The 65,123-nt window shown below is 38.2% G+C and overlaps 2 long non-coding RNA genes across 2 annotated transcripts; both read left to right on the top strand.

Moving 5' to 3' along the window:
* Positions 1-27,275: 27,275 nt before the first annotated feature.
* On the top strand, positions 27,276-30,277 carry LOC129151456 (uncharacterized). The gene is made up of 3 exons (XR_008558132.1): positions 27,276-27,293; positions 29,084-29,180; positions 30,241-30,277. It is a non-coding gene; the product is annotated as an uncharacterized LOC129151456 (long non-coding RNA).
* A 927-nt stretch (positions 30,278-31,204) lies between these two features.
* LOC129151455 (uncharacterized) lies at positions 31,205-44,289 on the top strand. The gene is made up of 3 exons (XR_008558131.1): positions 31,205-31,338; positions 43,748-43,918; positions 44,062-44,289. It is a non-coding gene; the product is annotated as an uncharacterized LOC129151455 (long non-coding RNA).
* Positions 44,290-65,123: the final 20,834 nt, after the last annotated feature.

Below are 65,123 nucleotides of genomic sequence, written 5' to 3'. Positions count from 1 at the left end.
ACATGCTGCTCTATAACCAAATGATTTTTAGCTGTGCTTGAAGTTATGGTTCGAGGTGGAAACTGCTCCTCCAATCCACTCCCCCCCGCCTCCCCCCCCCGCCCTCAACAGACTTCAATTCACTGGAAAGCCTTTTCTGTGCCCCATAATACCCGGTGTGCACAATTAAATTTCCTTTAGAATGTTCCCAGTAAACAAGTCATGCCTTGAAGAAATTTTCTTTATGCTTACATAAATCCGAGGTGATATTTTCCTACCACTTAAACGTCTTGTCATTTAGAAATTTAGTAACCTAAATAATTTTCCATTTCATCCTTAAATCTTATGCATATATACAACTTGACATGCTAACCAGAGCCTCCCATACACAGCTGGAGCATCCCGAGTTGAAACAGAACAACTGCATCTGTCTTTGCTCCCAGGACTTTCCTAGACGATTTTTAACTTTTCAACTTTGTGTTCTAGCAGAAGCTTTGACATATTAATAATAGCTAAGAAAAAAATTAAAAGGACGCCTAGAAAAACCTTTTCAGCGTGTATATAATACTCAGGAAATGGTTCTATAAAACCAATGTACCAGCAGCCAAATAGTCTAATGTCTATTGCATTCATATGGGTTTCATAATTAGAAGTACTTTTTAGCTTCCCTGTACAGAAGCTTAGCAAAATCAATGGAACAAGAGGCCTTGTCGATTCAACTGAGTGTTGCAAACTACCACCATGTCATAATATGCACTGAAATGCCTGCCCAAACTGCTTATATAACACAGCTCTTATCATCTGCGATTTATCAGCAGCCACATTTTTCTTCGTAGGCTGGAGCCCAGTGCAGTCAATGGTGAGAGAGTCCTATTAATCACAGTTGAACTTCGTGTGCTATCTGTGATACCCTGTAAAAAGGAGGGTGATAAAAAAGATGCATAGTGACACTGACTGTCAGAAATGCTTTCGGGATGATGTGCTCTTATCAGATGCCTTTGCCAGTTGGATTGGCATTCAACATTCCACAAGTGGAGTTTAGAAAAAATAATATCGCTACAAGTCCTGGAAGGAATAGCTCCAGGATTCTGCCAGTGCCCAGTTATTTTAGACCTGGCGACAGGAGCTTAAGGCTTAGGAGAGGCTGCAGAGGCATCCATTCTAAACTGTAAATTCAGGAAGCTGTGACAGCCAGACAAAAATCTGTGTCCTGCCACCACCCACAAATCCCACCCTGTCTAGAAATGCAATTCCTGTGACAGCTTCTTGGTTGGCATGCCTCAAGCAGCTTGTAAATAACGGCAACATGTTCCTCCTTTACTTTTTTAATGCACAGCAACGTCCGATGCTTGTCTGGTTGTCAGACTATTCTTTGATTATCTCTTCGCAACAGTCTTTTCTGTCAAGAAGTGTAAGTATCAGGAGGGCAGCCCCTCTGTCAGCACTTTGCCATAATTCTGGATTTTGAGGTGTTCAGTAAGTGTTCTAACACAATGATGCTCAAACTGGTTTATAGAAGCCTCCTACAAGGAATTCTAAAGTTGGGTGGCATCTGAATCCTAATATCTTTGTCTTGAAGGGACAGCCAAAGGGGACTTGGCCAAGTGACTTCTGTGGGTACTATTAAAACAGTCCCTGATCCTCAGGAGGGGCTCAATAGGGTCTACAGAAAGGGGGTAAAGGGAGGAAGAAAGAAAGGAAAGAAGGAAAGAGAGGAAGGAAGGAAAGAAAGAAGAAAGGAAGGGGAAATGACCCTGGATAGAACATTGATTTGCAAATATAAAAGACCATCTGCCCAACTCATTACAATACCTGGGAAGACTGAGTTCTTTCTGAGGTCATGAGATGTGGCAGGCAGGATAATGGCCCTCCAAAAATATCCATGCCCTCATCCTTGGAGCCTGTGACTATGCTACTTTACATGGCAAAGGAGACTTCAAGATGTGATTAAATTAAGGATACTGAGAAGGGACTTTATCCTGGATTATCCAAGTAAGCTCAACATTATCACAAGGGTCCTTACAAGGGAAAGAAGGGGGCAGAAGATTCAGTCAGAGAAAAAGTGAGGTTGGACAGAAAAGGAGATTTGAAGATGCTCCTCCGCTAGCTTTGAAGATGGAGGAAAGGGCCATGAGCCAAGGAATGCAAAAGGCCCCTAGAAGCTGAAAAGGAAAAGGAAACTGATTCTCAACTACACAAATTTGTCAACACAATAACATTTCTGTCTTCTGCTTGTTTCCTGTCAATCCGAAGCCTAGATTCTAGATTCAGACTGGAACTGTACTTCTGACATTTCTTATATAATTTTAAAGAACAACCACCTACTATTGGTAACTTTGTTTTGCTTCATTTGGTAGTACTCCTAGAAAACATTTTTCTTTAATATATGCCTTAGTGTAAAGCAAATACTTACATATCACCTGTAAAGATCTATTATTTAATGTTAAAAATCACTTACCATGTGCCAGATCCTGTCCCACGAGCAGAGAATGCAACAGTAAATAACCTTTAGGTACATGCATATACATCGATAATCACTTGACACAACAAAGACCAAGGGACCAAAAGTAGCATGCAGTGTTACCGTGTATAAGTAAAGATAGGACTTCATCTGTATCCTAATTTATTTAGATTTTCTCAATTTTAGTAAAACATTATGAGTAAAGAGTTGTGGTAATTTAAGTACAAAAGCATGTTCTAGAAGTGGCAAGGAGTCAAGAAATGATTAGAGCACTGCTCACACACACGTGTGTGTGTGTGTGTGTGTGTGTGTGTGTGTGTGTGTGGTTGAGAGTGTGGAATAAGGGTAGGATAAGTTCTGTTCATAGCCTTAAATATCACACTAAAGAAGGTATTATTTGAACATAATAAAATTTAAAAATAGGGAATTCTGAGAGCGCACTGCCATTCATATTTGTGTGAACTGAGACCTTGACCTTCGACGTTTAAAAAAACACTGCAGCATTAGCAATGGACAGTGGTTAAGTTAGCAACTGGGGTGAGAAACATCACTCCTCACCATCTAAATGGCCAAACTTCACTGCCAGCAGCAGGCATGCACTGGCGCTGCTTTCCCATCAGCCCCTGGGAAACACAGCTCCCGCTCTCAGCAAATTCCCACTTAGTTGTAGTTCTTTTTCATGGAGTCACTGTTACAGACCTGTGAAACCAGAAAAGGGTCCTGGAGATGACTGCTTATTTTTCAGCCTTGCCTGTATTTTCACTGTTTGTTTTAAAAATATAATGGGGGGAAAAGAGAGAGGGAAAGGCTGTGGGGTTCCGTGCTAATTCCTAAATCACATTCCCAAACAACCATGACAAGAAGAAGAGGAGCGGCATGAGAGGAAGCAAGAGAAAAAAGAAGGTGAGGGGAAGGAGAAGGAGGAGGGAAATCATGATGAGAGAGCCCTAGCCCATGTCATCTCTTTCATACTGGCAGCAGCAGGGACTGTATTAAGTTAAGCCATATGAAATAGTCATCTTTGCAGGTAAAAATGGTCAAATATCAGCAATTTTGATCTGGCTTAACCTATCCTTCTCCTACCCTCCTTCCTTCCCACCAAGACAAGACCCCCTTGGACACCTCTGGGCTCTGTGTTATCTCAACTACAGCGACAGGGAACGTGGCAGCACCGAACAGGACACCTTCCCATCACATGTCACAGTAGCCTCCCCTCTCACCCCCATCACGGGACTCCTGTGAATGACCCAACAGGAGGAGCACACAGTTCATTGCAGATGTGCCTAAAAATGCTCTTCTAAGCAGCAGCCCCTATGACGACTGATGGTAACAGGTCGGAAAGAACAAAGAGTGCCAGCTCATATGCAGAACACACATCTAAAACAGGGTCCTCTTGGGCCATCTCAACATCGCCACCAAATAAAACATTTTTCTTCTTTATAAAGCAGAAAATGAAATTTGGGAAAATGAAAAATGCTGTACTTCTCAAATTTTATTTATTAATGTCCAATTTCTATGAGGAATTTTGAAACTAGAAAGAAATACAATGAAACTCTGTTAACATCCAGCCTCATGTATTGCTTAGCAATTTGTTATTTTTAATATACATTTGCTCCTCTTGTTGGTATTTAAATTTGCAAAGCTTTCTGAAGGTAAGTGCCATAGGTATGCATGCTGTCCATGAAAGAGTGAATGTATCTGTTACTCTTTAGCAAAATGAGTGTATTGGTGGGTATCTTAAGATGGCCTGTTAAAATGTAAAAATGAAAGAAAGCTACTTTTTACTCCCAGTACCATGTTATCTTAATTAAAAAGTGTGGAACTAGCATTTCAAAAAACAGGGAGAATGACAATAAGCACTTTTGCCATCCTCCAATATCCAGAGTTCATAAACTAGAGGTAAAATGAGCTTCACCATATAGTCACAAGATCATATATCAGAGCCTACTTAGCCTGAGATTATATTGAAGGGCAAGAGAATGGTCCAAAGTTTAGTGTTGTACCTAGAATGTGATGACTTTAATTTAATATTTTAAAATTTGGAATAATAAAATGATGAAAGAATAATAAGGGTAGAATAATAAAATACACTTTATTTATATATTAAAGGCCCAATTCACAAGAAAGCCTTCAGAGAGAAAATTCACATGGGGGCATCCTTGTCATTAAGAATTATATTTTTCTCTTTTAGTATATTACAGAGTCTTTCTCATCAATTGAAGGAATTGCTTCCTAGAGCAATAAAACCCAATGGAATCATTCAATTTGTTCATGTTAGCAGTGGGATTTTGTAATAATGAATTGAATATCATGAGAAAGAGAGGGCACATTTTCATAGCTATGAATGAAAATTAAAGTAATATAAACTACCTTCCCTGCTCAGGCAAGTAATGTAGTGACAACGGAACACTTCCCCTTTGTGGTCAAGTAATGAGAGTGGAGGCAAAGTTAAGAAGACAAACTGAGGGAAACTACACTTCCACTGCCCTAGTCAATGGGAGTTTAAGCAATATGAGGGTCACCCACAGATTCTGTGCTTTCTATCTTCTCTCCCCCTTCTGCTCATTGAGTGTTCTTTCCTTTTCTTACTCATGGCTTTATTTTATGAGACAAGACTGAAAGTGTGAGAATGATGATGGTGATCTGCTAGCTGTGCCAGGTTCACTTTTTGCCTGTTTCTTCTGCAAGTCCTTCGAAGCACATGAAAAGATGCAAAAGTGCAGCAGCCCTAGCATAGAAAGCTATCGATTGAAAATATCACTAATCTTTAGGATAAATTATTCAAAACTGCCAAAGAGGTAGACCATATTGAAGAAGAAATAATATCTAGTCATGCCTAGACTTAGGAAACTCAATGAAGTAGGATCATATTGGATAAATGACTGTTAGGCAGCAAAAATGAAGTGTGGCATATACCCAACAACTGGCTATCAAGCTTCAGATCTGGAAAAGGGATTCTAGCAGCACCAGGTAGACTCTGGACTATAAATCTGTCAGCAGACAAACACTGGGTATAGGCACATCTTTCTTTGAGAATCAGTATGCAAAAACAAAATAAATACTTAATGTGGGGGGTCTATGAAAAAAAGTGCTAGCATAAAAAAAAGAATCCATAGTCCTACAGATGTAAAGCATTACACAGCATGGCACTCATACTATAGGTTCATTGTTAAAAGTGGGGAGTTGGATGCCAAATTTTTGGTCTCAAATTCTAGCTTTTTCTTCTAGTAGTTATTTAGCTATTTGGATTCAGATTTCTCATCTATGAAATGGAGAGCATGATAGCACTACGTGGTATGAAGATTAAATGAATTAACACACATAATGCTCTTCCCAAAGAAAGTGTCCATTGTCATTGTCATCATCATCATCATTATGTGAAACTATATACCATGGAACTAAAGGAAGCATGTATTTTATAAAATAAGAGATTAAAATATTAAAGGGGAGGGATGGAGTGTGAAAAGGCAACTGAGAGAGAAGAAAGACATGCACAAAAATATACACACATACCAGAGTAAATGAAAATGTGTATATAAGCAATGAACAAACAGAATTGACTGAGTAGGAAAGCACACTGATGCTGAGAAAAAAAAATACAGATAATTTATAGGAAAGCAACAACTAAGTAAAAAATATCAAATAAAAAAACCTGATAATCCTATAAATAGTAATTCCATATATCCAAGAAACAGAAAGAAAAAATAGATATGTAATACCATAGCTTTCTGATGCTAAGATAATTTCCCCTCTTCCACATAGACATTTTAATAGTTCTTAAAGCAGAGGTTATCTTCTTATGCATAATATATACATATATCCTATCTAATAAAAGTAATATGCAAATTGACTGTCACTCCAACACACAAGATGGCTGCCCCCATGTGGTCAAAGATGGCTGCCCCCATGTGGACACAAGATGGCTGCCACAAGGTGGCCAGCAGGGGAGGGCAGTTGGGAGGGACAAGGCCTGAAAGGGAGGGCAGTTGGGGGCGATCAAGCCTGAAGGGGAGGGCAGTTAGGGGTGACCAGGCCTGCAGGGGAGGGCAGTTAGGGGCAATCAGGCTGGCAGAGGAGCAGTTAGGCATCAATCAGGCTGGCAGGGGAGTGGTTAGGGGGTGATCAGGTTGGCAGGCAGAAGCAGTTAGGGGCAATCAGGAAGGCAGGCAGGCGAGCAGTTGGGAGCCAGGAGTCCTAGATTGTGAGAGGGATGTCTGACTGCCCATTTAAACAAGCAGTCGGACCCTTGAGGGGTCCCAGATTGGAGAGGGTGCAGGCTGGGCTGAGGGACACACCCCTCTGTGCATGAATTTCGTGAACTGGGCCTCTAGTATATATATATATATATATATATATATATATATATATATATATATACACAAAAGTACATATGTATCACATATTATGTGTGTATAGACACATAATTCAATTATATATGTTTGAGTCAATGATGTATGTATATTATATTTTGTGGCATCTTAAAATGGACCAAAAAATTAAGTTAACACTTTTTTGAACTAAGAAAAATGAGTCAACAGAAAAAGATTCATTTGTATTCCAGAAAAGAATATTGAGGGTAAAGGGACATATACTGAAATTTTTAAAATGTCAAGACTAGGGCTAGCTGGTTTGGTCATTGCATAGAGCTTTGGCCTGCGGACTGAAGGGTCCCAGGTTTGATTCTGATGAAGGGCACATGCCCAGGTTGCAGGCTTGATCTCCAATAGGGGGCATACAGGAGGCAGCCAATCAATGATTTTCATTATTGATGTTTCTCTCTCTCCCTCTTTTTTTCTGAAATCAATAAAAAAATTTAAAAAAATAGAATGTCAAGACTTATGCATTATATTGCAATAAAAAATCAGATTGAAAATTTAGCTAACTCTTAACATTTTACTTCCTTAAAAAAACAGAACTAAAATATATATGAAAAAATTTTAATTATATTTAATGTGGATGATGAATTTACTTTTGTCTAATTTTACTCATCTTTGGACAGTGGTTTGAAATATTTGCTATTCTAATAAAAGAAAGCCTCTTTTGCTCAGACTTCTCTTTCTCAAATGCAAATTCCAGGAAAAAATGAAGTAGAACTTTTTTCTGAAGGAAATAAGTGGTTACTTATGAATTGTGTACATAGCCAGATGGCTTTCAGATTTTAAAGTAACAGTAAGTCATCTTGGATATTCAAGGCCTCTGAAAATATATCATCCATGTACCAGTTCTAAAAATTTATTCAAATCTATTCTAGTTATAAATGAGATGAATCTAAGACAAGAAATTCAGCATGGGAAAGTCAAGATATGAATAGGCTGTGGTGATCAATTAAACAAGTTAAACCCACTAAATACACTGACATAATAGTGACAAAGTTTCAAAATTAAATATGAATGTTAAAAATAAATTTTGAGCCTTGGCTGGTGTGGCTTACTTGGTTGGGCATTGTCCTGTGCACTGAAAGATTGCCAGTTTGATTCCTGGCCAGGGCACATGACTGAACTCAGGAAAAAAAAAACATTAAATAAGAAATAGCCTAATTTCATTATTAAAAATTAAAATCCTCAAAAAAATTTTCAAACACACAGATGACAATTCAGGTAGCAATTCAATAAGTGAAAAACATAGAAATAAGATAAATGGACAAAAACAAAATTCTGTGAAAATTACATCTCAGTTTTTGTCAGGTGAAGAATAAAAAAAAGGCAAGGAGATATGATTTAAATATCATAAAATAGATAGAATTGAATAAGTATACCTACCCAACTTTATATTATATAAATCAACCATTACAGAATTGTAGCAAAAACCTTAATCTAATAAATACATTATCAAAAAATTTAAAAATTCATTTAAAAAAGGAAAATTTAAATGTCATAGATTCTGCCTGTAATACAATAAAACCAGAAAATGGTGAAAATTTAAGCAAACATACCAAATCAGTTGGAAATCTAAAACAAAATAAAGCAAAATGTCTCCACTAAATAATTCTTAGATTAAATATAAAATATTTACAAACAGAGAATAAAAAGAACATGTAAAAATTTGCAAATGGGGTAGATTTATTAAATAATGAATGAAAATAAATTAAGCATTACATCTATGAGGATAACAAAAAGATGAGAAAACAAAGATATAAAAGATTAAAAATTATAGAAGGAAAAAACAAAAATTAATTTGTAAATCAATGAATGAACTGATTATTTGGGGAAGAAAAGCAAATCAAGAAAGGCACAAAGGCAACAAAAGAAAAAAATAAACAAACGGGACTACATCAAACTAAGGCTTCTGCACAGTAATGAAAACCATTGATAACCACATGCAAAAGGATGGAACTGGGCCCCATCTGACCCCAAACACAAAAAACAATCAAAGTAATTAAAAACTTAAGGTTAAGACTGTGAACTGTAAACCCCCTAGAAGGAAACAGGTGGTAAGCTCTTCGGCACTGGGATTAGCAATAATTTTTTAATTTGACACTAAGAGCAAAGGCAACAGGCAAAATGAACAAATGGGGTGTCATTAAATTTAAAAGCTTCCACACAGCCAGGGAAACAAAATGAAACGTAATCTACAAAATAGGAGAAAATATTTGCAAACCACTTATTCGATAAGGATTTACTATCCAAAATATATGAGAAACACATACAATTTGATGGCAAAATAAATACATAAATAAATAAAAACAATAAAAAATGAGCAGAGGACCTAAATAGATATGGTTTAAGAAAGAAGAGATACACATGACCAAAAATATATAAAAAAGTGCTCAACATTACTAATCATCAGGAAAATGCTAATCAAAACCACAATGAGATATCGCTCATGCCTGTTGAAATTTTTATTATCAAAAGATGAGATAATATGCTGGCATGGATGTAGAGAAAAGGTGTGCTATTGGTAGGAATGTAAACTGGTATAGCCGCTATGGAAAACAGTATGGAGGTTCCTCAAAAAATTAAAAATGGAACTATCATATGATCCGGCAATCCCACTTCTGGGTATATTTTCAAAGGAAACAAAGTCATTATCTTGAAAATATATCTATACTGTCACATTTATAGCAGCCTTGTTCACAATATCCAAGGTATGGAAACACCTTAAGTGTTTGTTGATGGATACATAGATAAAGGAAATGTAATATATATACACAAAGGTATATTATTTAGCATTTAAAAAAAGGAAATAGGTGAGGTGATGGCTGTATTAAATAATTCAATGTGGGGAATCCTTTCACAATATATACGTATAACAAATCACCACATTGTACACTTTAAATATCTTGCAATTATATTTGTTAATTTTACATCAGTGGAGCTGAAAAAAGAATGAAACCAAGAAAGAAGTAGGAAAAATGTCCTTCTTAGGCTCCAATATCAGTTTTACTGGTGAGGTTTTTCTTTCTTCCTTAAACGCTCTGCCTTTTAACAAAACCAAACTTTTAAGAACCGATGGAATCGAATGAAGAAAATAAGCCAACAAAATAGAAACAGACTCACAGACATAGAGAACAGAATGACCGTTTTCAGAGAGGAGAGGGATGGGTTGGGTGAAAAAAACAAAAGGGTTAAGCAAAAGCAAAACAAAAAAACAACACAACAAATGACACAAATTCATAAACACAGATAATAGTATGGTGATTACCAGAGGAAAGGAGGGTGGGGGGAGGTGGAAGAAGGAAAAGGGGGATAAATGGTCATGGAAGGAGACTTGACTTTGGGTAGTGAACACACAATACAATATACAGATGATGTATTATAGAATTCTACACTTGAAACTATATGAATGTATTAACCAACATTGCTCCAATAAATTCAATACAAATATAAAAAAAAGAAACAGTTATTTAAAAAAGAACCAATCAGTTCCTACAATATAATTTGTTCCAAAAATAGAAAAATGAAACATATAACCAGTTTATTTGGTAAAGTTACTATACTATCAAAATCTGAAAGAGAAGGAAGGAAATTAAAGACATTTTCCTTATGAGGATAGATGTAGAAAACATTTTAAGTAAAGTCACAGGAAATCACATTTAATATAGAATAAAGGAATCATAACTCAAGAAATTCATATGGTTTGCCATCAAGAGGTAAGGGTGTTTATATTTGGTAATCTATTAATTCATAGACTCCATAATCAGGTATAAAAGGAAACCTTTAGGTAAAAGGGGATCAAAAGTAATCTTCCTTAACATGCTATAAAAAAAAATATCTGTCTATAGATCTTAAACCAAAAATCATCACCCAATTTAATTACAAACATCAGAAGTACTGTGCTTAAACCAGTATTGTGTGAGAATCCTCTGTGGGTCCTGAACAGCCAGCCACACAGCCCTCTCAGGCCCCAAAGACATGCTGCTTTGTCCACATTTCTTCACTGGCAGACACCCTTTGTTTGGACAGGAGGTGTTATTCAGATCTGCGTCTGTGGGGTCAGAAGCAAATGTCATTCCCTCCTCTTCCAAGGCATCTGTTCCCTCACAGCCCTCACGGAGACCTATTTCTACTTCTGGCTTTAGCCCGGTTGCAGCTCCTCTGAAGAGTGGTTATGTCAGGGATGTGTAATCTTATAGGTCTTCCTTTATTTTTCCCCAGTCTGCTCTTCATGCTTCAGAAACTGGGCCCTCCTGTGCAGGTGCAGGTTAGAATCACAGTTTTGTAAAAGGATGTGGATAAGGAGATGTGCTCCTCTGAATCCTCCTTTATTTGAACATTCTAAGAAAGGAGACTCAACAATTTCTAGAGCACATCTATTATCCCAATTGTCTCTTTGTTCTGAGTATTCAGGCCTAAAATGCAAATGCACCTACCTTTCCACCTACTTGTAAGATCAGACAGGAGAAACCACAACGTGTGTCTCATTACCAGTAGGCACGGAAGAAAATAACTCTTCCCGAACCAAAATCCCATCTTTATCCTCCCTGGTATGCCCAGCCCCTGACAGTCTCCATGGAATTTATAAGAGACCAATCCTTTTTCAATGAACAGGGACCTGCCTTTCCTTGTGCTACTGCTGGACTCATGACCATGTTCTTTTATGTAGCTATTCACAGACTCAAGATTTACGGTCCTTGAAGATAGGAACCTTATCTCACCCTTCCTGACTCCCATTAGATTGAGCACATTTTCTTCTACTTAGCAGGCTGAATAAATATTTGCCAAATGGACTTAAAAATGAAAATTGAACTGCTTGAGTTTATTCTGTGTCAGATTTCTCAGGAGGTTTTCTAATTTCGAAGATGGTCATCTCTGTGGCTAGACAAGAGAGTCCACAAAATGTGGGGTTGGCGGGGTGGCAGGTGAGAGGGGGCAGAACAACTGTTTGAAAACATTCAACCTGGTGAAGAGAAGGCTTAGGAAAAAATGATTACAGATATTGAAGGACAGTTGGAGAAAAGCAGCATTTATTTGCATGTAGAAGGCAGAATGGGACATGAAATAGTGGGGATTTCATTTGATTGGAAGGAATTCAGATCAGGCAGAAGGAGAGATTCCTGAACTCAGTGTCAATTGATTTAAGCAGTTGTCCCATAGACCTTTTTTCCTAGAGAGCTTTAAAAAACAGAATTGCCATCTATCCATTTAGGATGGTTTCAATGCTGGGCTTCCTGGGAAAGTATTGGTAAATTCAATACCATATTTTATGGAAAATGCTGAGAACCTATGATAAGAACCATGTCAAGAAGGAGATTTGCAACAATTCAGCTCTATCCAATTTAATTCCCCTTTTTAAGTGGATAGGCCAAAGTGAAGTTCCAGTTAAGTTTGAGTCTGGGTTTAACCAGGTGGCATTAGAAAACATTAGCCAGCGTGTAGCACGGCTTCTTCTGTAGAAATGAAAAGTGTTGAGGGGAGGGTGCTAGGGGAGAGAGAGGAGCTGCCAGCATAATTTTTCTGTCCTTGGAGTTGGATTTGCCAGCCTCTTTTCAAAATGTTCAGCTGTGCGAGAAAAGTGGCACAGTGTTTACCTTCCATTATGAGGAAGAACATCACCGTGCAGGCTTAGAATTAACTGTTTTCATTTGATTACCTAACGGATATCTACCTGTGGGTACAATTTCCCCAGTTATTCCCCTGGATATAGAGAAACAAGTAATTAATGGCCCCTGGTGCATCCTTGCAAAAACAAAACGGATGTGGGATAGCCCTGGGAGTTAGGCATGTGAAAAGTAAAGGATAAAAATCTTTGTTTATTTTTCCAGACAATGTGTTTGAGGGACTCAGCGGCAAAGCGGTTGTAGCTCTTCATTTCCCCTGACCCTGATCTTCACCTACAGTTTGAAAGAGACAAGGTGATGCTGGGACAAAGCTGCTTTCATCTGTGTGTTTGTAGAAAAAGAAATCATGCTTTCTGTCATAAACAATTATGTGATTTCAATTCTAATTGGAAACAGACACTTTCTCCTCCACAAGTGGTTATGTCTTCTTACTCAGAAAACTCTCCACTCACCCACGGTAAGGAAAGTCTGGTCAGCACACACCACCATCCTTAGAGAACTCCACCAAAATTGAGTACATCTGTACAACTGCAGAAGGTGCTTTTAGGGCAAGATGCTGGTCTAGGAAGGCCCATTTGGACATTTGCCTTCAAGATCTTTATGTACCATCGACTCAAAGAGGGAACAGAAGCCTGAATCTCAGAGTTGTGAAGGTGAGCAGACAGTACTGTAGCACAGAAGAGGTTAGACTCGAGGTTTCATTAAAGGGAACCAGTACCCACACAGGAGTGTTTGCTCCGTGTCTTCCTTTCCCTTCATTGGGTGGGCAAAAGTAGGTTTATAGTTGTGAGTACGTGAAACACAGAGTTTATTCTTGTTTTATTATTTACTAATTATTGTATTATTTAATTGTATTAAATTATAAACCCACTTTTTTCCACCCCATATGTTAAGTGTTTTTTTTTTTTTTATGGCCCTTTGCTCCAACAGAGATTAAAATGAGCCTCCACAAAAGCCATAGGAAAGAAGTATAAAAATGATTCTTAACCTCACCTATGCCCAGCTGACACCTGGAAAGCACAACTGTGTATTAATTATAACACTTTGGAATGGCTCCGGTAAATATAACACCATATGCAAAGCTTTCAGATCTCCACAAATGCCACCAGTACTTATGATCCCTGTGGGTAGGTTTTCTCTTGCTGTGTTCAAGTTTGAAAGGAATATAAATGCACCATTAAATCTGCCCTAGAACTACAGAGAGCGGCTGTCACATAGTTAAGTGAAAAAGGCAGCATTTTATGTGTGATAGAGCCATCATCTTGTAAAGAGCAAATTGGTAGAGAGAGGCAGGTGGGAGAAATGTATGGAGAGTGGCCTCAACAGGATAGGCAGATGGAAGCCTTAGTTCTTTTATAAATTCCTTTAAAATGACACATTTTATTGAGCTTTTAGAAGAAAGATGCAGATTATTTCTGAGGCTTAGAAATAAGACGCTATCCCCAACCTCCCACTCCAACACACACATCAGAACCACTAAGATCACCACCACCATTGTTAGTAAGAAGGGAGAAGAGGAGAAGCAGGAGTAAAAGTCATCTTTCACTACAATAAACAAAGAGAGTTTTGCTTGTCACAGTGAATGATGAATGGCCACCTATCACTTTGCCAAGGAGAGAGAAACCAAAGATTGTGTATCAATTTTTATAATTTTAAGGCTGAAAGATAATAACTGCAGAAATGGAGCAGATTTTATAAAAATACCCTCTGAAAATGTGATTACACATAAAAATCCATAAAAATGTACAAAGTGATAGATGAACCAAAACTAAACAAACGCAGTTTTTTATCCTTTTGGAACTGAGCAGAAATAGCATATGTAGAAAGAATGATTTTATTTTGTATTTTTAAAAGAAATATTTGGAACTTAATTGAATTATACTTCTGGTGGGAATTGAAATTTTCAGATGGAATATCAGGTTTTATTTTAAATTGAATTCTATATTGAAGAAATGAAGAACGAACCATCAGTGAAACATTAGCAATAAAGTTGACACATTTCAATAAACAACTAAAAAAGCTGAGCAAACTGTAAGCTTGCACACTTTCTTCCCACATTATCCTAAACCTGCGAGGGTCTATATTAACTATTCGTGATCATTCTGATCAGGAAATCATCTTTGATCTATTCTAATTAAATCCAGTTTATATCTGATATTTACATCTTGAGATTTTTAAAGCAAACCAAAATTAAACCCTTTTTTGTGGCTTCCCTCATAAATCTACCTTGTCCCTCGCACCTTTAATTTCATATTATTAATGAATTTAGAACATTTATCCAGATTCATGTCCCATTTTGCTTACTCCTTAAAAGTTATGAAGTTAATTCCAAATCCTACATACCACATTATAGCAATATATATTATTTTTTTATTCATTCTAAGTTATTTTGTTCACATCGAGCCTTCAGGGATTTCATAATGCCCCCTCCAGGTAGATTTTATATTTAATTGACACTAATCTATACTAATAAAAGTGTAATATGCTAATTAGACCGATGTCCTTCTGGACGTCCTTCCAGACAAAGCCACAGTGGGCGGGGGCTGCAGAGGGCAGGGGCAGGGGTTGGGGCCAAAGCCCTTGCACAAATTTCATGCAACGGGCCTCTAGTTCTATCTAATCCTATCTAATAAAAGAGTAATATGCAAATTGACTGTCACTCCAACACACAAAGATGGCTTCCCCCATGTGGTCAAAGATGGCTGCCCCCATGTAGACACAAGATGGCTGCCATAAGATGGCCAGCAGGGGAGGGCAGTTGGTAGGGACCAGGTCTGCAAGGGAGGGCAGTTGTGGGCAATCAGGCCAGCAGGAGAGGGCAGTTGGGAGGTACCAGGCCTGCAAGGGAGGGCAGTTAGGGATGACCAGGCCAGCAGAGGAGGGCAGTTGGAGGGGACCCAGGCCTGCAGGGGAGGGCAGTTAGGGGCAATCAGGCTGGCAGGGGAGCAGTTAGGCATTGATCAGGCTGGCAGGCAGAAGCAGTTAGGGGCAATCAGGAAGGCAAGCAGGCAAGCAGTTGGGAGCCAGCAGTCCTGGATTGTGAGAGGGATGTCTGACTGCCTGTTTAGGCCTGATCCCAGTAGGACATCCCTCGAGGGGTCCCAGATTGGAGAGGGTGCTGGCTGGGCTGAGGGACACATCCCCCCATGCACGAATTTCGTGCACTGGGCCTCTAGTGTATAATAAAATGGGTCTAAATTTTTTGCACTTAGAAATTATACCAATAGTTTGTGTTTTTCTAATAATTATAGTTGATGGAATAAAATTCCTTTTACTCCTTCAACCCTTGAAAAGCCTGTGTCAGATGTCTTTAGTCAGTTTTCAACTCATGGTTAACAACTAGTAAGGACACCATTGTATAGTACAGGGAAGGTATTTTATTTTTTCTGCAATATGGGTAAAGTGTATTTTAAATACAATGGTACCGTTTTGAATATGCCATATCAATGAACTGTTTAATCAACTTAATTTAGGGAATGTACAGAGGCTGGGTTAACATCATGCCAACCAAACCTGTATTTTGAATGGCCATAAGGAAAAACATTGTACCATTAGGTACAATGCTCTAGAACACTGTTTCCTCTACACCCTCAGAAAGAAGGCCAGACTAAGGAGCGAGAGAGTGAAAGTCAACAATTAGGAAAGGAGAACTGGACAGAGACAACAGGTGGGGAAAATGAGTGTCACAATAAGGTATAGGTGGAGAGATGAATAATCCTTTGGTTTATTTCTAATTTCTTTAACATATGATGGATCTAAAACCTTGGTTAAAAAACCTACTCATGTTGTATAAACTTCCGCCCCTCAGCTGCCCCCATTTCTTATTAAAGAGACCTGATGCGAACAGACATTATGCTATGAGCATGGAGATACCTGTTATAAACACTCTGAACTGCAATTCATCTTTTTAAACACCTTGGCCAGCATCCAGCTTCAGACTCATACAACACCTTGGAATACAAGATGTTGTCACTGAAGAAACCCTGTTTGCTTATCAAAGCAAGGCAACCAATTAAGAGTTTTATTACTAATACCATCACCCCAAGGGCTATAACATTAGATTTATTTATTTATTTTAAGTTCAACCTACTAAATTCCATGCTAACACACAACAATGTACAGCTCGTATTACAAATGAATAACTTAATTAAAAAACATTGATTTTGCTCATTGACTGCTGCAAATTTTATTAAATATTAATGATAACATTTTGTATTTTTTATACTAGTCATGAAAGTTTTATGTGCTCTCTCCCCTACAGCAGGCTTAGATTTTATGACAAAATCTTAGGCAGCTCAAAGTATAAACATAAATATTGCATTGGCCAGCTTGGTACAATATATGTGTATACATACAGCAATGTGTATGGATGTGTGAACATTTCCCCAAATGCACACTGAATTAGGAGAGCTGACTCAATGCAAGGGAGAGAGAAATTTAAATGGTTTAAGTTTGTGTTTTATTTTAGCTACCCAAAAGGGTCACCCAGAAATTCTTGGAATAAACTCCTTGTAAGGGGGAACTCAGAGTCCTTCCCAAGTGCATTCTCCCCCAGATTCTGTATGTGTAATACAAAGCACAGATATCATTCCATAAACAACATAATTTTCCATGTTACAAGTCCTCTCTGGCAAGAGGTTTCACCAAAAGGACAAAATTCTCCCCTATCCTCATGCCACGTGCCCAGAAAGCCAAAAAGCCCACGAGCCTATGGAATAGCTTTTAAAATGTTGGTAGAATTATTTTTTGTTGTTGTACTGGTTGTTTCTGTGAGTTTATTTTACATGTTTATAATAGAGTCAACACAGCCTTAGACTTGTATCAGTGTAGATGGACGAGAAGTACCTCTTATCTCATTCCTCTAAGGTCTTAATGGGAACCATAAATGTTTGCAGTCAGCTGACAGCTGAGCTGTGTGGCGTGAATCAGATGACATTATTTGGAATGATTTTCCATGATTTGGAAAAATGGACTTAAAATTTTGTAAAGCGTTCAGCAGAACATCACTGCTTTGAACTTCTGCAGTGACTTCCTTTACTTGCTATCTCAAAGTCATTTTGAAACAATTGAGAAGTTAATTTGCTGAAGTCACTTCCTCAAATCACCACAGAGGTCAGAGGGACAGGTCCCAGTTATATAGTCTTTCCAAAACTTAACAAGCTTCCTTAAGAATACAGTCATAGCAACCCAGCCTTGCAAACAAAAGCTTGATATTATTAAGTACTTGTCAAAAAGGCTCCAGTCATACTCTACATAGTTTGCAAATGCCCTCAAAGTGAACACTGAGGGAGGGAGGAAGAATAAAAGGCATACTTTCCAAAAGGAAATACTTCACATGAAAACCATTAAGCAGTTTCTAAAGTGAGGAATTTGAAGGCAGGTCAGAGATCTTTAAAATATATGCTTCTTTAAAATGCAAAATATTTTCATAAAACATCGATTGAAGGTTAATGTGTAGAAATCAACTCATTCAATTTTGTACTTAAGTGACCCAAGTATGTTTGGGTGTTTTAGTTGTGTATCCGTTATTCTTTGTCCCTGACCCCCAGTTAATCTGATCCCCATCCCACTGTCACCAGTCAACCACATTAGAATATGTGCATACATTTTTTTCTGTGAACAAAATGCCACGCAGTTCTATCAGTCTTATTTCCCTTTCTGTTGTAGAATAAAGTTTCTTTCCTTTATGGTGAGCACTCAGGAAAAACAAAACAAAACAAAACAAAACAAAACAAAGCAAAATAACCCCCAACCATTCTTGCAATGAAGCCCAGTGCTAGACCTGAGGGCATGAGCTCTGTAGGTTTGACACATTTTGAAAGAAACTGTCCCCAACTGAGCTTGACTGTGAAACGGATCTATATATCCACCTTTAGTCCTCCCAGGGAATAAATTAAATCTGCATCTTGACTGTGTTGCCTGGAAGAGGTTTTTAAATTATTTATGGTGCAATAGCAGGGAGTTGCTCTCCTTTGCAAGCTGGGGGTGGGGTGAAGTGCATTCTGCCTCCTGTCTACTCTGGGCCACTGCTTTCCGAAGTCCAGTAATGTCTAGAGAAAAACAACGAGGCTGGAGGCAACCAAGATGCATTGACAAAAAAGAGGCAGTAAATCACTTTTCACTCTGTGGAGACTGTTTTCAGGCTGGCAGGCTGCACTTTGCTCTGGTTCTGCCGGGGATGCAGCAGATGTATGCTGATGCCTGGATGGGCAGGTGATGGGTTAAGATGATGTGGATCTAAGGTTGAAGTTTTAAAAATGGAAATAAAAGGAAACAAAGATTTGTAGGAGGGATTTTACTAATTTGGGAACTTCTGCTTCTGAGCTGTGGCATATATATATATATATATATTGAGTTATCAGTTGTAAAGTGTGTATACATTTTTTAGGGAATATATATGTACATATATATATATGTACATATATATTCCCTAAAAAATGTATACACACTTTACAACTGATAACTCAATTGATATTTCTTTATTTTCAGATATAAACCATTGGAATTAATAATTAGTCAAAGTGTGTGTACATTTTTTGGGACACCCTGTATACATATACATATATATGTGTATGTATGTATGTATATATGTATATATATATACTAGAGGTCCGGTGCATGAAATTCGTGCACGGAGGAGGGTTGTCCCTCAGCCCAGCCTGTACCCTCTCCAAAATGGGACCCCTCGAGGGATGTCTGACTGCCCGTTTAGGCACGATCCCTGGGATCGGGCCTAAACGGGCAGTCGGACATCCCTCTCACAATCCAGGACTGCTGGCTCCCAACTGCTTGCCTGCCTGCCTTCCTGATTGCCCCTAACCACTTCTGCCTGCCAGCCTGATCACCCCCTAACCACTCTGCTGCCAGCCTGTTTGCCCCCAACTTCCCTCCTCTGCCGGCCTGGTCACCCCTAACTGCCCTCTCCTGCAGGGCTGATCACCTCCAACTGCGCTCCCTTGCAGGCTTGGTCCCTCTCAACTGCCCTCCCTTGCAGGCCGGGTGCCTCCTAACTGCCCTCTCCTGCTGACCATCTTGTGGTGGCCATCTTGTGTCCACATGGGGGCAGGATCTTTGACCACATGGGGGCAACTATATTGTGTGTTGGAGTGATGGTCAATCTGCATATTACTCTTTTATTAGATAGGATAGTGGCCTGGTACAGGGGTGGAGGCCAGCTGGTTTGCCCTGAAGGGCATCCCGGATCAGGTGGGGGTTCCCTTGGGGTGTGGGGCGGCCTGAGCGAGGGGCCTGTGGTGGTTTGCAGGCTGGCCACGCCCCCTGGCAACCCAAGCAGAGGCCCTGGTATCTGGAATTTATTTTCCTTCTACAATTGAAACTTTGTAGCCTGGAGCGGAGCCAAGCCTGGGGCTCCCTCTGAGGCGAGGCCGGCAGCCATTTGTGTTGGGGTTATAATTGAAACTTTGTTGCCCGGCCAGGGTGTGCAGAAAGCTTTGCTTCCCCTGTTGCCGGCAGCAACCCTGGCCTGCTCTCTCAAGCTCCATTCTGCCACCATTTGTTTGAATTTGTTTACCTTCTATAATTGAAACTTTGTAGCTTGAGTGGAGACTTAGGCCTAGCCAGGGCAGGTGGAAAGCTTGGCTTCCTCTGTTACCTAGGAAACCTTGCTCTCTGTGGCTGTAGCCATCTTGGTTTGGGTTAATTTGCATGCTCGCTCTGATTGGATGGTGGGCGTGGCTTGTGGGTGTGTCGGAGGTATGGTCAATTTGCATATTTGTCTATTATTAGATAGGATATATATACACTAGAGGCCCAGTGCATGATTGAATCATGCACGTGTAGGGTCCCCTACACACTTTTGCTTTCGATCGCGGGGGAGCTGGGTGCCTGTCCGCTTCGGCACCAGGCTTTTTGGAAGCCTCCGCCGCGCAGAGGCTTCCGAAAGGCCTGGTGCTGGAGCGGACAGGCACCCAGCTCCCCCACTTTTGATGGTCCGTGGCAGGACGTGAGCTCGCTGCCCCAGAGGCCCCTTCTCTTCCGCAGCACAGCCATGGTGCAGATGCTGAGCTTGCGCCGCCACTGGCAACGCGAACTCAGTGTCCCGCTGGCCCAATCGGCTACCCCGGCCACCCCAAGTCCCACCCCCTGTGCCTCCCGCTGGCCCAATCGTGGGCGTAGCAGAGTGATGGTAATTTACATATTACCATTTTATTAGGTAGGATATATAAATACAAACATATACATACATATATGTACACACATGCACATATACACTGAGTGGCCAGATTATTATGATCTCTGAATGCATAATAATCTGGCCACTCAGTATATATATATTAGAGGCCCGGTGCATGAATTCATGCATGGGTGGGGTCTGGCCAGCCTGGCCAGGTAGAGGGGACATGGGTGGTTGGCCGGCCTGCCTGCTGGTCGAACTCCTGGTCGAGGGGACAATTTGCATATTAGCTTTTTATTATATAGGACAGTGGTCGGCAAACTCATTAGTCAACAGAGTCAAATATCAACAGTACAACGATTGAAATTTCTTTTGAGAGCCAAAAACCGACTTCTGCGCATGGGCCATGAAGTTTCAATTGCACTGTACGTGCGTGCCCGCACATGGTATTTTGTGGAAGAGCCACACTCAAAAGGCCAAAGAGCCGCATGTGGCTCACGAGCCGTGGTTTGCTGACCACTGATATAGGATATACATTGAGTGGCCAGATTATTATGCGTTCAGAGATCATAATAATCTGGCCACTCAGTGTATATACACACATATATACATGTAGGTTGAAACAGCTTTACATTGAGAATCAGAAGATCTGAATGGTTCACACAGGGTTGGTTCATGTATGAATTCCTTACAGCTTCTCAGTGACTTACTGGTGTTCTATAAACCACTAAAGCAGAGCCACATGGAAGGCCACATGGAGTTGCTTTAGTCACACCCCAGCAGAGCTCCTAGCTTACAGCCAACATCAATTGCCAGCCATGGAAGATACCATCTGGGATATCAAGTTCATTCAAGACCTCTGATGATTTTAGCCCCAGCCAAGATATGACTTCACTTGCATGAGAGAGCCCAGTAAGCAATGCCCAGGTGACCTTAGTCAGCCCACAGAACCACAAGAGATAATAAATGATTTTAAAGCCACTAACATTTGGAGTGGTATACTAACCAGAAACAGATAACTGGAACCAGTACCAAAACACAGATAGAAGAATTTGGATTTGACAAGAAGAAGGCAGAAAAGAGACAAGAACAAGTAAGATTATGGATACATTTATAGATTGAATGATTGAGAAATGAGAAGACAGAATTTGGGAGCAATATTGTTTGGTAAGAAAGAGGAAAAGATGGGGTAGTGGGTTTTAAATGGGGATTAATATTTAGAGTATCACATATGTGCAACTGGAGACAGAACCCAGCAAAAGTTCACTGACATATTTGAAGGCCATGGTAATACTGTAAGTTATAAATTGCAAGAAAACCATCTGCCTTGGGTTGGGATTTTCCCTACCTGTGCTCAGCTATTCCAGTTAGGAAAAGAGAAATCATATGAGTGGACTGATCTTGATTGCAATTTTAAAGAGTAGGTGGGGAGGGAAGAGAGCATGAGATAGCTGTGGGTTCTGGTAGGTATTAGTTGAAGCAATGGACCATGTATTTTAGCCTGTGTAGGGAAAGAAAATGGAATCAGACTTGATAATAGAAGTGAAAGAAAAGGAGGTGTAGAAATTAGAGGTTAAAAATGAGCTATATGAGAGAAAGGACTGAAAGTCTCTAGGGAGATAGAGAAATAGAATATTATTGAATTCCTTCTTATGTTTGGATATTTGTAATCTTACTAGGAATTAAGTGTTTTACCTATATAATATTTAAAGACTAATAAATTAAAAAATCCAAACCAGTTATTTCCATTTGTGAGTAAGTTTTAAACATCCCTGGGTGGGAAGGTAATTCACAATGGAGGGTTAAACTGAAGATCTATTTGTTCAGTGGTGTGCTGAAGCTGGCTCCTATCCACTTGTGAGAGCTAATTGTGAACATCTTTTTTTTTTTTTTTATCTGTGATCAGTGACATCACCTTGATAGCTTGAAATTGGCCATGGTGGTACAGTCACAGCACAGAAATCTGCAGACACTGCACATCAGGGCTTTTGTTGCCCAGAGAGTGGGTTGTTAAACATTTTTCCGCACACCACTTCTCATTCCCGCTCTATGCTCAGTTTACCTCAAGAAAGAGAATTTAATTTCGTTACATATTTTATTAACATATGCCTTATTCTGCAGAGGACATGAGTAAAACATCATTTCACCACACTTTTATTAGCTGCATGAAGCATAACTGTTGGATTCAACATAAATGATTTATTAATGTGAAGATAGACTTTGCCCTCTTTCCTATGCCAGAACATTGCAAGACCAAAGGAAAAAGGAAACAAAACAAGCTGAAGTAAGCAGTTTACTCCATTTAAGATGGAGGTTCTGTGGCAACTATGGAATTGAAAAAAAGGATGAACTGTGAGAAGATTATTTTAAGAGGGAAAAACTGGCTCTCTTAGGTCTCTTCTCAGTGAGCTGTGGTGAAGGGGAATTGAATGCCCACCCATGCTCCTTGAAAGTCACAGGACCTGAAATTCACCCCAAAATGTCCATATTCTTTCCTTCTTTAGTTTGCAAACACTATCATATTAGCACTGAAAAGAATGCTAAATCAATCAATCACTCAAAAAAAGTATTAACCTCCCCTACTCCCCTATAGTGTAGCTAGTATATTATAGTCTAAGGCCAGACAGGCCCATCCTCCCAGTTCATCTTTTTGCTATTTTTTTTTTTCAATTCAGTTTTCAAATACTTCCTGCATTGTTCTTGCTCCCTTGTTTTGTTTTAGGATAGTAACACAAATTAATGAGTTATCACAATCAAAGAAAATGTTACTAGGAATATGAATGAAAACATAATCCTCAGAGAATTTCAACCTAGTAGGTTTGAAATAAGACACAAAAATTTTATCTGCCTAGGCAAGGCAAACTTGTGGATTTTGTACTGTTACTTAGTACACTAAACTATATTAATATTTTTTTCCCTTCATGCACTAAAAACTTACTGAGAATGACTTAGATGTGAATATAATGGGTAACAAAACTCTTTGAGTCATCTCAGAATTGTTATATATATTTGGAAGGTTTCATTAAAATTAGAAGCCTTTTATCTTGTTCTGTTTCTGTTAAGTGGAAACACATAAATGTGTTTTTTTATATTTGGGGGAGAGTTAAAAGAGATGAATATGTAATAACTAGGTGTTGGGATGCAGGGTGATATTTTTGAGGCAGAACAAAAGCATGAACAAAACCTCCGCACCACTTGAACTCTGTTTTGTGACATTCTTTATCAGGTGGCTTAGGTGGTAATCCCATTAAACATTAGCAGGTGTTACGTTGGTCACAGAAGCCTTCCTTCCATATTTTCTTTTGAATACAGTAGGAAACAGGCCTTATTTCCTACTGAGAACAGATGAAAGTGAGGCACATGGTAAATTCTGTTTAATGGTTGCTCTGTTTAGTGAATGAAAATTACCTAATAGGGAAAAATAATTTTCTAATTCTTTCCTTCCAAGGGCACTTATTAAAATGGAATTGTTAAATGAATATGCAATGATACAGCAAATTAAGCTTCCTTATATCAAAACAACACCACACTATGATATTTTGAAAATACCCCAGGTTCTTTTATTTTATATAAGGGGAACCTACCATATTGTGGATATATATTTTTTCATTACTTTTAGATGATAGAATTTGGGGACAAATATGGGGCTTTAAAATTTCAACAAGCTTCTCCTGAGGAACAAATGGCACATGAAGTCCTGTGGACATAAAGATTAAATCTAGTCTGTTATGGAAGGAATGCTTATTTTCTCCCTAAGTCCATACATGTAAATTCTAACCCCCTATGTGGTGGTATTTTAAGATGGGCCTTTGGGAGGTCATTAAGGTTAGATGAGGCCCTGAGGGTGAGGCCCTCATGATGGGATTCGTATCTCTTATCAAAAGGGAGAAGACAGAGCTTACTCGCTCTCTTTCTTTCTCTTGAGAACACAGTGAGAAGGCAGCCATCCGCAAGCCAGGAAGAAAGCTCTCACTAGGAACTGAATCTGAAGGCACCTTAGTTCTAGACTTCAAAGCATCCAGGACTATGAGAAATAAACATCTGTTGTTTAAGCCACTCAGGCTGTGGTATTTAGATATGGTAGCTTGCGCTAATTGATACGTAGTCTCTGCCCTCAAATAGCTTAGTCTAGACTCTAGAGGGGAAAGAAGTACACACATGATTTGAATAAATACTGTGGCAGAAGTGTGTGTGACTAGATATAAACTAGTTCTTCTCTGATATCTAATAGGCAACTGGGTGAAGAAATTGTGCCCAGATGTTAAAGTGATTTGTTCAGAGTAAAAAAAGTGGTTGTTGGCAGAGCCAGAATAATAGACAAGAGAGTGTGTGTGTATTGTACGTGTGTGCGCGCGCGCGCGCGCATTTATATAAATAAACACTTCTTTTCCAATCAGCAAGTTTTTATTGAATCCTTATTGTGTGCTAACTACTATAATAAATGTTTACATGAATATCTCCCTTTATCCTCACAAGCACCCTGGCTCCATTTGACAGATTAGAAAATGGAGGTTGAGAGAGATTTACAAATTTGCCCAAAGTCACATAGCTATGAAAATCAGAGCTGGGCTTTAAACCCAGATACCTGAAATATCACTGTTTTTGGAAGGTATTGTCTTTCAAATGGATAGAGAACTACTGCCCAACACCTGGGGTGCATTCTCTTTCAGCCTCTTGTCTTCACTTTCCTGTTAAGTCAGCTTAAATTCCATGGTCCTGCACCAGCACCATTCTCCTTGTCTTTCCCTCTTCCCTTCTCCTCTACATGACCAAAGGGAAAATTTCCTAAGTACAGAAGCCCTTGCTTAGGAGGTATCAAAATGGAGTGCTGTGCTTTATTACAACTGGTTCTAACAGCTGAAGCTGACAACAAATTTTGAGTGACCTAGAAGAGCAGACTTTACTGGACCTACTTGAAATCTCTTTCCTGATGATTTTATATATATAAAAACCTAATATGCAAATTGTCCCTTTGGGAGTTCGATGGGGAGACCGGGAGTTGGACTGCTTGCTATGACGTGTGCTGACCACCAGGGGTGGCGTGGAACATGGCGGGCATCCGTGACATGGTGCTAGCAGTGGGTGGCAGTGGAGGTGCTGCTGGCCCTGATGGGCCCCAATGAGAGCAGGACCGCAGCAGGATGGCGGAGCAGGTAAGCGGGTGGTTCCAGGACAAGGCAGGGTGCCAGGCGGGGCTACAGGGCTGTGAGGCTGGGGGTGCAAACTGGGTTGCCAGGGTGAGACGGGGCTAGACACACCCTGAAGCCCTCCTTTGGTCCCTTCCAGGCAGGCCAATCTCCTGCATTCCCTCCCACTCGAATTGTACCTCTGCAGCTGAAAGAAGCTGGTGTCATCACCAGAATATGTCTGAAGACCAACTATTGGCACAACGTACCTCTGCGGCCAAAAGAAAGCATCATCGGTGACAGAATATGTCTGAAAAACTGTCATTGACAGATACTACCAATGCTGGTAGGAACTGCCTTCACAGAGAAAATGAAGTAAATGAGGATGCAATTATCGAACATAATTGTGGTGGAATGATGGTTAGATGTCAATTTTGCCTATTACTAAATTTTTCCACTGAAAAACCATCTGATGGAAAATTTACTTGATCTTGCAGCAAAGGTAAAGTTTGTCTAAATGATATAAATTTTCCAGAATACCTGGCATATTTAAAAAAAATTAATAATAAACGAAGATTCTGACAGTAAAAATTTTATGGAAAATATTCATTCCATAAATTGTTCTTTTGCTTTTGCTTCAATGGGTGCAACTATTGCATCACCATCAGGATACGGGCCATACTGTTTTAGAATACACGGTCAAGTTTATCACTATACTGAAACTTTACATCTTTCAGATGGTGTTACTTCGAAGTTTGCTCAACTCTACATTTTAGACATGGCTGAAGCAACAAGTCAAATATTAGCAATGCCAGAAAACCAAGGTTTCTCAGAAAGACTCATGATCAACATCAACAACCTCATGTATGAAATAAATGAATAAATAAAATCATATAAGATGCTACATGAGGTAGAAAAGGAAGCCCAATCTGAAGCAGCAGCAAAAGGTATTGCTCTCACGGAAGTAACAATGGTGATTAAATATAATCGTAATAGTGATTTGGGTAGATATAATTATCCCCATTTCACTGAAGTTGCTGTCATATTCAGAAATGAAGATGGAGAACCTCCTTTTAAAAGGGGCCTGCTGATTCATTGTAAACCAGATTCCAATAATCTGAATGCCACTAAAATGAAACAATTCATATCTTGTTTCTTACATTAGATGCAATGACGTATCCTTTTCTTTTTTGGCATGGCGAAAAAGGCTGGGGAATGGATATTGCATTAAGACTCAGAGATGACAGTGTAATCAACAATAATACCAGACAAAATGTAAGGACATGAGTCACACAAATGCAGTATTATGGATTTAATCTCTCTGTCTGGGACATGGTCAATCCTATTTTAAATGCAGGAAAATTAACTCAACAGTATGTTGTCCATTCATATTAAAAAATGGAAGCCAATAAGATAAATTTCATTAAAGCAAACCAATCTAAGTTGAGAGTTGAAAAATATAGTGGTTTGATGGATTATCTCACATCTAGATCTGAAAATCACAATGTGCTGATTGATAAAATGATAATACTTCCATCGTCTTTTTAGGGTAGTTCCAGAAATATGCAGCAGTGACATCAGGATGCTATGGCAATGGTAATGAAGTATGGCAAGCCTAATTTATTCATAACCATGACATGCAACCCCAAATGGGAAGATATTACAAATAATTTACAATGTTGGAAAAAAGTTGAAAACAGACCTGACGTGGTACCCAGGGTTTTTAATATTAAGCTGAATGCTCTTTTAAATGATATATGTAAACTTGATTTATTTGGCAAAGTTACAGTGAAAATCAATGTCATCGAATTTCAGAAATGTGGACTGTTTCACACTCACATATTATTAATAGGTAGTGAATCCAAATTACAAATGGAACATGACATTGACCGTATACTTAAGGCAGAAATTCCGAAGGAAGACCAATGTCCTCGATTTTTTCAAATTGTAAAATCAAATATGGTACATGGACCATGTAGAATACAAAATCAAATGTTAAATATTAAAATATTTATTCTAATTATTTTACTTTCAATGTGCACAAATCCGTGCACCAGGCCACTAGTAAGTAATAAAACTTTTAAAATTAATCCTGTACAGACCTATGGATTCATTCCATTCTCTCTAGAGTGCTAGTTTTCAATTTTTAATTGACATAATCACTATTAATGGCCCCACTCCCATTATTTAAAGACTACTGACATTTTCTTCCAACTAACTACTCACAGTATTTCTTCACTGGTATATGTTTTCTTGCCTGAAAAGTTAATACAATTGGCTTTGCATCTTTTTTAAGTCCTGGTGTTATTTATTTTGTTCTTTGACAATGGAAAATTCCACCTATAGAAAAGTTTCATCTCTCTTTATTTGGGTTCATCTGAACAGCTGAAAAATGGTGAAGAAAAGTAACACTAACTCACATATTATTCTTATTATCATATGTATACACACCACCCCCTGTGGGTGGTTTCAGTAGAAGGTTCTACTGAAATTATTGTGGTTGTTCATGAAGAGACTCACTGGTCATCCTAAGCCCTCTTGCTTTTACCTGGAAAATTGTGACACTGGCTTAGGCTTGAAAAGAATAATTTTGTTGCCCAGGGTAAAAAAGCATAGAGCGTAGTTAGGAAGTGATGGCAAGAAACTAGGCAAAAGGTAAAGGGGAACTTTTGATCTAAAAATTCATGTGGGGTTTTATTTTCAAGTTTTCCTTATGACAAATTTTTTGCATCTAAAATAAAAGAGAAGTATCATATTGTCTCTATAAATTACTATGGATTTCAACTTAACTTTGCTCTAATTCTCAGTCCTATCTACACTAATAAAAGAGAAAGATGCAAATTGACCGTACCACCCAGGACCACAGCGTGTGCGGCTTGTCCCTCTCCTGTGCCGGGCTGCAGGCACGGGCACAGCCGCTGGTGCCCAGGACCGTGGGGCAGGTGGCTTGTCCCTCTACAGGGCCGCAGCCTGGCTGGTCCCCATTCCTCTCTCCCCAGTGTTGAGTGTCTGAGTATGGCATGATGGCATGACAACCATTTGCATATAAGTTCTTTATTATATAGGATTCCTCTCATTGAAAGGTAGGGTCCATGCCCTCCTCTTGAATCTGGGCTGACTTTAATGACTCCTTGTAACCAATAGAGTACTATGGAAGTGATGCTAAGTGAATTCTGAGTCTGGGTCATAAAAAGCCAAGGAGCTTCTGCCTAGTTCTTTTAAGATGCTTGTTTTAGTGGGTGGCAGGTGGGGGTGTACATAAGAAGTTTGAAGCTGTCACACTGGAAAGTCCACATATAGGCATTCTGATTGATAGCCTAGGTGAGTTCCAGTTGACCAATATCAACAGATGAATGAGCCAAATTGTTTTTTTTTTTTCACCCCAGTTGAGCCTTCAGATCATGTTTCAGCTCAGCAAATATGAGAGACCATCAGTGAAAACTACATAGCCAAGTCCTTCTGGAATTCCTGACCTATAAAATTGTGAGCAAAATAAAATGATTGTTTTAAGATGCTAAGCTTGGTGATAATTTGTTCACAACTAGTAACCATAACACAGATTATTAGAGCCACTGCATGCTTAAATGTCCTCTATTCATTGTCATCTGGTCTAACTTATAGCCTTAAGAACTATATATGAATGTTCCCAAAGAAGTATACGCTCGGGGATAAAAATTATGTGCTATTATGAAGCTTTATTTTCATTAAAATGTCCCAAGAACCTTGCCTGTAAGCATTTTGGAGAGCTGGACACAATGAGAATAAAAATAATAATAGGTTCACTCTGCCAACTACTTTCATTAGACCTATTGTATTTTAAAGATTATTTCTAATTAAGAATGGTTAGGGAGTCAAGAGCCTTTGCCTACCTTTGAGCATACTAATTTTCTCTGTCTTAGTTTCACAAAATATGTAATTTTTATTTGCCTTGCACATGTCTCCTAGGAGAATCAGAATTTTTAAGAGATAAAACTTGAACACTTTTCACTTTAGAAGAAAGTACTTTTATAATTTCTAAAGGAGGAAGTTCTGATTCTTAAAGATATTAAGACTATACCAGTAAGGAGGGGGATTGGGAAAGCACAGAGTTATTGATTGGTGGTTGAAGTGGCTAGAGGCTAACTCTTCTGATGGACTGACCTACAGCACCTTTAAAAGCTGAAACCTATTCCAGGGACCATTAGCTTTCACAACACAATGCAGATATATTTTTTGTTTAAAAAAATGTACCAAGTCTCATCATATAAATTTTATCAAGTGAATTAAAATTGACATTTACCATAGAAACCAAAAGAGTAAAATTTACTTTTTTTCTCTTATACTTTTGATAGCATTTCATTCCTTTTTTTTTTTTTTTTTTTTTGAGTCATACAATTGCCATCAGGAGACTACCATCAAAGAGAGCATTTCTTTGAACTGTTTAGGACAGACATTCTGAAAGTGTGGCCAGAGGTTGCCGGTGGGTCTCAGACACCCTTTTAGGATGTTTTTGAAGTCAAACTATTTTCATAGTGATATTAACATTTGATTTGCTGTTTTTCAGATCATTCGGTCATGAACACACTGATTTCTAAAGGCTGCATGGTATGTGATATTGCAATAGAGCGAATGCAGAACTATACGTGATGCCCAGTTGTCTTATTATATAAAATATAATTTCCAAAACAGTAAAATAATGTCACTTTAAACACAATTTTTTGAAAAATATAATTATTTTATACAAGTATCAAGAAATAATACTTTTCTTAAAAATTAATATGTAATGTAATTATTATATTGAATGAATTCAAAAACATTTTAAATTTTCTGTTTTAATTTATAAGGTATATATTGACAGACATAACAAATACTCTTTGGGATCCTCGAAAAAATTTTTAAAGTAAAAAAGGACTGAGATTAAAAACATTTGAGAACTGCTTGGTCAGAAATTTATTTTAGGGAATAACATTATTTTACTGACAATAACTAGTAACATTTATACTTCTATGTAAACCAAAATGATAAACTTCTAAATGTGTGTATGCTACAGATCTCAACAATTCTAGTAAGAATGAGAAACATTATTATGTAACATATGGCCTAACTGATCAACAAAGATAGGCCATACATACAGTTCTTTGGAATTCTCTGAATCAAGGACTCTGGCTAGAATAAAAAGGTGTGTGTGTGTGTGTGTGTGTGTGTGTGTGTGTGTGTGTGTGTGTGTGTGTGATTATTTGCTAGGATGGCAGATAAACTAGAAAAAAATGTTCTGTATGAAATACTATCAATTGAAGAATTAGGTCCTCTTCTCTCTAAATTTCTCTGCCTTTCACTTTCCAGTCCAGGTAAGAGTCATACTATGTTGGCTAGTCATAATTTCCATGTTTTCTTAGCAAAGGAGGAAAACGAAAAGTGGTGATATCTTTCTGTTCCAAAGGATTGTTAATACTTCACAGAACTGTGAAACCCCACTGCCTCCGCGGACACTCTGGGGCAGCCAGCGCGGGCACAGAGACCAAGCCACCTTGAAGAACAGAACTGATTGCATCTAGGATACTAGCCTCACCACCACACAATCTGGTCTCAGGTGTAAGCTGGGACCCTACAACCACTTGGGACAGAGACACCAAGACTCCAGACATCCTGGCTGTAGATTACTGTGAGTCACATCCCCCACCCCACCGGCCCGCTGCTGAGGCATAAGACCTGCCAGACCCACGCTGCATAAGCAGGTTTCCTGCCGATACAGGGCAGCTGTGTGACTTAACTTTGACCCTGGGAAGACAGACACAGGGAGTCTGTTACCCGTGGCACAGGAGTGGGCCTCCTGCTGACACAGGGCGACTGTGCCACCCGGTCCCCCAAGCAGACCGGGACCCTGATTCTCCATGTGAGAGGCAGCACTGAGCACAGTGACTTGACTCTTGGCATACACACATGTGGACTCTGTTTCTCATCTTGTGCACATGGGATCCCTGATTCTCAGTGCATGCACACTAAGCACCTGTGACTTCAATGCTTAGTGCACATGCACACAGGGACCCTGATTCATGGTGTGAGGCTACACCAAGCAACAATGACTCCGATACTCAATTCTTAGTGTGTGTACACAGAATCTCTGACTCTTGGCATGCAATAGGGGACTCTGATTTTTGGCGTACGCCTGCGGGGACTTTTTGTAGTGCAGCGCATGCAGGGTCCCTGATTCTAGGTGCACACACAAGGCCGCACTGAGTGCTGGTGACTCTGATTCTTGGGGTGTGTGGCTCCCACTGACCCATGGCAACCACACCTCTCAGTGTCAGAGCTCTTTAGTGACACTTGGGTGGCACGATGCTCCCACTGCACATGGCTCTGGCCCCCACAACTTGGCATTTGGATCTTCTGGTGATAGTTAGAATGGGGAGACAACATAACAATCCCCAGAGGAAAGAAAAAGAAGAATCGCCAAGAAAGGAAATAAGTGAAACTAAGACATGCAATATGACAGAAAAAGAATTCAGAGTAATGGTCATACAGTTCATAAACCAGATGGATGAGAATATTAACAACCTATGCAAAAATCAGGAAGAAATTAAAAGTGATATAGCTATAATCAAAAACACTATGGAAAGTTTCAACAGTAGACTAGAAGAAGTGGAGGACTGAATTAGTGAGTTAGAAGATAAGGTAGAGAAACAAGCCCAATCTGAACATCAACTGGAGAAAAAACTTAAAAAGCAGGAGGAGAGACTAAGGGAGCTTTGGGACAATATGAAATGAAATAACATATGTATATTAGGGGTGCCAGAAGGACAAGAAGAGCAGCAGCAAGGATTAGAGAATCTATTTGAAGAAATTATGACAGAAAACTTCATGATATGGGGAAGAAAAAAGCTGCACAAGTACAGAGAGTCCCAAGCAAGATGAATTCCAAAAGACCCACACCAAGACATGTCATAATTATAATGGGGAATGTTAATGACAAAGAGAGAATCTTAAAGGCTGCAAGAGAGAGACAGAGAGTTACCTACAAAGGATCACGCATCAGACTATCAAATGATTTCTCAACAGAAAAACACCAAGCTAGAAGGGAATGGAATGAAGTATACAAAGTGATGGAAAGCAAAGGACTGAATCCAAGAATACTCTATCCTGCAAGACTATCAATCAAAATTAGAGGGGAAACCAGGAGCTCTGCAGACAAAAAAAAAAATGCTAAGGGAGTTTATCACTACCAAGCCAGCAATGCAAGAAATGCTAAAGGGAATGCTGTAAAAAGAAGAAATAGAAAGGGAAGAAGGAACACAGGCATAAAGCACAGAAATGGCTAAAAACAAGTACCTATCAATAGTAACATTAAATGTAAATGGATTAAATGCTCCAATCAAAAGACATTGAGTGACTAAATGGGTAAGAAAACATGGCCCATATATATGCTGTCTACAGGAGACCAACCTAAGAACAAGGGACTCACATAGACTGAAAGTGAAGGGATGGAAAAATATCTATCAGGCAAATGGAAATGAAAAAAAAAAAATCTGGGGTAGCAATACTTATATTTGACCAAATAGACCTTAAAGTGAAGACCATAACAAGAGACAAGGAAGGCCACTTCATAATTCTAAAGGGATCAATACAACAAGAGGATATAACTCTGGTAAGCATATGCACCCAATGCAGGAGCACCCAAATACATTAAAACACACACACACACACACACACACACACACACACACACACACACACACACACCACAAAAACAAAAAAAACTTCTGGAAGATATCAAGGGAGAGATTGACAGCAATATGATCATAGTAGGAGACTTTAATACCCCACTGACATCACTGGATAAATCATATAGATGAAAAATTAGCAAAGAAACAGCAATACTAAATGACTCACTAGATTAGATGGACTTAATTGACATCTTTAGAACATTCCACCCCAAAACTACAGAATATACATTCTTCTCAAGTGCACATGGGACATTTTCAAAGATAGACCACATATTGGGACACAGGCTAAGTCTCTCCAAATTCAGGAAGATTGAAATCATATCAAGCATTTTCACAGATGACAATGGCATAACATTAGAAATCAACTACAATAAAAACAATCACAAAAATTCAAACACTTGGAGGCTGAATAGCATACTATTAAACAATGAGTGGGTTACCAAAGAGATCAAAGAAGAAATAAAAAAACATCCTGGAAACAAATGACAATGAAAACACAACAATCCAAAATCTTTGGGACACAGTGAAAGCAGTCCTGAGAGGGAAGTTCATAGAATTACTGGCCTACCTCAAAAAAACAAGAAAAACTGGTAATAAACCGTCTAAATCTGCAACTTGAAGAATGAAAAAGAGAGCAATAAGAAAAGCCCAGTGTGAGCAGAAGAAAGGAAATAATAAAGGTCAGAGAGGAAATAAATGACATAGAGATAAAACACACACACACACACACAAAACAACAATACAAAAGATCAATGAAATCAAGAGCCGGTTCTTTGAAAGGATAAACAAGATTGATGAACCTCTAGCCAGGCTCACCAAGAAGCAAAGAGGACCCAAATAAACAAAATCAGAAGTGAAAGAAGCAAAATAACAACAGACCCCACAGAAATATGAAGAATCGTAGAAAAATACTATGAGCAACTCTATTCCAACAAACTGGTTAACCTAGAAGAAATGGACCTTTTCCTAGAGAAATACAACCTTTCAAAACTCAATCAGGAGGAATAAAAAAATCTGAATAGGCTAATATCTATGGAGGACATTGAAGCAGTAATCAAAAAAACATTCAACAAACAAAAGCCCTGGACCAGATGGCTTTACAGTGGAGTTTTATCAAACATTCAAAAAAATTCTTCCTCAGACTATTCCAAAAAATTCAAGAGGAATCAACACTTCCAAGCTCTTCCTACGAAGCCAGAATTGCCCTAATCCCAAAACCAGAAAAAGACAATACAAAGAAAGACAATTACAGGCCAATATCCCTCATGAACATAGATGCCAAAATTCTCAAAAAAATTCTAGCAAATCGAATCCAGCATTACATTAGAAAGATCATACACCATGACCAAGTTGGATTTATTCAGGGGATGCAAGGATGGTACAATATCTGTAAATCAATATACATGATACACCACATAAACAAACTGAGAGATAAAAACCATATAATCATATCTATTGATGCAGAAAAAGCATTTGACAAAATCCAACACCCTTGCTTGATAAAAACTCTCAGCAAGGTGTGAATAGAAGGATCATACCTCAACATAATAAAAGCCATATTTGACAAACCCACAGCCAACATCATACCCAATGGGCAAAAACGAAAACCATTTCCCCTAAGAACAGGAAAGAGACAGGGATGCCCACTCTCACCACTCTTGTTTGACATAGTACTGGAAGTACTATCCATTGAGATCAGACAAGAATAAGAAATAAAAGGCATCCAAATTGTAAAAGAAGAAGTAAAACTGTCCTTATTTGCAAATGACAGGATATTGTACATAGAAAACCCCAAATACTCCATCAAAAAACTACTAGACTTAATAAATGAATTCAGCAATGTAGCAGGATACAAAATTAACACCCAGAAGTCTATAGCTTTTCTATACACCAATAGTGAACTCATAGAAAGAGAAACTAAAAAAGCAATCTCATTTACCATTGCAAAAAAAAAAATTAAGATACCTAGGAATAAATTTAACCAAGGAGATAAAGAACCTGTACTCAGAAAATTTCAGGACACTGAAAAAAGAGATAGAAGAAGACATGAACAAATGGAAGAATATACCATGTTCTTGGATTTGTAGAATCAACATCATTAAAATGTTCATACTACCCAAAGCAATCTATAAATTCAATGCAATCCCCATTAAAATACCAATGGCATACTTTAAAGTTCTAGAACAAACTCTCCAAAAATTCATTAGAATAAAAAAAAGACCACCAATAGCTGCAGCAATCTTGAGAAAGAAGAACAATGTTGGAGGAAACACAATACCAGAAATCAAGCTATACTATAAAGCCACTGTTCTCAAAACTGCCTGGTACTGGCACAAGAACAGACATATAGACCAGTGGAACAGAACAGAGAACCCAGAAATCGACACAAGCCATTATGCTCAATTAATATTTGACAAAGGAGGCAAGAGCATACAATGCAGTCAAAACAGTCTCTTCAATAAATGGTGTTGGGAAAATTGGACAGATACTTGAAAAAGAAATGAAACTAGACCACCAACTTACACCATACACAAAAATAAACTCAAAATGGATAAAGGACTTAAACGTAAGATGGGAAACCATAAAAATCTTAGAAGAAGCCATAGGCACCAAAATAGCAGACATCTGTCATAGCAATATCTTTACTGATACAGCTATTAGGGCAATGGAAACTAAAGAGAAAATAAACAAATGGGACTATATCTAAATAAAAAGTTTCCTCACAGCAAAAGAAACCACCAACAAAACAACAAGAAAGCCCACTGCATGGGAGAACATATTTGCAAATGTTATCTCCTATAAGGGTTTAACCTTTTGCACTCGGATGTCGAGTGTGACTCGACACGGTTAGCATCAGTAGCAGCTCTTTTTATACTCTTTGAATGTATCAATAATTTGAAATATAAAAAAATCCAAATAAATAAGTTTGTATGAAAAGAAACTCCAGTTTTTTAGTCTACTGCCGCACTTTGTAAAATCTGGGGTATTTAAAAAATTAAATCCCGAGTAGAATAAAGGAATCGAGAAAAAAGCAAGCGAGTGCAAAGGGTTAAGCTCAAACATTTACAGGGAACTCATACAACTTAACAAAAGGAAGATAAACAATCCAATAAAAAAAATGGGTAAAGGACCTAAATAGACACTTTTTGAAAAAGGGCATTCAGAAAGCCAAGAGACATATGAAAACGTGCTCAAAGTCATTAATCATCTGAGAGATGCAAATCAAAACAACAATGAGGTACCATCTCACACCTGTCAGAATGGCTATCATCAACAAATAAACAAATGACAAGTGCTGGAGGGGATGCGGAGAAAAAGGACCCTCATGCACTGCTGGTGGGATTGCAGACTGATGCAACCACTGTGGAGAACAGTATGGCTTTTCCTCAAAAAATTAAAAATGTAACTCCCATTTGACCCAGTAATACCACTTCTAGGAATATATCCCAAGAAAACAGAAAGAATATATGCACCCCTATGTTCATAGCAGCACAATTTACAATAGCTAAGATTTGGAAAGAGCCTAAGTGCCCATCCGCAGGTAAGTGGATTAGAAAACTGTGGTAAATCTACACAATAGAACTCTACGCTGCTGTAAAAAAGAAGGAATTCTTACCATTTGCAACAGCATGGATGGAACTGGAGAGCATTATGCTAAGTGAAATAAGCCAGTCAGTTAAAAAAACAATACCACATGATTTCACTCATTTGTGGAATATAAAGAACATTATAAACTGATGAATAAAAATACAGAGGCAAAGAAGCATCGAACAGACTGTCAAATTATAGCGGGAAGGCTGGGGAGGGTTTGTGGGGGTGGTGGTGGGGGAAGTAAGAGATCAACCGAAGGACTTGTGTGCATGCATATAAGCATAACCAATGGACGCAAGACACTGGGGAGGGGTGTGAGGGCATGTGCCAGGGGGCTAGGGGAGGCTGGGGGAAGATCAATGGGGAAAAAAAGGAGACGTATGTACTACTATTTGTAATACTTTAAATAATAATAAAAAAATACTTCACTTGGTCCCTTGCCTCTTCACTGACAAAATAAGAATATTGAATCACTTTTGATTAAGGAATCCTGAAATTAGATTCTAATCAGGGTAATGAAAATTAGTCACCCTGACCAACTTGAGCCCTCAACCAATCCTTGGTCTGAATATTACATTTTAAGGAAATGCACACTTTTTTTTTTTATTGTTTAACCAGAGGCCCTGTGCATGTATTCGTGCACTGGTGGGGTCCCTTCGCATAGCCTGTGGGGATCCGGCTGAAACCAGCAGTCCAACACTACCTGGTGCTCCTGCCAGCTGCTCCTGCTCATCCCGGCCCTCTTGTGCCTGCCGCCACCACTCAGTAGGCTCGCTGTGGTCTCCAGGCTGCAGTGGCCAGCCGTGAGCTCTGAGTCTGGCACCAATCAGTTAGCTGAGCAGTGCTCCCTCTGTGGGAGCGCACTGACCACGAGGGGGCAGCTCCTGCATTGAGGGTCTGCCCTTTGGTGGTAGGGTGCATCATAGCAACCAGTCAACCAGTCATTCAGTCATTTGGTCACTTAGGCTTATATATATATATAAAACTTGCTTTTAGGTCTTTAAAATCACATTTGTTATCAAAACCAAGTGAGTAAGTGTAGCAAAAAAGTAACAATAACCCATATATTTGTCATAAGACTTTTTGAAAAAGCTCAGTTCTTACAGTGCTGGCTTATGATTTTGAATTTTCTCTCAGAAAGTCAGTCCTTCAAAGAAAGATAAACATTTACTTATTATTATCTGTTAGTTATTGAGCTTTTTTGTGGGTACATAAAATTGTAAAATAAATAAATACACCACATTTTCCTAACCTAAGTTTAGGTTTCTAAACTCTCCTGGCATTCTAAATCATTTAATTGATTTAAAGGGATGATATAATTTTGTGTCCTCTTGAAAAGTACAGACTGTACATCCTATGTACTTCTTAGAATATACATATATTCCTGCATTTTTTCATTCATTCAACAACTATTTGTTGACTATGTACTATGTGCTAGCACTGGAAATAATGTATTGGAAAAGACAATGTCATGGATTTTATATTCTAATAAAGTAGATAAATTAAAATTTAACATAATTTTGATTAATTGTAAGTGCAAGTCAGGAAACTAAAATAAGAATATAAAGTGTGATGAGATGTGAAAGGGAACATAGTTAGATGGGATGGTCAGGAAGGCTTCTCTGATAGTGTGACCGGGTAAATTGCAAATAGTCATTTATTCTTTCTATCTCATTATAGCTTTCCCTTTGAAATATGACTTTGCTGTTTCTCTCATCAAAAGATAGAGTATAGCCCTGGCTGGTGTGGCTCTGTGTTTGGAGCATTGGCCTGCACTCTGAAGGGTCATGGGTTTGATTCGGGGTCAGGTTTAATTCCTGGCCCCAGTCAGAGAGCATGTGGGAGGGAGGCAACCAATCGATGTCTCTCTCCCCTCTCCCCTCTGCCTTCTAATTTTGCTAAAAAAGTCAATGAAAAATATATCCTTGGTGAGGATTAACAACAGCAAGATAATAATAAAAAGGTAGAGTATACTTCTCTAGCCTTTGACTATGACTTGCTGTGCTAATGAGACATTAGAAAATGGGGCACAAGCATAATCTTAAAAAGTTTCTATAAACACTGGGATTTCCCCTCTCTCTTGACACCTTCATTTAAACAAGCCAGGAATAGTTTACTGGATGATGAGAGACCAGGTAGAGAGAGGCCTAAAGCAACCCTCCCATCTCTGCTTGGTATTTGTGACATTTCTTTGTTTTGTGGGTTTGTTTCAAAATTTTTCACTCATTATTTCACCAACTATTTATTCTACCCTCACTCCACTCTGATTCCAAATTATATTTAAGGCCACTTAGAATTGGTCCTTGGCTCAATGGAGCTCTGTTCACTTTTTTACAAGTATTTATTCTCTCTGAGTTTCTATCTGACTTTAGATAATTTCTATTTCAATGCCTTTAAATTCATGGATATTTTCTCTGATAGTTTCCAATCTGCTAGTAAGCCCATTTAGTGATTTTTTTTTTAAAATTAGAAAGTGTGTTTTTCAAATCTAGAAATGCTCTCTAGTTGTGATTAAAATATTCTGTTTTTCTACTTATTACAGTCATGTTTTCCTTTAAATTATTGAATGTACTTATAATAGCTGTTTTGAAGTCCTTTCCTGTTAATTTATCATCATTGTCTTTCCTGGGTACTTTTCTATTGGCTAATTTTTCTTTTGACTGTGGATTATATTTTTGTGCCTCTTTGTACATTTAGTAACTTTTGATGGAATGTAGGACATTTTTAACATTACACTATTGTTCTTATTTAAAGTGTGTTTTATGGGCAATTATTTGTGGGCCTGCTTTATCCTTTGAGATTTATTAGTTAGTGTTATTAGGGTGAGTCAACGGTAGCTTTTACTCCAAAACTAGTTTGATTCTAATGTTAAGAAGTAGCCCTTTTGGGGTATCTCTTGAATAGTTCAGGTGTTCAATAAGGTCTCTCCATTCCATCTGGTTGGAATTCAAACAATCCCAGCCTTCTTAGAACTCCGTAAATTTTTAAACTTATAGGATACCTGGTTTTTCTTTTCCCAGCCTTGTGGAAATTCATCCAATACATGAGAAGTTTAGCATTCAGCCAAAGACTCAGGGCAATTTCATAAATTTTGGGAGCTCCTTCTCTGCAAAGCTCCTTCTTTTCTGTATATTTGTTTGCTTTTGTTTTTGTTTTTTTCACCTGAAAATGTCAGCTACCTATGTGTCTCCAAAATCAAATCTTTGTCTTCTCAACTCACTGAGATTGCTGTTCCCTGCTTGGGTTCCCCCTTCCTGCACTGCAGTCCACAAAGTGCCGACAGGCAGAAATCTGGGGTGGTCATGGGGCTACCTCACTTGATTCCATCCTCTAAGGAATTAGAATCCAAAAACTGATACCAGTTTTCCAATATACAAACAAATTTGATTTATGTATTTTGTCCATTTTTCTAACTCTTTATGATAGGAGGTCAAGTCCATTACTAATTTTCCCTTGAGTATGCAAGTGGAAGTCCAGAAGATTATTTATTTATTTGAAAATGGAAGATAATATAGTCATGTCATATGCCAATGAGAATAATCCAATTAAGAAGGGAAATCTGGGGATACTTGAAAGAAATGATATTTTGGAACCAAATCCTTTGAAAATGTAAGAATGGATATAAAGCAGTACATGAGTAAAGGGGTTGGCTTTAATAAAGAGGATGGAAACTATCTATTAACTCAGAGTTAAAGGTGCTAATAATTCAGAATAAAAATATAATATAATTAAAATTAATAATAAAGTAAAATTAATAAAGTAAAAATTAATATGTAGTGAAAAACTATTTCTATTATTTATTCTATGATCAAATGATTTGACTGAGCAAAACAGCAAATACAGGGTTGGGCAAAAGTACATTTATAGTTGTGAGTACACAAAACACAGAGTTTATTCTGGTATTATTATTTATTAATTATTGTACTATCTATACTAACAACTGTTAATCTACTTTTGTTCCACCTTTTATAATAAAGCATTTGTTCTTTACCTTTGGTAAAAATGGAGTCATTTTTTCCTTACTCAATTATAAGCCTTTAAAAATTTAATCTCTCTGTTTCACTATGCAGAATTTTTTTTTTTTTAGTATTTCTATATCCAGGGGGATCAAATAAAAGGTAAAAAAAATACTATGTTGAATGACCATGGAGAAATTTTGGGTTTTGATGCTGGTCAACTGATTGCTTTTAAAAATAAAGCATTAGCATTCTATTGTTTTCTAGTTTGGAAAACCAATGCAATTTTGTATATAAAATGTGATTGATACCACAAATAGGGTTAGTGTTAAGATTAAATAAAATATAATTAGTTTGTCAATAATAGCTGTTACTAAATGCCAACTTCCTTCTTTTCTTCTCCCCAGGTGGTAGAAGTCCTGGTTCACATATTTGTGTCTTGCATTTATACATTTTAAGTTCTCTGGAAAGATTAACTCAGTAGGAAGACATTAGATGCCATCCACCAAAGAAGTCTAATGAATTTAGTTCTTTTTTTCCTCCAAATACCCTTACTAGAATGATTCTTAGATCCAGTTTCCCCAAACTGAGATTTCCTTATCATCTTTACTTATTTTTGTCTCTTTTGTTCATTGATGGATCTCCTGAGCTTAGGATCATGCCTGGTACATAATAGGAAAGGAACTCAGTAAATATTAAATTGGAATTAATGCTGAACATTAGTGCCTGTTAATACCTCCAAGGATTCTAGTATTCCATGAAACAGATTTTGGGAACTGTTGTCATGGTAATAAATGAGTTAAAGTCAACCACCTTGATTCTTTTCCTCTCTATTGAAGCCTCTATAACACAATGAATGGGAAGCTTTCTTTCTTTATATATGTCAGAAACAGGCTGTGTCCAAGTCTGGTAGCTAAACCTTTTAAAGTCACAATCTGTGTAGGATTATGTGCCAGGGATATTGAAAGGATTAAACCTTTCTATTCTCTGCTAGTCTTTGATGACAGGGCACTGTATTTCCAGTTATCAGAGACCCTGGCTCTCACTCTGGTGCCAATGGATTTAGATGAGCAGACTGTACCTAGCTGTGTGTGAACACATGTCAGCTGCAGAAAGTCCATCCTAGGTGACAGCAATGTCACTTTGGTATCCCATCCTCTTTTACACCTGATCACACTTGCAGATGGGAAAGCCAAGAGCACCTCTGAATTACAAGGCTGGAGGAAGTGACTGGGAGAAGAGATGCCAAATGGACATCTTGACATGCAGAGGGGGCTTGAAGATCCTCGAAGTGAGCACTGTGAAAATATATAAAGCTTGTGCATCGTGCCCAGATTCTCACTGTGACTGGAATCCAGTTGCACTAAGTGGTAACAATTCAGGAACCAGACAGAGGCAGGTGGATCTACAAGTATGACCCAAAGATGAAGTTTCCTATCAAGGGACAAAGGTCTGACAAGACTTTTGTCTACGTGGCTGATATTTGACCCTCATTGTGTTGATGATGTGAGCTTACTCTTGCCTGCCTGAGAGGAGGACTCTGTTGCTAATATTCCTCACCTGGAATCCACCTTCTGCCACTTAGATATGATTAAATCCTCATGTAAGAGGACCCAAAATTATTATGAGTGAACAAGGTTCTTCATTCTTCTTGTTCCCCAAGTGCCCTTGGCCCTTAAATCAGCTACTGGATTTGGGTGGGATGAGATGAGCAGTGGTGATAACTGGTTTGCATTTAGATTGTTTAATATCTATCTATCTATCTATCTATATAAAAGCCTAAGTGACTGACCATTCGACTGTCCGACTGCTAGCTATAATGCGCAATGACCACCAGGGGGCAGACACTTAATGCAGGAGCTGCCGAGCTGCCCTGCGGTGACTTGGCAGCTGGGGTTCTCAGGTGACACACCCAGGACCAGAGAGGAGGTAGCCTGATTCTAGGGGATGTCAGAGAGCCGGTTTCAGCCTGATCCCCACAGGCCAGGCCGAGGGATCCCAACAATGCATGAATCGGCGCACTGGGCCTCTAGTTTATATATAAAAGGGGGAAATCAGTTGACAGAGAAATGAGAGATGAAAATGGATTTGGATTTGAGAGTTGAAACTTAGAGAAAGAGTGCTCAGGTTTGCTGTGTAGTGGAAAAGTAGAGAAGAGAAACGAGGAAAGGTGTTTGGGGAAATGTTGTGGGTTATGAATTGAACACAATTCACTTAATCTTTCTGAGGGAAATGCAAATAAAACTGGAATCATTTTTCCAGTAATTCTTTTTGGTTCCTGGATGGTGTTCCTTTGAATGAGTTATTGTGCCAAGAATAGGCTATGTGGACCCTGAGGTTTATTTGGGTTATGTTTGAATCAAATCAATTTCTTACCTGTGGCCTTTTAGCTGACTGGTACTTATATATTCATTTCTAGAGTAAATGGTCATTCAGAAGGAGCTATTTGTAGGTTTGGCACAATATCGTGTTTGTAGTCATATCACACTACACAAAGAAGGAATTTGGGGTAGAGAAAACATGCCTTTTAGCATTCTTTAAATACCACACTCTTTTATATACAGGGAGTGGCAAAAGTAGGTTTTTAGTAGTAAACTATGACTTAAAACACAGTTTATTCTTGTAGTATTATTTGTTAATTATTATATTATTTTCCATATGAATAACTGTGAACACACTTTTGCCCCACCCTGTATGTGTAAATCTTGTTCTCCCCTTTAACATCCTTGTTAGTAGGCATTCATCATCACATGGTTAGCCAGCACTCATTTCCCCTTTCTAATTGCCTCCTGATTGTTTCTAGGGAAGCCACCCCCTCCCCTCCTACACAGTATTAAATTCTGGTGCCCACCTCATTAAGAAGACCAAGAGGGCCAGGTCCTTGGTTTCACTGTCTCTATGTGGCCAGGAGGAGGGCACATGATGGAAGTCCTTCAATGGGAAGAATATTTTGCTAGACTTTGACCATGAGAAAGTAAGTGATGTTCTGACTGAAAATGCGTGGAGTGCATTCTTCCCACCCACCATGTCACCCAGCTACCTGTTCCTACCATGAGACTACTGTATTTATGAGGTTCTGTTTCCTCAATCTCCATAACTGCTTTTGTTTCTGCTCAGAATTCCCAAGACTGGTTTTGTCACCTTCCAGAGGATTCTCTGAGCTCACCAGGTCCTTTCACTAAATACCCTGTTTTGCCTGATAATTACGCCTGTTCTTATTATTGCAACCAAGAATCTAAGACTGATAAAGGTGTTAAAGACAAAGTGAAAATGATGATTGATAGTTGCATTATATATGTACAAACTGTCCTGCATCCAAGTAAAATTAAAATGTTAATCCTATGTTCTAAATAAAGAATACACAAAAATAACTTGTATGTCTCCTGTCCTGCTTCCAATGTCAGTTTCTGAAAACTGAAGACCTGTATAAAGGTATTTCACCTCATGCTGTTGTTTGCATATATATACATGTGTATGCTTTTTAAATTAATTTTTTTTCATTTTGTAATAATTATAGATTCATATCCAGTTATAAGAATTAATACAGAGATCCTTTCCCCTTTAACCATCCTCCTCCAATAGTAACATTTGCAAAACTTAAGTACGATATCACAGCTCTGATATTGACATCGATACAATCCATGGACCTTAGATTTCCCCAGTTTTTATCATTCATTTATGTGTGTATGTTTAGTTTTATGCAATATTATCACACATGTAAGGGTGTGTATAAATCACTATAGTCAAGAAACAGAACAGTTCCATCCAACAAGAATTTATCATGTTGTTCTTTATAATCTCACACCTTTCTTGTGCCTCTTCCTGTCCCTGAGTGGCAATCACCAATCTGTTCTCTAATTCTATAATTTTGTCATCTCAAGAATTTATATTAATCGAATCATGTAGCATATAACCTTTAGAATTGGCTTTTTTTTTGGTCAGCATAATTCCCTTGAGATCCATTCAAATTGTTGTATAAATAAATAATCTATTTATTTTTGTTTCTGAGTAGTAGTATTCCATGGTATGGATGTAGTACAGTTGATATAAACATTCACCTGTTGGAAGACATCCAAGTTATTTCCAGTTTTGGCTATTATAGATAATGTTGCTATGAACATTCAAGTACACATTTTTGTATGGAAATATAATTTTTTTTTCTCTTGCATTAACACTTGGGAGTAGATGATTGCATGAGATGGCAGCTGTATATTTAACTTGTTAAGAAACTGCCAAACTGTTTTCTAATTTACTGTCTCATTTTGCATTTCCACCAGTGGTGTAAGAACATTCCAGGTCCTTCACATTCTCACCAACACTTGAAATAGTCAGTTGTTTAATTGTAGCCATTCTAACAAGTGGCAGGGGTAGTTCATTCTAGTTTTAATTGGCATTTTCTAACGACTAATGATGTTGGGAATAATTTCTTTGGGGATGTGCCTGTTAAAATCTTTTGCCTATTTTTAAAAACTGGGTAATTTGTTTTCTTATTGTTGAGTTTTGAGAGTTCTTTATATAATCTGGATATAATTCCTTTATCAAGATACAATCTGCAAATATTTCTCCCATCCTGTTGCTTATCTCTTCCTTCTCATAATGATAACTTTAAAAAATAAGACTTTTTAAATGTTGTTATGCTTTATTTTAATGAAGTCCAATTTACCAACTTTCGGATTATGGTTTTAGAGTCATATCTAAGAAATCTTTGCCTGCACAAAGCCATAAGATTTTCTCTGATGCCTTTTTCCAGAAGTTTTATTGCTTTAAGTTTCATATTTTAGTCTGTGATCATTTTGAATACATTTTTAAAATTTGGCATGAGGATCAAAGATCAGTTTTTGCATATGGATGTCTAATTGTTCTATCATCATTTGCTGTTTATGGTGGGAGGGCAAGTCTGGTACCAAAAACCTGCTATGAACATTTGTTGTGGGAAGTTAAGTTTTCATCTTCTGGGATAGATGCCCAAGAATGTAATTGCTGAATTTTATGAAAAACTGCCAAACTATTTTGTAGTACATGTTTTCAAAAGGAAGTTATGAGGCTTAAGAACTTGTATGAATTTGGTTTCTGCTTCTTACTTTTTAGTAATTTGGGGCAACATACTAAATATCTCTGTGCCTCAGTTACCTTACTGATAAAGTAGGGACAATAATATTGCCACCTCATTGGGTTGCTATGAGGATTCATTGCATTTAAAAAGCAAAATATTTCAAAGAATATGTAGTGTGTAAGGCATGATCAGTTATGTTAGCTGTTATTGTTTGCAATTGGTGTTGCTACTATTATCTTTGTCACTGTCCAACATCTTGAACACTCTTCTTACATGTTGTTGATAATTTCCCACATTATAAGATCACAGGAAGAAGCCAGAAAACGTTCATTCCCATCTCTTCTTAAAGCTGGGATAACGACCTAGGACTTAGCTTTTACCAATCAGGCATAACTATGAAGGCCTTGAATTCAGAAGTGAACAATAAAAGCAGATGGCCATGTATGTGCAATTCACTCTTCCAAACATATTCTGGGGGTAGCCATAGCAGCATTCTAGAATTCAGTCCCAAGTGCATGGGTGCCAAGCAGTGAAGCATTGTTTTTTTCTGTCATTCATTTGGGCTCTTTTCCCTAGTTGTACAGCTTCAGAGTATAGCTGTCTGGCCTTTTTGGAGATTATCAAACTGTCTTATTATTTAATAATTTCCCTTGTCACTTAAATTATCCAATTTTAAAAAGCTGTGTGTGTGGCTTAAAAAGATCAATATCTTTAGACATAAACATATATACCAATACAGAAATATTTTAGCCACATATAATAGATAAAACACATTTTTTTATATATGAGATATTATTCAGACAACTGTAGAATTTTGAATAAGGCAGACTTTATCATATTACCGTTTCACATTATTTTCCTGATTTTGATCATTGTACTATGGTTATATAACAAAATATTCTTGCTGTTAGAAAATATACACTGAACAACTTAGGAGTAAAGGGCTTTGGGTTTGTAACTTATTCTCAAATGATTCAGAAAAATACATGGAAAGAGTGATATAGCAAATATGACAAAATGTTAAGAAACAGAAAATCTGGTAGTCATGATATTATTTGTACTAGTCTTATGATTTTTCTACAAGTTTAAAGTTATTACAAAAAATTAAGGGGAAAAATAGCCCTAATGAATTTTCTTGTTTGCAATTATGAACTCTATTAATACAGAAGAATAATGAGGAGTCAAGGATAGAGACTGTTTTAGTCAGCTCAGGCTGCTACAAATGGGTTGGGTGGCTAATAAACAATAGAAATTTACTTCTCACAGTTGTGAGGTCTGGAAGTTCAAGATCAAAGCACCTGCAGATTGGGTGTCTGGTGAGATCCCTCTTCTTCTCAAGGTTCCCTTCTTGCTGTGTCCTCACACAGTAGTGAAAGCACAGCATTGGTTCTTCCTGTAAAGTTGATAATCCCATCATGGGGGCACCACCTTCCTGACCTCAGCTAATCCTAATTACCTCCCCAAGGCCCCACCTTCAAAGCCAGCACCTTGGAGATTAGGGCTTCAACATTTTGAGGAGGGGGGTGCACAGACATTCAGTTGATAGCAGACTGGAAGGTTGTTCTGGTGATTTTTCCTCTTTACCCCCCACACCTGGGCAATCTCTACTGAGACAATGTGAGGGCAGTCAACAGACATGGACTGGGGAAGGGAGGGACTCCTTAAATATGGGGCTAAGCTGCTACCTGAAACATTGTGGCACCCCCTCTGACTCACTCTCAAGCTCATTGCTATAATCACCATTTCCTAGATCAGTGATGGCGAACCTATGACACGTGTGTCAGCACTGACATGCGTAGCCATTTCTGATGACATGTGGCCGCATGCCGAGGATGAAACATTTGCTGCTCCTGAGGATGAAACATTTGTGACTAGAGTCTTGGAGTTAGTTTTTTCCTCAAAGTGACACACTACCCGAGTTATGCTCAGTTTTTTGGCGAAGTTTGACACACCAAGCTCAAAAGGTTGCCCATCACTGTCCTAGATGGTTGACAAAACTTGATAGAGACAAATAATTTTCAATTTACTTGATTCATAGAGGCAGGAATAGGAACCTGTTCTTTTTGATGTCTCTTTTCTGTCTCCCCCACTAGCCTGGGAGAATGACCCAGGCCATAAGAAGTCCAAAACAAACATTCCCCCTCCTACTATGAAGGGAAGAGACCAGCAAAATCCCACAACACCATGGGAGCCTTCCAGAAGGTGGGAGAAAACACAGCTCTTGCCAAAGCTAGCCTTCTGTTATATGCGGCTCTGAACTGCTCTAATTAAAGACTTCCGTCTTACTCTCATTCATAAACATAAGCCAAGCTTTAATTTCTCATGAAGTGTCTTCTGGTGAAAAACAATATTTCTAATCTTTAGCAATTTTTAAGTTTCACATGTCATGCTCTTAAGAAGTGTGATACATAAAATAATTCCATCTCAACATTCAAGGCACTGTTGCTAATTTTAAAGCTTTCAATACACAAAGGGGAAAGGAATCAGCATGAATATTAGTTGTACAAAATGGTTCCACTCCCTAACTCAAGGGCATTCAAACTTATTCAGAACTATACTATTTTTATTGCAATGAAGAGATAGTCAACAGATCAAATAGAAAGCTTTTATCTAAAATGCACTTGTTTAAAAGGGCAGTTCCATAGGAAAAAGAAATAAAATTTTCTCTAAAGGATTTTATATGAACTGATATGCACAATATAGCAGGAAATCATAATCTCCAGCTATCTGATGGACTTGCCTACCTGTAGGGTAAGGAAAAGTAGAGAAAGAATGAAGAGTTAGGGAGCGGGGAGGGAAATAGGAAGGAGAAGGAAGGAGGGGGGGGGAGAGAGAGAGAGAGAGAGAGAGAGAGAGAGAGAGAGAGAGAGAGAGAGAGAGAGAGAGGAGAGAGAGAGAGAGGGAGATCATCCTATATAGTATACATATAGTATGTGTTGTGATTGTCTCCTGCTGGTTAAAATTTGATGCTTACAATATTGACTTGAGTGTAGTCATTTCAATGTAGTCACTTTTCCCCTGGATGTGTGTTAAATATTCTATCTTCCATTCAGACATAATTCCACTATGAAATATGGCTGCCCATTAGAATCCCAAAGGAGCTTAAAACTGCATCATACCTGAGTCTTAGCTGAGACCCAGTGACTGAGAATTTCTGGGATGGGGCCTAAGGGATTCTGTGAAAAATGAAGGACAAGAACTACTGCTTTAAAACATACATTCTGCTTTCTACAATAGATATGCTCCTGAAAATGGAAACCTTTCAAATTTCACTATAATTTGATAGTGAAAGTCATTCTATAATGGCATTTTTTTTTTCAACAAGCCACCCTCCCTTTTAGAAACATGAATCTGAAATTTCTTTATGTTGTATTTGCTTAAAATCCTGTGAAAGTTTACAGAGAGGTGCCTGTCCTAGAATATATGTGCATTTCTTCACACAAGTTCACATCAAGGCGGGGGTACCACCCAAGCTTCACATTTACATTTTTCCTTGAAACATTTTCTCATTTGAGCCTATGAAGTAAATAGGTTAGACGGTATCATCATTATTTTACAGACTGATGAGGGAGAATTGAAATGACATTTAAAAATTATCTTTATGACAGGATTAGCATAGTTTACTTTGCACCTAATGCAGTGCTTTTTCTTCCTTTTCTCTTTACCGATAAAGATATATAAATATAAATTTATATATAAAATTATTTGTAAATAATAATACTCCTATATAATAATATATAATATGTAATATATAATGTATAACATACAATATATAATATATAATATATAATATATAATATATAATATATAATGTATAACATACAATATATAATATATAATATATAATATATATCATTATATTTATATACATACTAGAGGCCTGGTGCACAAAATTTGTACACGGGGGTGTGTGTGTCCCTCAGTCCAGCCTGCACCCTCTCCAATCTGGGACCCCTTTTACATTACAGGACTGCTGGTTCCCAACCTCGCCTGCCTGCCTGCCTGCCTGATTGCCCCTAACAACTTTTGCCTGCCAGCCTGATCACCCCCTAACCACTCCCCTGCCAGCCTGATGGATGCCTAACTGCTCCCCTGCTGGCCCGATTGCCCTTAACTGCCCCCCCTGCCAGCCTGGTCACCCCTAACTGTCCTCCCCTGCAGGCCTGGTCACCTCCAACTGCCCTCCCCTGCTAGCCTGGTCCCTCCCAACTGTCCTCCCCTGCAGGCCTGATTGCCCCCAACTGCCCTTCCTTGCAGGCTTGGTCCCTCCCAACTGCCCTCCCCTGCTGGCCTGATCACCCACAACTGCACTCCCCTGCTGGCCATCTTGTGGTGGCCATCTTTGACCACATGGGGGCAGCAATCTTGTGTGTTGGAGTGACGGTCAATTTGCATATTACCTCTTTATTATACAGGATTACAACATATTATCACATCTTCCACTTTTGTTTATACATATACATACATGTTAATATGATATAATATAATATAATTATATTGTGTGTGTCCCTCAGCCCAGCCTGCACCCTCTCCAATCTGGGACTACTCGAGGGATGTCCGACTGCCCGTCTAAACGGGCAGTCGGACATCCCTCTCACAATCCAGGACTGCTCACTCCCAACTGCTCGCCTGCCTGCCTTCCTGATTGCCCCTAACTGCTTCTTTCTGCCAGCCTGATCACCCCCTAACCACTCCCCTGCCAGCCTGATTGGTGCCTAACTGCTCCCCTGCCAGCCTGGTCACCCCTAACTGCCCTCCCTTGCAGGCCTGTTCCCTCCCAACTGCCCTCCCCTGCTGGCCTGATCACCCCAAACTGCCCTCCCTTACAGACCTGGTCCCTCCCAACTGCCCTCCCTTGCTGGCCATCTTGTGGTGGCCATCTTGTATCCACATGGGGGCAGCCATCTTTGACCACATGGGGCAGCCATCTTGTGTGTTGGAGTGATGCTCAAGTTGCATATTACTCTTTTATTAGATAGGATAGAGGCCTGGTACATGGGTGGGAGCTGGCTGGTTTGCCCTGAAGGGTGTCCTGTATCAGAGTGGGGGTTCCCTTGGGGCATGGGGTATCCTGGGCGAGGGGCCTGTGGTGGTTTGCAGGCCAGCCATGCCCCCCAGCGACCCAAGCAGAGGCCCTGGTTTCTGGGATTTATTTATCTTCTATAATTGAAACTTTGTATCCTTGAGCAGAGCCAAGCCTCCTGCTTGCTCTGTGGCTGCAGCCATTTTTGTTGGGATTTATTTATCTTCTTTAATTGAAACTTTGTAGCCTTGAATGGAGGCCTGGGCCAGCCAGGGTGTGCAGAAAGCTTGGCTTCCTCCATTGCTGGGGAAACCCAAGCCTCCTGCTCGCTCCATGGCCGCAGCCATCTTGGTTGGGTTAATTTGTATACTCACTCATGATTGGCTGGTGGGTGTGGCTTGTGGGTGTAGCCCAGTGATGGTTAATTTGCATATTACTCTTTTGTTAGATAGGATAGAGGCCTGGTGCATGGGTGGGAGCTGATAATAAATATTAAGGTACTGCAAATAAAATATTAAGGTACTACTTAGTGTATTTAGACTATCTTCTTCAAGAGTAATAATGGACTTAGCTATCAAAATTGTACATAAAACATGTAGGCAATGAAAGAAATCACACTAGATGTAGCTTTCTTAACCTTAGGCGAGGAGGCACAATGAAATTGCAAGAGGGAATTACAAAGAGAAAACTGAAAGTTGCCATCACTTGAAAGTGCTCAAAGCTTATTTAAACAGCATGGACAACAGTTTGATGCCCAAACTCAATTTTTATTTTAGGAAAATATAACTTTTCTTTAGATTGCTTTCTAACCTCATTTCAGCAAAATAGAGCTTGATCTCAAGATTCATATACACTGCACTCTGCTTGCAGTCAGACCTACAAGTGTGTCCTTCTGCTTTGTGTTAATGTTAAACTCAGCTCTGAAACATCCAGTACAGATCTGGACCATTCAGGGTTCCACCCTGGCTTAGCATGTTACAGTCAACTCTGAAGGCTATTATTGCTTTTTCTCACAATTTATGGAACCCTTTTAGATCAGGTGATAAAAACATCAAAATGAAAACAAATTCCTGAACAGAAAGTGACAAGGAAACTATCACATTCATAGATTCTTCTGGGATTTTTGGAAAGGCATTTGCTTATTAGAATAGTATTTGCCAAGATGAAAAGACACCAGCAGATTCCTTAGACTCACACTGACCAGGCAGCAGCTGCTGCTCTGTTGATACAGGGAACATCTGTGAAAGACTCTGGGTGGCAAGTGGAAAGATTTCATTGTCAGTCAGGTCCTAGAAAGCACAAAGGAGCTGGGACACAACACTGTAACCTCAGGATATAAGCAGTCTGTACTATATACAGGGCATTCCCCCAAATGTATACACATTTTAACACCTGATAGCTCAGTTTTGAAAATGAAATGTATTTTAATAAACACTGTCTTTATAATTGTTCAAAGTATGTGTATACATGAAAATGCCTGGTGTTAGCAGAAGAGGAGGTGAGAGCAGATTCCTCATGGTATATTCACAATGGTTGTCAAAGGAAATGCCTGCTTCTATGGGATGATCTGTTCAAATCAGAATCAACAAATTTACAGATGGGGAAACTGAGATATATAGACACATTTACATCTTGACTTACTCTATTGAATTAATGAATTGCACATCACTGAATCAAATGGTTAGATATATCCAATTTTGTCTTTTGCTTTTAGAATCCCTCTTTGACAGCGTTTCCCAAGACAGTATTTATCTTGGAAGATATAGCTCAGAAACGCATGGCAGGCTTTTAGCCACAACTGTGTTCGTGTGTGTGTGTGTGTGTGTGTGTGTGTGTGTGTAATTTTGCTTTGTTTTATTATTTTATCTTGTTTTAAAGTTTTAGGGAATTTCCACAAACAATATCACAATAATACAGTGTTATTTGCAAAACAACTCCCATTTTCTTTGGAGCAATAGCTGAAGGCTAATGGACTCGACACTAGGACTGTTTTTTTTTTTTTTTCTTTCTCCTTTTAAGAAAGCTAATTTGCACTTGGACACATGTTTAAAATAGATTTCTCATTTGAGGCCCTCGAAGAATAAGGCTACCCTCTCAGAGACTCTGGTTATTCAAGCAAGAAAATGGCCAAAGCTATTTCCCATCTAGGATGGCAAAAGTCACTCATCATTAAATAAAACATTTAAGCAGTAATTTAAATATTACAGGCTATGAAACTGCTTAGGCAGTGAACAGGAACTGGAATTAGAAGACCAGTCCTATCCTTGAGCAAATAATTAAAACCTTGCTGTTTCTCATTCTTGTCTACAAGAACGGAATGAAAATTCTGATTATTCATCCATCTAACATGAAGCTCTGAGAACTAATGAGTAGTTACAAGGCTCTTCTCAAAAGGAAGTCCTTGTGGAAGAGGGAGGTGAGCAATAAATAGCACCTATACTTTCCTCAGTTTCCAAGACAACTCTGATTGCAGATTTTCTTTCCCTTTGTCAGGTCATATGTCAGGCTTTGTGCCAAAATTTTATGCTAACCCTAACCAAACTCCTCTTCCTCATGAACATAAGACATAGTTAAAATTTCCTAAAGTTAGAGAATCCCAAGAAAACTCAATGAAAAGTACCTACAGAAGAAAGGCTTAGGAAATTTCCTTACCATTAGGCATATGTTAATTTGTATGACTGATTTGCAGACATTATAAAAGAGTCATCTGTCAATGTTTCCCCAGGCTTCTCATTTTCCTGGGGACACAAGTGCAAACAGCAGTAGATCAAGTCTTCTCTGCACAATTTCTCCCCACTTAGCAGAATCTTCGACAGAAAAAGTTCAGGTGTTTTCGAGAGAGTCTCTCTCTCTCTCTCTCTCTCTCTCTCTCTCTCTCTCTCTCTCTCTCTCTCTCTTGGAGAAGGCAGCAGTTTTGGCCAGAAGTATTAATAAAGACTCCTTATTTTTCTCCAACTTTTACAGACTATCCACTTTGTCTGGCTCACAGGAGGGGATGGCTTGCTCTCCCCTTGTTTTGAATGTTTTCAGACAGGCACTCATATAGAAAAATATTTGACACATCAGGTCTCCCAATAAATGTACTCTTGGTTATTGGTCAGAGGTCTCAGATTAGGTTTCATTTAACAGATAACTTCTAATACTGAAGAGAAAAATAGAAAGATTGTGAAGCAGGAACAAGAATGAGAACAAAGAAGTAGAAAAGTCAAGTAAAAAATATCACTAAGAGAATCCAGAATCACAGAGTGAGAGGGATCTTAGGAATCATATAATTCAATTTTGACCTGATTTGTGATTCCCTTTCACAGTATCCTCCACAAGTGGATGTTCAACCTATATTTTCATAACCCTTATGCCAAGGAATTAACTACCATCACTTATCAAGGATACTAATTTTTATAATTCATGGAAAGACAACTGAGTGGATCCAAAGAGAAATTGGATCTGCAGCGTTAGAGGAGGGGTGAATTTGTTTCAAATATCAAAACATGGTAATTGATTAATATCCTTCTGTCAATAGGTGATAGATCAAGCAAGCAGAAAATCAGTAGAGATATATAGATGATTGGAACAGTACTACCAATCAACTTGATCTAATTGACATTTATAGAATACTTCATCCAGAAACAGCAGAATACACTTCCCAAACTTACATGGAACATTCACCAAAAATAGACCACATTCTGGGACATAACATACACCTTAAATTTAGATGAATAAAAGTCATAGAAAATATGTTATCAGACTACAATAGAATTAAACTAAATCAATATCCAAAAGATAGCTATAAAATCCCCAAATATTTGGAAATTAAACAACACACTTCTAAATAAGCCATGGGTTGAATAAGCAGTCTCAATATACTTTAAAGTAATCTTACTTAAATAAATATACAACTTAAAAAATTTCCTGGTATGCAGCAAAAGCACTTCTTAAATGGAGATTTATAGTACTAAATGCATATATTAAAAAAAGAAGAGAGATCTGAAAATAATAACTGACTTGACTTTATGAAACTAAAGAAAGAAGGACAATTTAAGATGAAAGCAGGCAGAAGAAAAGAAATACTACAAAATTTAGGCTAGAAATCAGTGATTGAAAATAGATAAACAATAAAGAAAATCAATAAAACCAAAAGCTGTTTTTTGTGTGTTTTTTTTTAAATAAGTAAGATTATTTATTTTATTAATTATATATATATATGTATTAATTTTATCAAATGTATTAAAAATATACACCATAACCAAATGGATTTATTTCAGGTGGAATAAAATAGAATAAAAGAGAAAGGACACAAATTGCCAATATCAGAAATAAAAGATGGATCATCATTATTGATCCCATCTACATTAAAAGGATAATAAAGAAATATTTCAAACAACTCTATGGCTACAAATAAGATTACTTAGATCAAATGGACCAACTCCTTGAAAGACACAAGCTACTAAAACTCACATGAGAAACAGAAAACCTAAATAGCTCTATATCTATTAATGAAATTTAAACAATTATTAATCACCTTTAAAAAAAATCAGGTCCAGGTAGCTTTATAGGTGAATCCTACCAAGCATTTATGAAAGAAATAACAACAATTTTCCACATTATTTTCCAGAAAATAAAAGCAGAGAAAGCACTTCCTACCTCATTCTAAGAGGTCAGCATTATCCCAATATCAAAGCCAGATAAACACATTATAAGAATATTAAGATGACAAATGCTCCCAACTTGATCTATAGATTTAATGGAATCTCAATCAAAATCCCGCAAGTTATTTTGGGATATCAATATACTGATTCTAAAATTTATATCAAAAGGCAAAAAACCTGGAAGAGCCAAAATGACATTAAAGAGGAAAAACAAAGTAGGAGGATCCATATTACCCAATGTTAAGACTTATACTGAGTGGCCAGATTATTATGATCTCTGAACGCATAATAATCTGGCCACTCAATGTATATCCTATATAATAAAAGGCTAATATGCAAATTGTCCCCTCAACAAGGAGTACGACCAGCAGGCAGGCCGGCCAACCGCCCATATCCCCTCCCCCTGGCCAGGCTGGCCAGACCCCACCCATGCATGAATTCATGCACCAGGCCTCTAATATATATACTAAGTGGCCAGATTATTATGCATTCAGAGATCATAATAATCTGGCCACTCAGTGTATAATTAAGCTACAATAATCAAGATAGTATGGTAGTGGTGGAAAAAAAGACTCAGAGATCAATGAAACTAAATGGAAAGTTCAGACAGACCCACACAAATATCAACAGATTTTTTTTAAGGCACAAAGGCAATTTAATACAGAATGACTATCTTTTCAACAAATGACTATCTTGGAACAACTGGATATCCATATACACAAAAATGAATCTAGATCCAGTCCTATACCTTCCAAAAAGTCAACTCAGTTAAAAAACAAAACTATAATACTTCTAGAAGAAAACATAGGAGAACATTTATATGACTTTGGATTTGGTGATGAGGATTTTTTTATAGATAAAACATGAAAATCACCCGTGAAAGAAAAAAATAAATAATTTGAATTTGATTAGAATTAAAAACTTCTATTTTAAGAAAGATACTGTTAAGAGAATGAAAAGATAAGCCACTGATTGGAAAAATATATTTGTAAAATATACCTGATAAAGGACTTGTATCCAAATATGTAAGAACTATTACAACTTAGCAATAAAATAAGCAACCTAATTACAAAAGGCAGAAGATCTGAATAGACACCTCATAGAAATATATCTACACATGAGAAGTAAGTACCCAATATCATTTGTGATTTGGGAAATGCCAATTAAAGAACATGAGATATCACTATCTATGTTTTAGAATGACTAAAATCCAAAGAACGAACATTTCCAATTGCTGGTGAGGATGTGAAGCAACAGAAATGCTCATTCACTGCTGGTGGAAATGCAAAATGGTACAATCATTTTCTAAGAGAGTTTGGTAGTTTTTTACAAAGCTAAACATAGTCTTAGCTTATGATCCAGCTATGCTCCTAGGTATTTACCCAACTGATCCAAAAATTATGCCCACATGAAGGTTTATAGCGGTTTTATTCATAATTGGCAAAAATTGGAAGCAACCAAGATGTCCTTCAATAGGTGAATACATAAACAAACTGTGGTACATCTAAGTACTGGCATGCTGTTCAATGATAAAAAGAATGAGCTATCAAATTGCCATGAAAATACATGGATGAATCTTAAATGCATATTGTGAATTGAAAGGAGCTAGTCTGAAAAGTCTACATCTACATTATGCATAATATTATGTATATAACATTCTGGAAAAAACAAAAATATGGAGATAGTAAACATACCAATAGTTGTAGGGATTGTGGTGGGGAGGTTGACTAGGTGAAGCACAAGGGAAATTTTGGGATGGTCAAACTATAATGCATGATGTTGCAATGATGGATACATGACACTGCATTGGTCAAAACCCTTAGAAATTTACAACAAAGAGTTGCCGGAAACCAAACATTGAGTCATTGGAAGTTAAATGTGAAAAGGGAATCCGGAATGCTTTGGTCAACCTTAATCGCTCTGAATGGTCAGAGCTAGTCACTCATTGTTTAGTTGAGACATTGGTAGTTAAAGCAACTCTCACCTGTTAAACATATGTAAATTTTTGCTGATTGTCTATTATTGGAATTTCCTGCCTAAAGGATATGGGTGTATCTCAGAACCCCAATAAAAGGGATGGCAAAGGCCAGAACAGTGAGCAGTCCTCCCACTAGAGGTGGACTCCTGCCTGGCTCCTCATCTACCCAAATGAACTCTTTTCCAGTCTCTTCATTTTGATTGCGGCCTTCTCCAGAAACCGGACCTGAACAGGAACCCTGAAACACACGGGACGTGACAAGGGATTCCACAAAGAGTGAACTTTAATTTATGCAAATTTTAAAAATCACTTAGGAGTTAAGGGATCCCAGATGGAATTCAGAATGTGACAGAAATGATATAAATGAGTGGAATCTGCAAAACTAAAGGCAAAAGGACCTATATAGAATCATGGTACTCTAGTTGCTATACTTGTTTCCCAAGGAGTACAAGTATGGGTTGACATCCTGAAACCACTATACATGTGAAATTGAACATTTAAGTAAATGGAAGGCATAAGGTGAGAGCCAGGTGTCTCACTGATAGAGTGGGAGTTTGCAAATAAACAAGGGTAGAAGGTAAGGGATTAGAGCTGGAGACATCAGTATGAACTTACGTTAGACTTAATAGAGATATGGATAGTTACCTATAGAAATATTTAGAGATAAACCAAAGAACTTATATACTTATATGCATAGCCCATGGACATGGGCAATAGGGTAGTGAAGATCTGGAGGAGGGCCTAGGAGCTGGGAGGTGAGGGGTAAAGGGGAGAATAGGAGACATCTGTAATACTATCAATAAAAAATATATATTTAAAATATATGCATGGGTTAAGATATACACATATTTCTTTGTTGTCAGCTGAGGCCTAGATGCAATAACAACACAGTAGCAATGAGCATACCTAGTGCCCTGATCTTGTTTTCTAATCCCATTCTCCCATAAATGGAACCAGGGATTCTTAGAGAAATGGCTGATTCTAGGACTGGGGGCAGGAAATACACATAATACTAGTACACACGGGACATTTTGTGTTTGAACAAGGAAGTATTCAAAATACAACAACAATAAAACAAAACAAAACATAAAACACAAAGAAGGAGATATCTCAAAGGACATAGGAGACAACTAAAAGAACTCCCTATGGCCAAAGTTGGAACAATTTTAGCAACAAAATAAAGTCATATTGAATTATAATCCAAAGTATAAAATAAATATCCATGAGTCCATCCTGATATAAATAAATTGTTTAATAACTACTAAGTGGAAAATAAGAGACAAATCTCCCATGCAAAAGAATTCCAAATAATTTCTTAGATAACACTGCCCTCAAGTAGGTGGAGCATAACTCTCTACTCTTTAAGTGTGGGCTGTACATTGACTCCTTTCCAAAGAGCACAGTATAGAAAGGGGAAAAGAACAAATTTGTAGTGGAGAAATGTGGCAAACGCTAGGTGATCAAGGTCAACATCAACAGTCACAAACTTTATAGATAGTATATACATTTGACATGATATAATGGTAATGGTAGCATTTTGCCTATTGTAGTCTTCTTCCCCAAAACCCATAATCCCAGTCTCATCATGAGAAAAACACTAGACAAATTAACAGGGTCACTCTACAAAATACCTGACAAGTATACCTTAAAACTGCCAATGTCATAAAAAACAAGAAAATCTGAGAAACTTTCAGTCAAGAGGAGACTAAGGAGGCTTGATGACTAAATGTAATGTGATATCTGGGGTGGGACCTTGGAAAAGGAAAGAGACATTAGGTAAAAAAACAACAACAACACACAAAACAAAACACAACACACACAAAAAAAACTAAAGAAATCTGGATGAAGTATGGACATTAGGTAATAATAATAATAATAATAATAATAATAATGTATAATAATATTGGCTTACTAACTGTAATAAATGTTTCATACTAATATAAGATGTTAATAATAGTGGAAACTGGGTATGGTGTATATGAAAACTCTACTACTATCTTGGCAATTTTTCTATAAATCTAAAACTATTTTAAAGTTTTTTTTAAAAAAAGTTTATTAAAAACAAAACAAAACATGGTCACTGGATCAGGATCTTGTCACTTTTCCAGTATTTTTCCTTGGGGAAGAATATGGGAGGTGTATGGGTAGGTCCTGTTTTCCATAACATTGACTCCAAATTAGGAGTTGATGCGTGGCAAATGCCACCACCTTTCAGACAATTAATACTGTGTACTAATCTATACTAATAAAAGGGTAATATACTAATTAGACCAGACATCTTCCTGACATTCTTCCGGACAAAGTCATGGTGGCAGGGGCCAAGGCAGAGGCAGTTAAGGGTGATCAGGCCAGCAAGCGAGGGCAGTTGGGGCAATCAGGCTGGTAGGGGAGGGCAGTTGTGGGTGATCAGGCTGGCAGGCAAGCGGTTAGGAACCAGCAGTCCTGGATTGTGAGAGGGATGTCCGACTTTCAGTTTAATCCAGCAGTTGGACATCCCCTGAGGGGTCCCAGATTATAGAGGGTGCAGTCCGGGCTAAGGAACACCACCACCACCCCCCGTGCACAAATTTTGTGCACTGGGCCTCTAGTATTATAATATTTTGTGTTGGGAAAATGCTAAATGTAATGTGCTTTGTAATTTGACCATTTGGTAAGATAAGGCATGAAAGATAACATAAATAAATGCCACAACAGGGGTTATAGACAAAAGTGCTATAAAAATTCAGGGGATAAAAAAGAAATCAGGGCAATCATGAAAGACTCCATGCAGGAGCTGGGTCACATAGAAGTGAGCAGGGAATTTCTGAGATAGGAATTGATTGTGGGCAGAAATGGAGAGGAAAGAAAGTAGTAAGATTAAGTCAGATTAACCAGAATGTAGTATTCTTATGGAAGGCAAGTGGAAAATGAGGCTAGGGAATGTGGACATTGTGTACAGGCAGTAAGTAGGGAGCCATCTATAGTTTCTCACTCCAGAAGTGACAGAATAGAATTAAGTAGAATGTTAAGCAGTGATTTGCCCATTCACACTGTCTCCTCTTTTTTCTCTCACACTTTAGTCCATTCCAGAATGGCTTCTGCACAGCCACCTCTCCACTGGTAATTATCTACCCCAGTGTTGTCATTTCTAATAAGTCACACTTCTAGTTTTAGTTCCAGTTCCTCAGCAGCATTTAACTCTGCTATTGATTGCTCCCCCATGAAACAATGTTTTCTATTAGCTTCTGTAACACCACCCTTTCCTGATTTTCTCCTCAGCTGTCCAGCTACTCTTCTTTGATTGATCTTCTTTCTATATCCAGTCTTTAGATAATGGGGTTCTTCTTGTCCACCCTCTCAGTTTTCTTCTTTCTCTCTCCCTAGTTGACCTCATTCATTCCCATGGGGTGGTTCATTTTTATATGTTTGATTTTTATGCCACAATTTATATCTCTAGCCCAGAATTCTTCTCTGAATTCCATTCTTACAGATACAGCTGCCTACGTGACACCTTTGTGTGGATGCCTAGGAGTTACGTAAGAGCTATCTCAAATTTAACACGTCCAGGTTTGTTCTCTTGGTCGCCTCCTCTTCAAATTGTTTCCCGATCTTCCACATTTTCATAAATGGTACTACCCTCTTCTTAGCTCTATACAGAAACCTGAGCATCATCCTTGATACTGCCTTTTACCTCACTACCCAGACACAGAAAGACAAATCTTCTATGATCCCACTGATATGAGGAATCTAAAATAGTCAAAAAGTCATAAAACCAAGGGCAGAATGGTAGTTACCAGGGGCTGAGTGTGGAAAGAATGCAGAGGTATTGCCAAAAGGTGCAAAGTTTCAGTTCTGCAGGATGTACAAGTTCTATAGATATATTAAGTACAACATAGGCTATATAGTTATTAATATTGTACTGTACACTTAAAATTTTCTAGAGAGTAGATATTATCTTTTCTTACTACAAAAGAAAAAAATGTTTAAAAAGTAAGTAAATAAAAAACTTGTTAAATCACCTTAAATTTGTCCACTCTTTTCCATTGCCCTAGTCTAAGCCATTATGTTATCTCTGGCATGAACATCTAAAACAGCCTCCTAACTGGTCTTCTTACACCCTCTCTCTCATTTACCTCAGTCCTTTTCCTCTGCCATAACAAATCTGGTCAAGTCATCTCCTATTTAAAATATCTCTGTGGCTTCCTGTGGCTCCTAGGATAAAGGTAACAATATTTAATGCACCCTGCCTAGTCTTGTTCCATCACCACTTCTGGCCTCACCTTGCTTCAATTTCCCCTTGCTCTTTATATTTCAACCACACCAGCTTTCTTTCAGAACCTAAAACATCAGTCTCATCATACAGAAACCCTTACTGTCAATGACTTCCATCTCACATGGAACAAAACACAAACTCCGACATGAACTACAAGGCCTTGTACAATTGGACTCATGCTCACTTTTTCTATTTCATGTCATGATACATTCCCCTTTGTCCATCAAGATGCAGCCAGACAAGCTAATCTCTGTCTTGGAGCTTTTCACACACTTTTGTTGCCTTTAATACTTACTCTTGACTTGTTATAAGATCAGCTCCATCAGAGCTTAAATATCACCTCTTCAGAGTTGCCTTCCCTGGCCTCCTTTTTTAAGTAGGTTTCTCACTGTTCTTTATCCCAACATCCTATTTATATCCCTTAGATCTCAATGGTCATGTAATTATGTATTTGTTTACATGTTTTTTGACTCTTTGCCCCACTAAATCATAAACTTCAAAAGGATAGGGCTACTATGACATATAAATTCAGGGGTTGATGCATGGGAAGGACTCAAAAACGTAAAAATTAATCTGGCCACAAGGCATAGGTAGTCTAAGATGCAAAGCTAAAGTTAGGAGGCTAATACAATAGTCCAGTGACGTGTATTCCATCCACTTATATAAAGAGCACAAATGTGAGAGAGATTAGGAAAGTAAAGCGGACAGAATTTAAGGAAAGCAGGATAAAAACACCCTGAACTGTTTGGCTATTAGGAATCTGATAGGGATGATTAGGAATATATCATAAATATATCAGGTTTCCTTTTGGGCTGCTAATGAATTCTATAATTTTATTGTATATCACAGAAAACCAAATTTGACATTTAAGATGTTTGATTGACATTTAAGATGTTTGAGCTTCCTAGTTCTTATAAAAAAAGGAAAGGCTTTGGGATCATGTAAAAAGTTGGGTATAATTTCCAGATCTGCCACTCCATAGGTACATGCATCCTTGGCATGGTAACTGACCTCTCAAATTCTTGGAATCTTCTGTAAAATGGGGATAAGAACTCCGTGCTGTTGTGAAAATTAAAATTAGGTAATACTCATGGTTCAGAAGGGCCATGGCCTCTGCGTATTTATAATCCAACTGACTCTTCATTATTTTTAACTCAGGTCTGTTCCCACACTTTCCATGACCTTAGTGATTCAAAATCCTTGCTTATATTTCTACCTAGTTTCAAGGGATAGTGTGAGAACAAATGAGATATGCTATCTGCTCCTAATTACCCATTTTGTAGCTTATTTACAGCAAGTTCTTAATCTTGGTTTGGCACCATCCTGGCCATAGGATATATCTTGGCAGCTTCTTTATAGTCAGTTGCTGTGTGCTATGGAGGAGTTCAAACTGAACATCAGTTTAATAAACATAATTGGGAAGGAAAAATACCATGTGCATTCTAGAATCAAGCATAAATGCCTTTTGAAATTATTTGTGGTTTTGAATTATGTCTTCTATTGCTTCATTTACATTAACCAGGTTGATTAGGATGGGCTAACTGCCATAATTCAGAAAAGACAATGATTTTTGGAGAGAAGACAAATCATAAACATAAGGCATTACAATGCATGAAAATGGATCCTCAAAACTCTGAAGGGTAAGAAGTAGCTTCACTTTTTTTCTTTGTTCCATTTTTATTCTTTGAAGAACTCATGTTAAAAGTATTTATTTATATACTTCTGTTTTTATATTAGGCTAAAAACTCCAAGATTGGATATATTGTTAATATATCTGGCATGGAGAACTCTAAAATTGTGTCCTAGGATGATTCCTAGACAGTTGAGAGAGCTAGTTGTTATAACCCAGACATCTTATTCTTTACTATTTTTAAGTAAGAGGCTGAATTTGTATTTTATCTTTTCTCCCCACCAATTCTAGTGCCATGAATACATGTTCGCAGAAGGGTTTTTCTTTTATTGTTGTTTTTCATTTTTTGTTTTTAACAATATTTCCACTTTAAAAACAAGGCATTGGGGAAGAAAGAAGTAACTTTGAGGCTATTAGCAAAGACCCTAAGGAGAAGATCCTGAAATCAAGATGGGTCCATGACCCTGAATTATGGACTATGTAGTCAACTAATTGGCCACCACTGTTTTATTGAACTGATTCACCTGCATGCCCGTCACGAAGTTATACTCACTCTTAGAAAGGGTTACTCTCCCCTTTGTTCTACAGTCAGAATGACATTTGTAAAGTAGTTGAGTGCAATGTGGCACTGCAAAAGAAGACCCTGGACCTATTTTGTTGCTTTTTAAACATGATTATAATACTGTGCTGCTAGTGATCCCTTTTGTCTTCATGCCTGGGATATTACAAGAGGCCCCGAGGTCATTCACAAGTATCTGTGAGTAGCTGTCTTGAACCCATTTGAGAATTCTTGTCTTGAACCCATTTGTACAAAGTTCCCCGGAGTATTGTACATTTAGCAAACACATCAGACACTGTACTCATTTTCTTGGGGATATATTGCTATGGGATAGGTCATCTAGGTAGAGGTCAGCTTTGAGTATTTGAGTATAACATCACAGGTCCCTAATGTATCTTTGTGAGTTGGGTCCCTTTGTACAGGGTAGAATAAAGAGTTGTCGGTACCCCTACACTGTGGACTGGCTAAGTCCAAGAAAACTGAGCTTGTTATCACATTCCCATCCTTCTTCCAGCACTTTAGGATTTATTGAATCACGTCTTCAGGCCTGGGACCTTGTAAGAAGCTGGGCACATGAAACTGTGCCCACCACATGGCACAGGGAAGACAGAGTGGCTCTGTGAACCCTGTTCCAGAAGTGCCTTTGCTGCCCTTTGTGTTAGCCATGACCCTTAGCCAACCCTGAGGAGGTAAACAGCAGGGAATCTGGGATCATATTCAAGTATCTCAGAATACTCATTACACCATCAGAAGTCAACACTGGAGCAATTTGTTCTACAATAATGCTAACATACTTGAAATTTGCAATTGGGAATTTAATTCATCTCAGCATATAAGAACATTTATTTCTTTGTTCTACTGGCTTCGGGTTGGGGGAGGGAAGTTCTTTCAGGATACCACCATTGCCCATTTCCAGGTCTTTAGGTTTATTTTGTGCAATTCTCTCATGCAGCCTCAGAGAAGCCCAACATTTAAGCTACAACAGAGATCAAACAGAAAGTTAAGCAAGGTTGGAGTAATCAGGGATTTGGAATTCGA

This window comes from Eptesicus fuscus, chromosome 2, assembly GCF_027574615.1.
Source record: "Eptesicus fuscus isolate TK198812 chromosome 2, DD_ASM_mEF_20220401, whole genome shotgun sequence".
NCBI classification, from domain to species: Eukaryota; Metazoa; Chordata; class Mammalia; order Chiroptera; family Vespertilionidae; genus Eptesicus; species Eptesicus fuscus.
This window is presented reverse-complemented; position numbering and strand designations above follow the sequence as displayed.